The 70,822-nt window shown below is 54.8% G+C and overlaps 1 protein-coding gene across 1 annotated transcript; it reads right to left on the reverse strand.

Annotated features, from left to right (window-relative positions):
- Positions 1 to 14,406: 14,406 nt before the first annotated feature.
- Positions 14,407 to 41,677, reverse strand: KLF8 (KLF transcription factor 8). The gene is made up of 5 exons (XM_077826343.1): positions 41,105 to 41,677; positions 24,503 to 25,055; positions 21,149 to 21,251; positions 20,600 to 20,742; positions 14,407 to 15,386 (listed from the first exon to the last, which is right to left on the reverse strand). Exons 1-5 carry the CDS (start codon positions 41,171 to 41,173, stop codon positions 15,205 to 15,207), a joined length of 1,050 nt encoding a protein of 349 aa, XP_077682469.1. The 5' UTR covers positions 41,174 to 41,677; the 3' UTR covers positions 14,407 to 15,204.
- Positions 41,678 to 70,822: the final 29,145 nt, after the last annotated feature.

The raw sequence follows: 70,822 nt of genomic DNA on the forward strand, positions 1-70,822 counted from the left end.
CAGTTCTGACATGTCCTGAGCTGCTGCCATCTGACCAGCTTCCAGCACACAAAGCCTTACCTTTTTTGACCCAAGCAGTTAGCTGATTTTCAAGGTCCTGTGGTTGAGAGGAGAAGCTGGTGATGGAATCAAGTATTTCTTTGACACCATCTTGTTTATTTACAAAGAACATATAAAGTGCGCTGTTCAAGGAAACAAAAAGAATTACCATACGACTCACAGCTCCAAGCTTATTTCCAGCCAACACTCTGCCCCAAAACTCTCTTTAGTGGGACCCTGAGACAGTGCTACCAGTGTTTCTGTGGCTGTGGCCTTGGCTTTCTTCTGCTTCTTTCACATGATGCCCCAGCCTCCATGTCAGTCCCCAGGAAAACCCCTTGTGCTACTTAGTTCAATTTCTACTCAAGCCTTGCGATCTACCTGTGCTTGGTGATGCTCCTATTGTTTCAGCTCCGTGGTTCTGTAAAGAAGATCAGCTGCTTTTTATGCTTACCTTGGATGAATGGGTCTTCTACACAGACCAGCTTGGGGCTCCTCTCCTAGGACCCTCCCCGCCACAGGAGTTAACCCTGCCACCACCAATCCCAATTCCTGAACCTTTCTTCAGGCCCTTCCCCGGAAGAGGAAACTCCTCCTAACTCCTCCCTGCAGCTGAGCTCCTTATACTGCCTAGCTCTTCCTCCTCTGGCTAGGTGGCCATTGCAGAAGGTTTTGCTTCACAGAGAGTTGTGACCAGAGCCCTGTGCTTTTTGGTATGACACCTCCACCGGTGGGCAAACTCAGATGCCACGGTGATAACTGAAGTACATAATGGGATGGGAGTTATGTATAAAAGAAATTTTCCCTCTGAACTTTTTTTTTTCTTTCTTTTTTTTTTTGACAGCGAATGCTTTTTGGATCAAAGTGAACATTTTCATAAAAGTTTCCTTCATTTTGGTAAAAAAAAAAGAAAAAGAAAGAAAACCTGGACTTTCTAAAGGAAGAATTTTCAGGGAAAAAAATTATTTTGTTTCGGTGGAAGGAAAACAAATGTCACTTTTTCAAAAATTTTAATGAACACGCCTCTTTATCCCAGTGCAGGGGGGAGAAAAGTTAAAAGGCACGAGAAAGTTGGGGAACATTCATTTCAAACTTTTTCCCTCAAAAACAAGAAATAAAATTTCAAACAAAACAGAAAAAATGATTGTAATTTTTTTTTCACAAAATATATTTCCCCTTTTCCCAACCAGCTCTAGCCCAGGCAGAGCTGTGAGTGGGTGCGTGTTCTGATTTAATAGCTCTATTACATTGCTCCAGGAGTGTGCATTGTGCCTGCTACTGCACAGCCAGAACAGGACCATCCCTAACCCAAAGAGGTTTCAGAGTACCAGCCGTGTTAGTCTGTATTCGCAAAAAGAAAAGGAGAGCTTAGTTAATGTAAAGAGCGCCATCTGCTGGTGCAGAGCGTGCAACATTGTTCATAAATTTTCTAGGCTCAATAAAGTTCTCTCAGTTTTGGCGCACTGCAAATGGTGTCCCAATCACACCCACTGAACAGATGGTAAAGCGCTTTGAGGTACATGATAGGAAAGATGGTCCAGGAGACACACCAAGGAGCTAGTCATGATCAGGGATATGTCAGGAGATTCAGCATTTGTTAGGCCTGGGCTGCTAACAGTCAGTGATTCCTGCGGCGGCCCTGTCTGCCTGGGGTGGGAGCAGATCTTGTGTCCCAGCTAGAGCGATTCTGTTCCATAATGTCAACAGGGAGCAAAGCTGGACACAAAGAACCTGTTTCCAGAGGAACTGACCCCAAAAAGGAGGTCATGGACTCTACCCACTGGGAGAGAAGTCAACTCAGGCGATCTACTGGATCAACCCAATTGGGTTCCCTGCTGGTATCTCTGAGGAAGGGGTCGCCATTGTCTTCGCCAACTGGAACTGGCCTCTCCAGCAGCTCAGCGACTGCCCCAAACTGCATCCCACTGCCTGACATCACGCTGGAGTGACTGTCCTGCCAGCATGCACGGACACACATGCACACACGCACCCCCCCCTCCCCCCGCTAGTTCTGGGGCCAGAGCAGCTGAGCTGAAGAAAGAGGCTGGAGGAGTTGCGTTATGGCCTTAGAACAAACCAGGGGTCACCAAAGGGAAACAAATTGATGGTTATTCAAGGGAAGGGTGTTGAGTTCAGATTCTTCCTTGGAAATAATAATTGAGATGAGAGATCTGTACCTTACCCAAGAGTGCAGTCTGCAGACAGAGCCAGAGCATAGAGAAACTGACCTTGCAGTTAGCAAAGTTACTGTTGGATTCAGCATCGTTCAGAGGGAAAAATGATGCAGGGCATTTTTAGGACTATAGTTATCCCTGTGTTTGGTTTGATCATTTACCCTTTGCAACTACCCATTTTGCACACACTCTTGTGGTAGCTGTGCATTTTGAATGCACTGCTGTTCACCTAAAGTGTTTGAAAACCTGGTGCTTAAAGTGTCATGCTAAGCTTAAGAATTAGCACCCTAACCAAGCTGAAAGAGGAAAGTATGTATTTCTCTGAGCTCTTGTTTCAGGCTGTCAGCCCACATCGCTGTATCGGTTACACTTGGCTTCAGTTTGCATGGAAATGTAGCTGGGGGGTTTTAAGCAAAAGTGTGCATTCTGCAGATGCTGGATGTGTCTTGGGGCTAGATCAAGACCTTAAGCTGGCCAGACCCAGTCAATGGGGAGGGGCCTCAACACCATGCCTCGAGCAAATGTGGTTCCTGGCTAGAGGGCCTGTGGAAACAGCCTGTTTTAAGCAGCTCTTGGTGAATAGTCAGAGAAAGAAAATTTCAAATGTGTAATTGTGAGCATTCACAGTGGAAACCTGATCCTAATGGGTACCTACAGCCAGTCAGGGAGTAGAAACTTATCGAGGGAGCTGTGTGTCCAATCAAAGCAGCTCAGATTTGAAATACTGAATACTCGCTCATGGGCAAGCTACAGGCCAAGATCTATTTGGCAAGCGCGTTCGGATAGCCAGCACATCAGAGGAAGTGGCTCTCTGCTGAGGAACAAGCCAAGGAGTTGCTCACAGGTGAAATTCATCACCACCATGCTTTGTTGGGCATTCTCCACTTAGCTTTTCTGGGTTCATCGCCGGCGGGGAATGCTGTGCTCCCAAGCCCAGGCCAATAACCACACCACCCACCCACAACAAATGGCTCTATTTCGCTAGTTTTGTGTATGAATCCTAAAACATACACGTGCATACACATTCCTGCAAATAAATGTAGCCACAGAGAAATAGGAGCCATTGGCCAAAGGGTCCGATATTTAAGACGCCATAGGCAGGTACAATGTAGTTTGGGTGGAGGCGCTAGAGAGCTTACAAAACACAATGATTCGACAAGTCTGTTGTGCTGTGATTCCCCCTGGCTACCTGGCAGTGGGTTGGCAGCGTAAGAGGGCAATTCATAGATGCCGAGTGGGAAACAAATCCCAAGCTCTCCGTAAAAGCTGATTTTTAAAATTCCCTTTGCCTTTAGCTCCAGCACACACAGCCGGTGGGGGCTTTGTGCCTGGCTCGTCCTGGGCTGCTGTATCAGCCTTTTGCAACCACTGGCAGCTGGAGCAAGGATCTGACACAGCCAGCCAGCCAGCTCAACAGCAAGGCCTCTCCTGCCACTTTGCATCCCCTGCCAAGCTTCTGGCTGCAGCCACAGCAATAGCCGTGTGTCTGTGCTGCACTTGGCTGGTGGCTGGAACAACCCTTTTCTCTTATCTGTAAGGGCTTTCAAGGACTTCTTTGGAATCTTGAATATTTAGTTTGTTTCTGGGTCCGGACCTGACTCCAGCCCCAGCTCCTCGCATCGCCAGGCTGAAGTGGTTTCAAGGGAGGCCCATGGCAGTGTCCCCAGTGGCCACTGGACCCCTTGCTATGAAACACACACAAAGGAGCTCCACTGTATAAACAAGCACAGACATTCCTAACCGAGCAGCCCAGGACGAACACCCCCAATCCTCTGGGGCAGAGGAGCTTTTCCCAGAATCACTGAGGATCTGCCAGACACTTCTCGCTGGTCGCATACCCTCCCCCGCTGCTACCGCCATCAGTCACACCTTAAAGCCAGCACGGTTACCTGTGGCCAGAGGTTTGGGAGCAATGCTACAAGCCACCTTGAGCTGGATTTTAAAAGGCATGGAGAAACCCTGGATCCAGTTGTAGTCACTGGGCATGGGGGTTGCATGGTACTTCTGAAAGTCACCCTCCCTTCCCCCTCCGGAATTGATGCACCCACAAATCACTGGCCATGACTGAGACTTTGGGTGTAAACCTCTTGCAGCTGGAGCCAGGCCTGCCCTGCCCCCATTAGCCTCATTTCAGTTCGGTCTCAGGCTGGATAGTTTGCCTAGTGGTAAGTGCTCTGCCTTCAGTTCCCTCACCTGGCCCCTCCCACCCACTTGTGCCAAGGCAGCTGGCTCTGCCCTTGCAGGGATGGGGTCTTTCCAGTCACCCTAGCATCAGCCAACTTCAGCCTCATAAGCACTCAGCTGGCAGGTTCCTGGGGAAGGGGCTGGGAGTGGGATGCTGAAGCCAACCCAGCACCTGAGCGGCCAGAGTGCTGCACAGAAATGTTGTTTAGTGGGCTACAAGGAGGCCCCGTGTTCTAATCCCAGCTGTGACACTGATTCCCTCTAGGTCCTGGGGAAAGTGGCTTGAGCTCCCCCTGCCTCGGCCTCCCTCTCCGTAAAATAGGGATAACATTGCATCCCCGGTAGCCAGTGCTGCATGTGAGGTTAAAGATCTGCCATAGTCCCCCATAGTGGACTACTGAATGCTGAAGTTATTGTTTAATCTGTGAAGTGCTTTGAGATCCACTGATGAAAAGCCCTTAGAGACGGGCAAAGAATGATCATTAATTATTCCAGTGTTGGGCACAGAGATCAAAAGCGTTTAAAAGAACCCACCCATTTCATAGGATATTTATGGCAAAAACTTCTGCAACATTCAGACCGTTTGGTCCCTTCTGCGCTGAGACAGAGCCGCAGGAGCAGGCCTGGGGTTATATTTCCTCTCCCATAGCCAGAGTACGTGGGACTGAATTGTTTAGAATCTCATAGACTTTGTCAGAAAGGACCATCATGAGCATCTAATCTGATCTCCTGCACATCACAGGCACAGAATGTCCCACTCCTGAAATAGACCCCTAACATCTGGCTGAGTTACCGAAGTCCTCAAATCATGGTTTAAAGACTTCAAGTTACAGAGAACTCACCATTTACTCTAGTTCAAACTTGCAAGTGACCCGTGCCCCCATGCTACAGAGGAAGGCGAACCCCTCCCCCACTCCTGGGTCTCTGCCAAGCTGACCCTAGGGAAAATTCCAAATATGGTGATCAGTTAGACCCCGAGCATGTGGGCAAGACCCACCAGGCAGCTCCCTGGGAACAAATTCTCTATAGTAAGACAAAGTCCTCCCCATCTCGTGTCCCAGCACCAGCTGTTGGAGATATTTGCTGCTGGCAGTCGCAGATGGGCTACATGCCATTGTAGGCAGTCTAGTCCTACCATCCCCTCCATAAACTTATCACACACAGTCCTGAAGCCAGTTAGGGTTTTTGCCCTCCTTTGGAAGGCTGTTCCAGTCCTTCACTCCTTTGATGCTTTGTCTAGCCTGTGCTCGACAGGCACAGGCCAAAGCCTGGTTTGATGGAGGTTGGCCTAACCCACATTTAAATACAGATGGGCTCTCGAATTCAAAGTTTACCACATTTAGATCCATGCTTTGAGGGTTCGGGTCTATCTCAGCTTTTAAGCTAATTCTGCCAAACTGGGTTTCATCCCCAGGGTATATGGGATGGGACGTGCCTAGTGAAAACAGATGCCCTGGACTCAGGGCTCGGCTGGAAGGAAGGGAGAGAGATCTGCAGAGAGTAGGACTAGCCTTATTAATAATTTTTAAGGCTGCATATTTCCTCTCCATCTGGCTTGGTTCATGGGAGAGGACAGTGGAAAACAACTGGCTCCATCTTTGTGACAGTCAGTGACGTCCCCTGCCCCCTTTCGTAGCACAGAGGGGATATTAACCATGTCCCCGCAGGATGGCCTGTCTGAAGTTCAAGGACACTTTGGCCTTGCCTACTCTTAGATTTCCCCCCCACCCTGCAAGTTGACCGGTGTGGCTCCCGGCAGCTCAGCACCAGCCATAGCTGGAAGGGTGGAAAGTCCCTGTGCCTCCCAGGTACCACCGTACCATCTAAGCCTGCTCTGCATAAGCGGGGCCGGCTCTCAGCACCAGCAAAACAAGCAGGTGCTTGGAGCAGCACATTTCTAGGGACGGCCTTTTGGCGCCGGCAATGCCGCCCCTAGAAACGTGCCCTCAGCTTGCCTCCGCTCCGCCTCCGCCCGCTCCCCTGAGCGCGCCGCCGCCGCTCGGCTTCTGCCCCGTCCCTCCCTCCCAGGCTTGCCACTGTTCGGCGCGGCAAGCCTGGGAGGGAGGAAAAGCCGAGCGGCGACGCGCTCGGGGGAGGAGGTGGTGGTGGAGCGGAGACGAGCTAGGGCGGGTCGGGGGGTTGCGGTGGGGGAGCTGCAGGAAGCAATGGGGGAGGGGGGGAATGCGGCACGCCCGGGGGAGGAGGCGGGGCCAGGGATTGGGGAAGGGGCGGAGTCAGGGCGGAGCCGGGGGGGGGCACGAAAAAAAAGCAGGGGCAGCCAAAATTTTTTTTGCTTGGGGCGGCAAAAATCCTAGAGCCGGCCCTGAGCCTAAGATCAGACAGCACGGTGAGCAAACGGCCCCTAGCCCCCTACCCCACGCCCACTGGCCGGAGCACTGCTGAAGCTGCCCCAGCAGTAGCAGTGGGGAGACTCTTTTTCAAAACCTTGGTGGAGGCCCAGCCTGTACACTCCAGCCTTGCTAGAGGACGCGGCAGTGTTGGAATCGGGACAGCAGACAACCGTGCCGCAAGCCGGTCTCCAGCCCTAGCTGTAGCTGTGGTGCCGACAGACCCTCAGAGCAGAGACTAGTGGTGTCCCAGAGTCCCCAGCAGCCAAGTGTCTCTCAGCCCTGCAAAGAGCCGGAAGGTGCTGTGAATGCTACTTCGCCTTGACTTCCTGCAGGAATGAAGACGTTGCCAGAGTCGGTCCCCAGCCGTGAAGAGCAGCAAGTCCTGCGTTAGGCTGGATTGCCCTGCCATGGCGCAGCCTGCCTGATGGGGCGGGAGGAGACAGGGAAAGGCAGCTGGAGCGAATGGGGCTCCTGACACTACAGGATGGGGAGGCCCAGTCTCCACCCCAATCACCGCTAGAATACCCCAGCGGGAGCAGAGGAGGGGGAATTATAGGCAGTCATGTGGGGGATGGGGGTTCAGACAGCGGGTAGGTCTCTGTAAAGGGATGGAGGTTGGGCTTGGCCTAGATCATCCCCAAAGGGGAAGCAGCCAAATCCCCACGTCTCTGCTCAGGCTGCACTATCATGGACATCCAGGGGAGTTGCAGGTGCTCAGTCCTGGGGGCTCCTCTGAATGAGCTGATATCCTAGTGTCGGCAACAGCAGGCCCAAGCCCGACCCAGCGTGGAGTGCCCTCAGCTTCCACTGATGTTACTGGGAGAAGCAGCATGAGCTGCTTGGTAGAGTCCTGGCCTGGGACTCAGGAGAGCTCTGCCGCTGACCTACTGTGTGACCTTCCCTACTCTGTGCCTTAGTTTCCCTTCCTAGCCTGCACCTGTCTTGCCTAGTTAGCCTGTAAGCCCTTTGGAGCAGGGACTTGCTCGCCATGTGTATGTTCAGCACCTACAGCAAAGTCCTGGAGGGAGCCTCTAGAAAACTACTGTACAATAACGAACAGATGTTCAGTGCATCTCAGGATCAAGGTGTGAAGCCAGAAAGGCATTTGGAAGTGAAATTCCTGCCCTCTATGGAAAATGAAGCCATCAGCAGCCTGGCTGGGGGGTAGGGAGCAGTATTCCAACATCCTTTGAAACTATCAAAGGGGCAGCCAGCTCCCAAGGCCTCTTTCCCAGGGTTTGGGATGTGCCCACGGCATACTAGGACAGGACTTCAGGAGCTTAGTCCATGCTGGGAGGATACTCAGGCAGTGCAGCTGTGATCGATGTGCCCTTAAGTATGGAGTCCCAATATGTCTGTAGAAGTAGATCCCAGTAGCTGGGGATATAAGAGGGCTAAGATCCCATTGGAAGGAAAAATAAAACAACGTTCCCAAGTTTAAAATACCATTTTATTAATTAAAAAAAAAAACCAAAAAAACAATACAACAATCAAACTGGATAAGATCACTCAATACACAGGGTCACAACAACCATCCCATCCAAACCACTTCATCTTCTCTGGGCTGTAGGAGAGCAAGGCCCCAAAAGAGGGTTGAGGGCGGGGGAAGGAGCGATTGCTTGGTCATGCAAACCTACTGCAGGCTTTTACTCTTCCAATCAGTCTTTCTGTAGGGCTAGGATCTGACTCAGAGCCACTACTGAACTTACCGTTTGCAGGGTGGGCTTGTGTTCCATATGACACATCACTAAAATAATGGACCCAGGGAAAGGTAAGGAGCAGCAGCAGAAAGGATGCAGAGATAGAGATCGGCTAAAACAAATCCACAGCGCGCAGGGAAAGAACTAACCATGAACAGAAAACTCAACCAGAGTCGCGACAACACAGAGCCAGCCAAATCTGCGTTCCCAGCATGTTTCACTGGTGCCATTAACTCTCTGATCACCAGTTAGTAACAACACACATTAAATGCCACACCAGTGGAGCCAAGAGGATCTCCCAGGCGGGGCTGGGAACACAACCCAATTGGAGGTGGTGGAAGAGCGGTTTTGGTTTGATCCAAAAATAAGAGCAAAACCCAAGAATTTGGGGAGCTGATTTACATACCCGCCCCCTCCCCTGATGCCAACAACTAGGGCATAAAGGGTCCTTGACAGAGAACAGTGAGGGGCCAGATTTACACGAAGCACCCCCCCGCTGAAGGCAAGCTCAGTGAGGTGCTTCTCTCAGGGCGGATGATGCCAGAGGCAGCTAGTGGGGCAGGGCTGGGGAATCAGGTCTGAGCTGCTGGGGGCGGCGGTCCCATTGCAGCTTCTCAGCTGTCTGGGAAGCACCAGACCCAGGAAGCCAGTATGATGCACAGCTGGAAAGGCGAGGGTTTTGAATGGCGTCACATGCCACTTGCACTAAGCGTCCATCATTGCAGCCTTCACATCACCTGCAGCCCACACAAGCCCACGGCACGCGCGCACTTCGTTATAAGTTATTTAATATTAAAAATAAAATAATAATACTTTTCACTTCATAGCACCTTTCATCCAAGGATCTCAAAGCACTTTGCAAATATCGAAGGAAGCCTCACAACACCCCTGTGAGGTAGGTTAAGTATTATTATCCCCATTTGACAGATGGGGAAAACTGAGGCACAGAGAAAAAATGACTTGCCCAAGGTCACACCGCACGTCTGCGGCAGAGCTGGGAATAGAACCAGGAGTCCTGAGCCCTGCATTTCTGCTCTAAGCACTAGAGAGAATGGTCTTACCAAGTGAAAGTTGGAGAAAGGCCCAGATCCTCACACATGTTTAGGCGCCTAACTTCCATTGATACTAAATGCCTGGGAGAATCTGGGCCCAAGGGGATCTGCCCCTGTTCAAGTCCCATCGCATGCAACTCACATTTGGACCACAACATGTGAAGAGTGTGATCCCCAAAAGCTCCAGCCCTCACCCAATTTCTGTGGTGGGACAGGGGTAGGATAGGAGTGGTGGGGGCTTTGCTCAGACTGCACCCACAACCCCATTGTGGCTGGATGTTCCTGCAGCTCAAGTAACCAGCACTGACATTGTTCACTGATGCTTACGCTGAATGTCATCACTTCAGAGTTACAGGTTTCAGAGTAACAGCCGTCTTAGTCTGTATTCGCAAAAAGAAAAGGAGTACTTGTGGCACCTTAGAGACTAACCAATTTATTTGAGCATAAGCTTTCGTGAGCTGCTCATGAAAGCTTATGCTCAAATAAATTGGTTAGTCTCTAAGGTGCCACAAGGACTCCTTTTCTTTTTACTTCAGAGTTAATGGCCCATGGATGGGTGAGGCAGTTCACACCTCTGCAAGCTCTAATTTCCCGGTCATGTATCTATTGAGTCAGGGACGCAATACTGGATCAGAAGATGCAGGAGACCTGCTCAACCCCAGCTCACACAGCCACTGAGAAAGCGCCAGGTTTGCCTCATCCCCCTCCATTGCATTTTCCCTTCTGAGCCATGTGCAAGCGGAAGCAGAAGTTAAGTACCCCAGCTGGCTTCAAATTGGGAGAAAGCACGGTCTGATTGTTCAGGCATGCCAACAGACGATACCCTAAACAGCACACATCTACTCTGCCTTGGCGCAGACGGGGTGCAGCAAGCCCTGTCTACAGACATAACAAAGTTTCAAAACACTGCTGGTAAGTCTGATTTGGGCCCAAGTGTGTTGGAAACAGGGTGATTGGGGGGGGCTCCAATTCAAGACAGCTTAAAGGGGCTTGGAAGTGCTCAAAACCCACCTCTGGAAATCAGGCCCCTTTAAAAGGACTCTAAAGCTGGTCAATTCTAAAAACTGAGGCACCCAAAGTGACTTTTGAAAATCTTGACTGGTATTTTCATTCCCACGTGGCACAGAAAAACCCCAGAGTTATAATCAGGGCAAGAAACTCAGTTCTAACCCTGGTAAATATCTAGACAAGAACCCGGGGCCTTAACCTTCCCCCCACCCCAGTGTAAAGAGGCAAAAAACCAATCCGCACTGAAACAAATCATATTTCATAACAGTTTAAACACACCGAGTCTATCTACACTGCAGTAAAAGGCCCACGACATGGCCGCAGCAGGCCTGGGTCAGCTGACTTAGGCTCATGGAGGTCGGGCTGCAGTATTATAAAATTGCAGTGTAGACATTAGGGCTGGAGCCCGAGCTCTGAGACCCCGCGAGGGGGGTGGGCTCTGAGACTTGGTGCTGCAGGTTTTTAATCACAGTGTAGACATTCCCAAGGGGCCAAATCCTCTGCTGGTGTAAAACTGTCAGCGGTCTATTGACTTCCATGGAACTATGACCATTGACACCAGCTGAGGATCTGGGCCCAGACTATCCAAGGTATTTAGGGGCCTAACACCCATTGATTTCAATGAGAGAAAAGCATCTAAAGACTTTAGAGGATCTGGGCCCTGGCCCGTAGGGCCCAGTTGTCTGAGATTCTCAGCACCCACAACTCAACTGAATCCATGGGAGTGTGGGTGGGCTTGGGGACTACTTTGAAAATCAGGCTCCTGATTATTTTATTTTTCGTAGTGTAGATGGGGCAGCGAGGCCTCCAGCAGTCTGTCTTTGCATGCTCCTAGCTACTGAATCCAGCAGGCAGCGGGTTAGTAGTTTAAGGAGAGGAGGGTGGAATAGAGCAACTGAGCAAGGCTAAGAACCAACTCATCAATAACACCATCTTTCAATGTTTGTGTATTACAGCTAGTCACAATTTGTTCTGCATCCCAAAAATTTGTGCATGTCCAAAAATTGTACGTTCTGGAAACTTTTCATGGATGTTTTATTTGAAATGTATCATTTTCCTACTTTTACTTTTCTCCTTTTCTTTTGTTCCCCTTCTTTTCCTCACCCCCTGCCATTTTCAATGGGAACGGGAAAAAATGAGTTTGTTGAAAAAGACAAATTGAGGGGCCTGGGAGAGGAATAGTGAAAATAAATGGGTTCATTTTGAGCCTTGCAAAAAGACAACAATTTCAAAACTTTTTCACAAAACCAACTCTATTAATAATGTTATCTTGGCTACTAACACCATCTCGGATCATGGTATCCAAAGGCAATTTGAAGCATCCCATTCTTCCCCATATCATCTGAGTCTGTAGGCCGTCTACAGTTCTCGCTGTCTCAACATTGCCAACTCAGGAAGTCAGTTTCACTTCTGGGTTCCCAGCCCTGCAATGTTTGGGCTGCAAACACTTCAAGGGAGGGATTTATTTGTTTAAAGAAATTTTCAGATGTCTACTTCCAAATTCTACTTCCAAAATACTTCCAAATTCTAAATGTAAATGCTATTTTCTTTAGATTTATATTGTTAAAACTCCATAGAAATAGATCTATTGCTCTTAAGTTTTGTAAAAGCCTTTTTTATTTATTTATTGTGGGGGGGTGTTGAAATCTAAATTTTGGAACCCAAAACTGTGCTTGACAACTTCTTCCCTTTATAGAGATCACGCCGAGAACCAAGAAAGGGGGATCTGTTTTTACTGGATTGAAACTACGGCCTTTTCCCTCCCACCAACCAAAAGACAAAAAAGCCTCTTTTTAAAAGCAAGACACACACCAATAAAATGCATCTACTTTCCATATTATTCCCATGTAGAAAAACGTCAAACAGTTTTGTACAAATATCTCACAGCTCAAGATTTTAAAATATTTCATGGTAAAAATCCCAAAGCAAAGCCTGCCCTGCTCAGACAGAGGGGAGCTACCGTTCCCTTTGACGTCTCTTGCCCTCCTCGTTTTCTTGTTGTGCTCTGTTGCATGTGTGTACGTGTGTGTTTTGCACGGATGCTCAGGAAACAGCAGACTGAAGAAATTAAAATCAAAACACATGGCCTGTCAGCTTCCCAGATCTCATCTCAGTATTGCCAACCCCGAGCATTCAAAAATCATGAGGTTTTTATAAAACACAATTTTGGGGGGGCGGGGCTTTTTTCACTTGGAGCCTTTAGAGGTCACATGTTCAAAGTTTGCTCCACAACCAGGAAGATAGGAAAAACTTTGCTCTTCAATGAAAGCTGAGATTGTCACCTGAGTCCAGGACCTGCAGCTTTAAGAAAAACACCAAATACAGCCAGAGTTGGCAACACTGAGGCCAGCCAGGTAACAGGAATGTGGGGGATGGGAAAAGTCTAGGCAGATCTGTGTTTCTGGTAGGCTGAGGATTGAAGTTCAGATGAAATAAGTTTACTTCCCCATGGAGCAAGCTGCCAGCTGCAAAGTGACCCAGATGGAATTTCAAATGCCAGCCTGTCTGGAACCTCACCCTAAACAATTGTCCTGCAGCTTCAAGCTTTGGAAAGGGCAGCAGGCCCTGTGGGATTTTCCCTCATGCAGAAAGACTTGTTCACGCCCTTGGAGGAAGGGACAATGCCTGGGGAGATCATTTCAGAGGAGGGCTGACCTGCGTCAGAGGCAGGGCTTGGGATCTCGCTGCATAACCCGCAGGCGGATAGTGGCCACACACCTCTTCCTCCCCTGCTATGGACTGGCTCCAGGTTCCACTGAGGCGCAAAGGAGCTGCAGTGGGTGGCGAGTTGATCAAAACACAGGCACTGACTTTTGGTTTTGCGGGTGGGTGCTCCTCTCCACCCCCTGCCTCCCATGCGAGCAGCAGGCAGGGCTTCGGAGGGGGGTGGAGGGAGAGAGGCCAAGTGACAGTGGGGCCTCAGGGTGGAGCAGGGGGTGGAGCACAGGTGGGGCCATGGTCCAGGCACCAGGGCCCACAAAAGATTAATCAGGCCCTGTAGCTGCTGGGCAACCCCTATTTTTTTAAGTGGGTGCTTCAGCCCTGGAGCACCCACAGAGTCGGCACCTATGGATCAAGAGCCTTCTTAAATGAAAGGGACGCGAGGAAGAAAGAGAATCTGCACAGTGAAATGCAGTTGCGGGGCCTACATGAACTCAGCACTGAGCTGGACTGGGGAGCAAAGGGGAAACAATGTGATAAGCAGAGCCACACGCAGCACCAAACATTTAACGGGACTCCCCAGTCTCTCCCCTTCAGCATATACATCATGTCAATACCAGGATTGCTGGCAGACTCTTCGCTTTAGCTGGAACACCAGATCCCTAGCCCAGGCTGGTGGCAGGACGAGGATCCGGTTTGCCTCATCTTGACGATCTTCTCCTTCCCATCTCCCTCCCCCCACCAATTCCAGCCACTGCACTCGCCCCCTCTCCCGTGGGCGGCACAGAGGCTGTCTGGCAGGCGCACTCCATCCCTGCATTTGCCAAACTCAAATCCACCAGAGAGAAAGATGCAGACACAAAAAGGCGCATCTGGAAAAGCAGCAGGTTCTTAGCTCCGCCCCTGCAGAAGGGAAGGGGAAAAGCAATTCTTAAAAAAAAATATATATATATATATCAACTGTGCACGGACGTGTGTATTTCCAGCCCCGCAGCCCCCCCAAGATCAAGTCCAAAACGATCCAGTACAGAGCCCCATGAGTCCACGCACAGCACGGGGCCGGCTCAGCCTCTGCAGGCCAGACGAGCAATAGAAAAATGCAACAGTCCGTGTCCAGGCTGCTAGGTTTAAGTTAGAAACATATCTACTGTCCTATTCCTTGGCCCTGCAGCGTGGGCAGAATTCAGGGTCCCCAACCCACCCCCCCCTAAAATCAGATAAAATCATCACAGTTCCGTGTTCCGCAAAGTTTTCCCTTTTCTTTGTTCCTCGGGCCCTCCCTCCTCAGGTAACACCACGAGCCCCTTGTCCTCAAGTAATGAGGCCTCTTCGCTAACGGCCAGTTGCCCATGTGCTCATGAAAGACAGAGATCAAGCCAAGGCCAGGCGCGCTCTCCAATGCCAGCAGTACCTCAGGGAGTGCAAGGGATCAGCTAGGACAAGCCACGTTTGATGTGTCGTGGAACAGGAGAGATGGCAGTGCCAGCTTCACAGGAACGGAGCCCTATTGCATCAGCCCGTGGGTAGGAGATGGCCAGCCCCTCGCCGTGAGCCAAACCCCCAATCCAACCCCCAGCAGCAGCCTTCTGCCTGCAGCGACGCCGTCCGGCCAGTCTGATTCACTCCCCCAGGCCAGGGTCGTGCTGGGGCTGTGCACGCATGTGCTGGACACCCACGGTGTTTCCTGACCCAGGAGGGGAAGGCAATGTGCAAAAAAAAAAAAAAATCAAAGCCAGATGAAGAGCTGGATGCCATTTCGAGGAATCCTGGGGCTTTCCAGCCACTGAAGGAAGGGGAGGAGAACAGAAGAGAAGGAGCAGGGCATCTCTCCAGAGCCTCATTCTAGCTCTCATGTGTGTGGTAGGAGGTCTGCTTTCTCAGGTGTGGGCAGCCACAGGTGCCAAGCTGGCATCCAGCCTGCTGCCAGGCTGAATCAAGCTGGGGACGGTGCCTCCCGTCTCGCAGTTTCTCCGCTGTGGCTGGTGAGGCGGGGGTGGGCAGGCGGGGGGCAGTGGAGGAGCCGGAGGCCCTCCCCTTACATCATGATGTGCCGCCGGCGGTGCAGGGCCAGGTGGTCCGAGCGCGAGAAGCTGCGGTCACAGTCCGAGCAGCGAAAGGGCTTGATGCCTGTGTGCTTGCGGAAATGCCGGGTGAGCTCGTCAGAGCGGGCAAACTTCCAGGTGCAGCCTTCCCAGGTGCATTTGTACGGCTTCTCTCCTGCACAGGGAGCAGAGGGGACAGCTCAGTGCTTGGGCACACATCAAACTTCTACCTATTATGGCAGCACCCACTGGCCTCCGTCCAAATTAGGCAGTATCTATTAGGTGCATTATGGTATCACCTATGGCTGTCAGCAGAGATCAGGCATTATTACTTACAAGGGGCATCACAGCAGTACCTACAAGCCTTAACCAAGATCAGATATTAAGGCCCGTAGGCTCTTAATTAGTAATAATGCCTGATCTCAGTTATTTATTAGGTGCATTACAGTAGCATTTACCCACAGGCATTTACCTAGATCAGGGCTCCATCCTTGCTGCACAGTCACATGGTGAGGACACAGGCCCTGCCTCTTTCCCCCCGCCCCCCACAGGAAGCACTAGGAATGTCTGCTCTCTCCTGGCTCTGTTGGAAGACCTCAGGGAGGTAGAAGCAATCGGAGCATGGTGTGGCTTGGTGGAAGGTGGGAGGCTGTTGAACCTTTAACAAAAACTTCCCTTCTCCAAAATGGTATTTAGTCATTGACGCTAAGCAGATGTAACAACATAAAAATCAATCCACAACAAAAACTGCTATAACCCTCTTGGAACGCCTCTGGGCTGGCATTTCCATCACCTCATGCTGTAGGTCTGCCAGCTCGAGTCTAAACCTGAAGAGCTATCTGAGACACCAGGAGGCTCTGTCAAGACCTAGGCAATCCTGGCGTGAAGGAGCCATGTACCCCTGCAGAGGGTTGTTATTATTGCTGGCATAAGGGAGAGGGGGAGGAGCCTCCATGAGACTGGGGGCTGGAGGAGTTGCTAGGATACTGGAGGGGTGGCTAGGATACTGGCCTGGGTTGCTAGGATACCTGTGTGGGTGGGTAAGAGGATGCTGCTATGAGTGTTGTTAGGCTAGCAGGGCAAAGGTGGGAGCAATAGTTAAATGCCCCTTGGCTGCAGGGGTTATGCGCATGCCACGCAAGCATTTCAGAGCATCCGAGTGCTGTTCAAAGCCCCTCTCCCATGATATGAAATGGGGGTAGGCTGGAGAGCAGGGCGACATCCTTTTGTATAGAAATGGATATTTTCGATTATTTTAGGAGGTTTATAACTGAATTTGTTTTCTCTCTCTCCAGCTGGGCTCACAATAGTGAGACAAAGCAGCTCTCAGGCAGGGGGACATGAAAAAGAAACAGTGCCAAGGAATGCTTTCAGAATTCCCCACAAAGTTCAAAATACATTGTTTGCTAAAACACTTGGCATGATCCATAGATGTAATCGCACCCAAGTGGCTATGGCTGTTTGGACAGAGACCTAGAACTGGACTCAGTTCACTAGGAAGATAATGCACGGAGCAGAGCAACTGGAATGTCAGGTTTTGCCATTTTAGCAACTATACTGCAGAGCCATGTGCTTATTAGGGCCAGAGAAACCCGTGACAGAAGAGGCCTGCTGATTAGCCATTCCTTGGCCAACGCAGGAAAGTTCTCTACTTCACACGCCCCATGGCACTGTCTATTCAGGTTAGACTCCATCCCTTCCCTCTATCCCACAGCTCTCCCTGTTGGTTTTAGGAGAGCTACACTCGCATTCTGCCTGCCTTCGCTGAAGTAGGTTCAGTCGGAGAGCGGCTGCAGAGAGTGTCATTAGAAGATGGAGAGGAAGATTGGCACTAGCCTGGGCTGTGGCCCAGCCAGATTCAATTCCCTGCTCTGCCACTGACTTCCTGTGTGACCGTGGGTAAGTCTCTTAGCCACTCTGTGCCTCAATTTCCCCAGCTGTACAATGGGGATAACAACACTGCCCTACAGCACTTGGATGCTGTAAAAGATTGTCAGCTGGTCAGATGCTGCGGTGATGTGGACCAGAGAAATACCAAAGACAGAAAGGATCAAGCAGTGCAATCCCTGCCTCAGTCTGACTGGGAGCGGGCCGGCTTTCTAAGTCTTGGCTCAAACGGCCTCATCAGCTTCAGGTGGATTTGTGTGGAGTAATGGCGCCATCTCGTGGTCAGACAGATTATTGGAGGAGAGGAAAATCAGGAACAGTCAACATGGATTCACCAAGAGCAAGTCATGCCTGACCAACCTGATTGCCTTCTATGATGAGATAACTGGCTCTGTGCATATGGTGAAAGCGGTGGACGTGATATATCTTGACTTTAGCAAAGCTTTTGATATGGTCTCCTACAGTATTGTTGCCAGCAAGTTAAAAAAGTATGCACTGGATGAATGGACTATAAGGTGGATAGAAAGCTGGCTAGATTGTCGGGCTCAATAGGTAGTGATCAATGGCTCGATGTCTAGTTGGCAGCTGGTATCAAGTGGAGTGCCCCAGGGGTCGGTCCTGGGGCCGATTTTGTTCATCATCTTTACCAATGATCTGCACCCTCAGCAAGTTCACAGATGACACTAAGCTGGGGGGAGAAGTAGATATGCTGAAGGGTAGGGCTAGGGTCCAGAGTGACCTCGACAAATTAGAGGATTGGGCCAAAAGAAATCTGATGAGGTTCAACAAGGACAAGTGCAGAGTCCTGCACTTAGGACGGAAGAATCCCATGCTACAGGCTGGGGACCAGCTGACTAAGCAGCAGTTCTGCAGGAAAGGACTTAGGGGTTACAGTGGACAAAAAGCTGGATATGAGTCAGCAGTGTGCCCTGGTTGCCAAGAAGGCCAATGGCATATTGGGCTGTATTAGTAGGAGCATTGCCAGCAGATTGAGGGAAGTGATTATTCCCCTTTATTCGGCACTGGTGAGGCGACACCTGGAGTATTGCGTCCAGTTTTGGTCCCCCCACTACAGAAGGGACGTGGACAAATTGGAGAGAGTCCAGCAGAGGGCAATGAAAATGATTAGGGGACTAGGGCACATGACTTATGAGGAGAGGCTGAGGGAACTGGGGTTATTTAGTCTGCAGAAGAGAAGAGTGAGGGGGGGATTTGATAGCAGCCTTCAATTACCTGAAGGGGGGTTCCAAAGAGGATGGAGCTAGGCTGTTCTCAGTGGTGGCAGATGACAGAACAAGCAGCAATGGTCTCAAGTTGCAGTGGGGGGAGGTCTAGGTTGGATATTCGGAAACACTATTCCACTAGGAGGGTGGTGAAGCACTGGAATGGGTTACCTAGGGAGGAGGTGGAATTTCCATCCTTAGAGGTTTTTAAGGCCTGGCTTGACAAAGCCCTGGCTGGGATGATTTAGTTGGGGTTGGTCCTGCTTTAAGCAGGGGATTGGACTAGATGACCTCCTGAGGTCTCTTCCAACCCTAATATTGTACGATTCTATTATTATAATGCAGTGTTCCCAATGGCTCTCTAAAGGAATGGATCTTTCATCCGTGCACCTCATGGATTACGGGATAGGGTCCCAATCCTGCCTTCAGTTACACCCATAAAACCCCCTTCAGAGTTTGGGGGACCCCTTGATCCTACTGAACAACTAATTCAGAGGGGGGAAATCCATCCCCCCCTTCAGAGAGTATGCAGGCTTTCCTGTTTGCAGGGGTCAGCTGCTGGACTGTGGGGGGCGCTGCCCTGAGATGGGGGCAAGGCAAAGAGATGGATGGATGGCTCAACAGCCCCTGATTTCTGCAGCCCAGGGAGAAGTGCATTTAACAGCCTCCATCCTGAGCTGATCCCCTCAAGGGGAGGGGATGGAGAGGCCGTGACTCCTCGTGCTGCACTGTACGCAGGCCTATACATTACGGCCTCGCCGGGTGGGGCCAGACGCAGCAGCCGGGAGGGACAGCACTGCATTCTCAGTCAAACACATGTGTGTTAGAGGAGGACAAAAGCCCTCCCCCATGAAGCAGAGCAGGGAACAGCCTAGGGGATCATGGTCAGCAAAAATAAATCCCCTTCTTAGTCTCAAAGGGCTAATGGTCCTGATCCTCAAAGGCATTGATTCCGATTGGAGTTAGGTGCCTAAATGCCTTAGAGGATCCAGGACAATATCCCTCCAGTATGACATGCCATATGTCCCAGTTAGCCCACTCCAGCAGCTCATCTGGAAGCCCATGGCACCCAGTCACAAAACTCCTCTTGCCCGCAGGGGATATGAATCTCCTCCCCTGGCCCCCCAGCTCTCAAGGCCACACATTCAAATCCAATTGTAAAGGCTTTCACAGACAACCCAGCACTTGGAAGCTGTGTCCAGAAGGCAGACGTCTGCCCCCTGGTGGTTATCTGAGAACTACACACCCATGCAAGCAGAGCAAGGACAGTACCATACGCAGAGAGAGTCAGGGCCTGTGCAGATTGTGGGCAGGTTGTGAGCCCGGAGCAGCATGGCTCCCTTCGCAATTAACCCTGAGGGCTGGCAGCTGGAATTTCCCTCTAATTAAAAAGCCCCCTTCAACGCAGCCTGGAGTAGGTTGCACATGGCTCACAGCTTTCCAAACTGAGAACCCTGGACTGGAGTCACTGGGCATTTGGGCTCTCCCGGCTGCAGGGCACGGCCCTGCGCCCACTGAGCTGGGCACAGAGAGGCATGAAGCCAAGGTGGAGATAAGCTCAGAGGCCCTTCCTGCCAGACCACAGGATGGACAGGGTCTTGGAAATGCAGGGCATGATCACAGAGTCCCAGGAATGCTGAACTAGGGCACCTCTGGTTTTGTGGGAGGACTTGGTGGGGGTCTCAGCTGTGCTGTCTCTGAGGCTGGAGAGCTCACAAAATGGTTCACTAGCCATTGGAGTTAAACCAAGGTGAACAAAAGTCAGCCAAACTGGGTTGTGTGTTCCCTGTTACCCCACAGCACTGCCCGCCCTCTGCCTCCTCTGGGGATCTCAGCCCAAATGCACTGTGTAGGAAGGGACACACCAGCTCCCAGTGCAGTTACCTTCGTGCTGGTACCCAGAAACCAGGTAAGGCAGGGAATCTCATCCATCAGGCACTGCCACTCACGGATTGTACTGGAGCCAGTTCAGAGCTGGTGCAAGGTCAGCCCTGGAGCAGCCCCTCCACAGAGCAAGATCAGCACGGGCCCTGGCAGGGCAAGGTTCTGCCCTGCTGACCTTATCCTGTCCCTAGTAGTAAGGGGACCTCAGTGTCCACGGCCCAGCCATGCCTTGGTCTCTGCTATGGTGAGCAGAAAGGCCGTGGGGGGGCGATGGGCCCGTGGGAGATTCCCCCCCGCAGCACCGAGGTCCCCCGGCTGGGCGGTGGGACGGCTCTGGAGCATAGCCACGCTGGGCTGGCAGCAGCATGGCACAGGCTGCCCCACCGAGCCCTACCTGTATGTATCCTCCTGTGTGCTTTGAGGTGGGAGCTTTTCGTGTACACCTTGTTGCAGCCCTCGAAGTCACACTGGTGAATCCGCCTCTTCTTCAAGTCGGGGGACTCGGCCCGCTGCATCCGGGCCACCGGCGACCGCGACCTGGGCAGGGGGAGACAGCAGTGTCACACAGCGCTGGTTCCTGGGGGCCCCACCCTCTCCCTCTGGGCTGGCACAGCCCCTCGCAGCAGACTACGCCTGACTCGCAGCAACCAGGGAACCATAGCTCCACCCCAGGGATGGTCTTACCTACCACAGCCGGATTCCACCCCCACAATGGGTAGCACCATGCCAGTGCCCTGGGCAGTCATTTATGAAGCAGCTTTGTGCAGCCTCATGAACGTGGGGGAGGGGAAGCCGATACTCCCTCCCCTGCTGGACAGACCCAATAGGCAAGCCTTGCTTCCTCCGCCCCCAGCCCCGTACTACGCAGGTGCCAATCCCAGCTCTATCACCAAGAAGTGGGCCCACCCCAGCCATAGACCAGGGCAGTGTGGCTGGCACTCACTCTCTCTGCAGGTCCTGGAAGGGGGCTGAGCTGCTCTCCGTGACGCTGTCCTCGCTGTCACTGTTCATCTCCAGGGGGTACATGGAGCTGGGGTCAATTTTCACTGGGGAGGAAAGAGACCCACTGAAACCGGAGACAGCCCCAGAGCCACATCCCCTTGCTCTGTCCCCAGCTCTGCCCAGGGATCAAAGCCACTGCACCATGGGATAACACTCCCTCTGCTGACCTAGAACCCACAGGGTCCTTCTCCTGGGCTGCAGGGATTGGTCACCTCACCCCTGCCCAGAGCTGTCTGTAACATTGGCCGCCCCAGCACTGGAGCCCTGAGTCCCCTCTCAATCCACCTCTCCTGCCCCTTGCCCAGTCACAGGGACATGAGCCAGCAGCACAAGGGAGCTGCCTGGCACAGCGGGGGGATGGCACTGGATGGGGTGCGGAGGACTGGACAGACAGGGCATTGGAGTGGTGGGGAAGGTTTCCAGCCTGAGCCCACAGCACTTCACCCAGCCCCAGAGCCCAGCTCCGGGGAAAAACCTGCTAATCTGTCTAGCGGGAAGCAGCGCCCCAAGCCAGCAGGGGGTTGGCAGCATCTCAGCCCCCACCAGTCACTCAGAATGGGCTGAGACAGGCCTACCCATGCTCTGAGGGGCAGCGGGGCCTTCGACACGCCCAGCACAGGAGTCGGTCACAGAGCTGGACAGGGACCGGCTCGCACCCCAGAGCGGGACACCTGGTACAGCTGATGGGGTTGGGGGAGGGGGTTGGCAGCCTGGGCAGGGATGGGGCCCAACAGTTCCCCGGCCCATCCATGGGATCCAGACCCAAACCCCAAGACCCAGGCCCAGCCCCACCACCTCGTCCCCTCCCCACCCCCTGGGCAAGGCACTGGAGCATAGGTGCAGCCATCAGAAAGAGCTCCCCCTCCCCCCGCTCCTGGTTCATTTCAGCTACTCCCGCCCCCCAACTTCCACACGTGTCCCCGGCCAGAGGGGAACCAGCCAGGGCCTCCGACAGGAAGCGCCTGGGAGTTCTCTGCTCACCGGATGGGAGGCAGGAAGCGCTGGGAGTGGGGGGAGCCAGTCTAACTGGAACCAGAGCAGCCTTGGAGCCGGCCGCAGGGGGGGCCTGGGAGGGGAGGTCAAGACCCCACCCTGTGGTGAGGGAGAAGGCAGCCTGCCAAACCCCCCCTTACCCCACTCCCCAGGATGGAGGGCAGACAGACAGCCTCCTCCCACGGCTGACTGACTCACAGCCACTCGACTGTGGAGCCAGGCAGCTCCCCAGCACTGGGGGGCCCGCCTGCCCCGGGCAGGAATCCCAGCTCTGCCATGCAGCTCTGGGCAGTGTGGGAAAGAAACAGGCACTGAGCCCAAGGTGATGGGTGCAGCATGAAAACTGGAACAGAGAGGGTGGAGTGGGGCCTGCCAGGCAGTTGTGAGGGGTGGCTGATCCCCTCCCCACAGCCGGGAACCACCCAGCGCCTACCAGTGCTGATCAGCCAGCCGAGAATCAAACCCACCCCCAAACACACAGAGAGCTGGGACCCCTCCCAAGCCTCTGACAGGAATCGCACCCATCCCCCAAACACAGAGCTGGGACCCCGCCCAACCCCACCCCCAGCGTACACACAGAGCAGGGAAACTCCCTTCCTCCAGCTCCAGTAGGAATCATGTTCATCTCCCAACTGGGAAAACTCCCCTCCCTCCCCATCTCCCCCAAACAGGACCACCACCCTGCCCCCAACACACTTAGCCAAGAAATAGCCCATTCAGCACCTCCCCTCCATCCTACCCAGGTGGTCCTGAATTTTGGGTATCCGGTTTCACAGGGCCCTGTTGGACAGGCTAAGGGGCCCCAAGCCAAGCTCCCACGCACTGAGGCAACTAGAGTCAGGGACCACCTGTGAAAGCGTGGCTACAAACCCACCCCTCTCCTGCAACTGGGGAGCCCCCTCTGGAGCCCCCCTTGACCAGTCCCATCAGTCCCGGGCACACTGAACTGCCAGCGCCAGGTGCTGAGTGCCGCCCCATACCCCCAGAGAGCAGCTCCCAGGCAGCCAGAGCTCCCAAAGAACAGGGAGGAGGCCAGCTGAGCCAGGCCTTTAGGGAGAAACCCCCTCCCACCCCCACATCAGTAGGCAGGGTCTGATGTGGCTGCACCTTCTCAGGGGTGGGCTCCCGGGCACACATGCTGTGGGTGCAGGGCGATGGTGCAGAGGGTGGGGGAGATTCGGTGCAGAACCATTGGCACCCCACATGGTGCAGGGCTAGGGCATATGGAGAGGGAGCTGCGGGACCAGTGGAGGGAATGAGGCTGGGAAAGGGGAATGGCAGGGGGAGGGGAAGAAGAGATCCAGAATACACTGGGGGAAATCCCAACTGCCTTGGAGAGAGCAGCTGGGGGACACAGGCTCCGAGCCCACGGCCTGCTGGCAGGGGGAATCAGCGATGGGACTCTCACAGACACCATGGGCTCTGGTCAGAGACGGGCCAGCAGAGCAGATCCCGACTATGCTAGTGCAGCTGGGACACCCAACAGCCTTTCCGATCGCCAGGCCGGGCCTCGCCTTCCAAAGCACATGCTGCATTTCCCGGGAAGTGACTGAGCACACGGCAGGGCTGACGCAAGCCCGGCTGGAACATGGAGTTAGACACCTAGTCCTGCTCCCTCTTGCTGGGTTTGAACTCGGAGCCCGTGGAGAAGGGACCGCCCACCTACCACTACCACAACTGGCCACTTGGGGTCAGGGGAGCGTCATGCAGCATCATGCACCTACAGGCGAAGGAAGGAGGCAAGGCATTTGCCCGCTGGGCACCACATGATGCCTGCCCATTGCAGCAGTGCCGGCACGCCAGGCTTCCTCCCACACCCAGACAGATGGGCTTCATCACGCTCTGGGAGCGGAGCCAACAGGACCTTATGAAGCCCTGGCTTGGCTGCTGCCTTATGACGCTAGCCCTGGTGAAAGGTACCAGATGGACAGCTCTGCCACGGAAGTGGGTCAGCGGCAGGGCAATCTTCCCCCACGATGCCCCCAGCTGACGTGCTTCAGCCCTAACCAGGAAGGATCCCATCTCCAGGGGTCCAGTCTCCATGGCCCAATCTGTCCATGGCTGGGCCAGTTCTGGGATCCCTCCACGGCTCTGCCAATATCCCTCAAATCCCAAGCTACTGCTTCACTCTGCTAGTCCAGCCCTGGGTTCCCCAAGCCTGACCCACAACCCCGCTCCCCCATCTCCCAGTGGTTCCTGCTCTGGGCTCCCCTACCCACTGATCTCTGCCGATGCTCCTCAAATCCTGCCAACACTCCTCAATCCCAACCCACAGCCCTGGGGAAGGGAAGTGAGCCCTTACCAGATCCGGCGTTCTTGCCATCACCGCCGATGAGGGGCACGGTGATGGCGGCGGTGACTCCGTCTGTGGGCATGGTAGTGTAGACCACGGGCAGGGACTGCACCACCACTGGGATGGTCTGTAGATTGCCCATCTTGCTGGGCAGGTTGACCGAGGGGATTGTGTGGATGACGTGCAGGATCTGCTGGCCCCCGCTGCCCTGCGTGGAGGCCAGGATGGAGCCAGGGGACAGCACGGCGGGGATGGCGGACGAAGAGCCCAGCCCCGTGGGTGACATGGAGACCACAGGGGCCTGGATGGGTGGTGCCACCAGCATGGGCGAGGACCTGATGGAGGAGGGCAGCAGGGTGGAGGACTGAAGAGACACCTTGGGCTTGTTGAGTGACAGGTCCACGGGCTCGGCCTGGGGCTGGTTGCAGTCGCTGGCCAGCAGCTCTTCAGGAGGCTCCGTCTTTATGTCAGTCAGCAGCACCGGGGGCTCTATGGAGCTGTCCTCCAGCAGTGATGAGGAGCTCATCTTGGGCAGCACCTTACTCTGGACTGAGCCTGCAGCCTGGGAGAGACAAGAAACCAACAATGAGGGCACCGGGGCGTGGACTGAGTGAGGCCAGCACATGGCACTTCCCAAGCCCTCCACTGGGAGGCACTACAGCAACTGGGAAGGGGGAAACTGCCCCACACCCTGGGAGGGAGGGAAATACCAGTGTCCCCCATTTTACTCATGGGGAAATTGAGGCACAGAAAGGGGGAAGTGACTTTCCCAAGATCACCCAGCAGATCTAGGAACTGAACCCAAATGTCCAGATTCCCAACCTAGTTCCCCACCCACTGGGCCACACTGCCCAGCATGACATAAGCTCCATGCAGCAGGGTCAAGGGGCTCTCAAGAAACGCATCCCAGCACTGTAGCTAGTCATGGATAGAGACACACAGGGTACTGGCTCTGTGGTGGGGGAGGGAAGGGTGAGGTAGCTGGAACCAACCACTTCTTCCAGGTCATTTTGCTGGCAGATTGCTAGCGTCTCCCCCTGGCACAGACTCACTACACAGGGGACAGGAGGGAGCTGGACTGCAGCCATCAGACGCACAACAGAGCTCAGCCTCTCAACGCCCATCTGTCCAGGTACTGCTATGGCCATGCTCTCCACAGCATTGGAGCACCTGGGGAGGCAGGGGCCATCACTCCCGTCTTCGAGATAAGGAAATTGAGGCACAAAGGGGGAGAGCAGGTTTCCCATTGCTCACAGTGAATCACTGGCAAAGCTGGGAGGGAGCGCCGGAGTCCTGGCTCCCAGTCCTGTGCTCAGACCATGCTGTGGGCATGGGCATCACACCGCTAAGCACTACACTGGATTAGAAGGGAGAGCAGATGCCGGAGACATTCACCCTGCCGTGTTACACCGTAGCCCCAGACGTGCCATGGTGTGCGTGGAAGAACCCTTGCATTAACCCTTGCGCTTCCAGAAGGCTAGCATTACCCGCACGCCCACCAACATCCTCCCTCGGGAACGCGGCATGAGAAACAGCAGCGTTCATGGGGTAAGCTTGAGAAATTCCTATTCTGGCTTTTTCTGCATTTCATTTTTAAAAAGAAAGAACCCCTGCCCCGCCAGTTCCAATGGAATGATCCTTCCAATGCACCCAGCCGGTCTGGCATCCCCTCAGCCAGGGGATGGGAGGCAAGAGTCATTCACTGCATGTGTGCCTGTGTGCATGCAGGGAAGAGAGCCCAGATTCGGTGGGAGGGGAGACAAGGAGTGAATCTGGGTCATGGGATGAGCCATTTGGAACCTAAGCATCGGGACCCGGAGCCAGCCGGGTGGAGCAGCCACACAGAGCTGGCAGAGGGCCACTAGGCTTTAGGCTCCCGGTCTGAGTCAACGATTCTCTCTCGCTCCCATTGCTTCAAAGTGGGGCACTTGCTAAAACACCCGACAAACACCCCATGGATGCTGCCCCGGGGTACCACTTTACCGAGCTTCCTGGTGTGGGGAGAAAAGAGGGGGGAAGGAGAAGAGGGATGACTTCAATCCACAGCCAAACCCTCCCTCCCCTGCCACTCTAGAGCAGACGAGGAGGGGTGGGGTGGGGAAGGGAGGAAGCACAGCTCCAGGCAGCTCCGAAGCCCTGGCCTTTGAAATCAATGTGCTGGACACCCTGACCAAAGTCAATTAGAAAATGAGACTCCCCGCCCACCCACCAGTGCAGCCTGGTTCCCCGGCTAGGCCTGCTGCAGGGCGTGGGGATGGCTCCATGACTCTCTCCAGTAGGGAGACTCCCACATGCTGCAACATGCAATCAGCTCATCTTACACAATGCTTCTGTCACAATCCAGGGCAACTGCACCTGTTAGGTTCCTCAGCCGTCCCCAATCTTGGGTACAGACCTGCATCTCGCTTCCTCCTGGCTAGGGTTTTCCAGGCTGCACAGCTCCCTGCCTGCACTGAGATATTCTGAGCAAGCCAGACTGCCTGAACATGCCAGCGTCTGCTCTGTGCTTGCTCTCCGAAGAGCTGGAATTGCCAGCAATCACAAGCTACCATGCAGCTCTAGGCAAGCACATTTATTCTTAAGGTAAAAGCATCACAGAGACCATGTCTTAAAAACAGTAAACAAACTTACACACCTGCTTACCAGAGCTCACTCCCAACTCCAAGGAGGGCTCTGGTAGGAATCAGCCCTCCAAACCCCCCACCACAAGGTCTTTCCTGTGGTTACAAGTGTACAACAGTCCTCAATCAGAATCAGAACAGTTCAGTCTGTCCTTTGATCTTGGCCTCATGTAACAGGTGATCAGCAGACAGAGGTCCACCCACTGCAAAAGACTGGGTTTGTGCATAACTGGGAGTAGGGAATTGCATTCATATCCCTCTACAAATTTCCCAGCAAAACCACTTCACATATATTGTCCCCAAAGACCATTTGTGTCTGCCACATTGTTCAGTATAGTCCTTGGATCATCCAGGCCCATAATAATACTTAACCGTTACAACTACTAGAACAGACTCCAAAGATACTTAAACTTAATTCAATAAGGTTTTTCCAAGGATACTACAGGAAATCGCCATGTCTGTCACAACCTCTCATCCCAAAAGGCCTCACTATACACAGGCAGCAAATGCAGCCACTTCAGGGGTTGAGAGTAGCGGCCAATGAAAACACAGCACAAAGAGATGAAACGAGAGAACAGGAGTATGTTACAAAGGATATAGGGGCAACCACAAAGGGCCAGGGAATTCTGAATATCATGCAAAGCGGAAAGGACCCGGGTGACAAAGGTCTCATCTGAAAAAATTCCACCCAACCCAGCAAAATGTGGTGGAATGCCACTGATGCACCTGGGAAGTTTAGTTTGGCTGACTTGACTCTGCCTGGATCTGAACCGACCCTTGAAGGGAAACACAGCAGTTCAATCAGTAAGTCATCCCTTCCGTGCTGAGTTAGCCACTGGAGTGACTGACACTGACGAGCTAGACTTGGGTTGAGTGCTGCACTGAACACCTCTACATAGCGGCATCTTGTGCCGTAAGCATCCAGAAGAGGCTGCCTAGCTTAGTGCTTAGCTATTTGATGAGTAGGACAAGAAAAGGGTGATTTTTCAGTTCCCCACAAGCTGCTCCCTGGAACGTTCTAGGTGTGATTGCCGAGCGCTATTTGGACACCTTCCACTCCCAGTGACCTTCAGCCATCAGCCTGTGGGTTATGTAATGCTGCAGGAGTAAGGCTAGCACGTGTGTGGATTTTGTTTAAAGGGCAGCTCGCGTCAGAGAATCATTCGCTCCTTGAGTCAGATCTGCTTCTGACACAAACAAGTTGCTATTCCTGTTCGCCCGGCAAAGCCAAGACGGCGGCCTGCATTCTAGTCAACCTCGTGTATCATCAACACCATTGCAGCCGATCGCAGCTCCCAGCTCGCCGTACGGCAGAGAAGCTGAGTGGATTTTCTGATCCCAGGCCTGGTGGTTAGAAATGTCATCTCCTGCCATGCCAAGCTGATGGGGCAGCCCCTTGGGAGGACAGGGAGCGACAGAGAGACCCGGGGAGCAGAGACACTGAGTAAGATGTCGCTTCTGACTGGAGCATTCATTGACACCAGCTTGGGGCCAATGTGCAACGCCAACATGCCATGTGTGGGCTAAGGATTGCACTAGGTCATCACAGTGCTGGCTGCCCATGGGTAAGGGTAGCCTGGGAACTGGACTCCAGCTACCCTCTTTAATGAGGGGGATGGAAGATCTTGTGCTATGGGACTCTCCTGAGCCCCACTGGCATGGCACCCAGGTCTACCTGCTTCTGCCCAAGATAGAAAACGGGATGCAAAATTGTAGACACCTCGCTATTGGTCTCTCAAGGGCTGAGCATTCTCAACTCCCACTGACTTGAATGGCAGGAAGAAACACTCAGCACCTTCCAGGATCAGGCCGCAGAGCCCTGAGGCTCTGGGGCAGCCTGTAAAGAATGCAGGAACATACTGACAGCATTCAAGAAGGAGTGTAACACCATGGATGAGGGCTCCCAGGCCCAGCCACCACATCCGTGGAGTCACACTGCTCCCAGTTCAAGCCAGCAGGGGAGAGGGAGGTGGTATTACTTGCTGGTTGCTGCAGATGAGCTTGGAGTCAGGACTCCTGGGTTCTATCCCTGCCTCAGTCACTGTGTGACTCACTCTGTGCCTCAGTTTCCCCAACATGGGTCAGGTGATATTCAGCTGCCTGTCAGGAGGTGGCATGAAGTTTAATTAACATTTGGGAAATGCTTTGAGGCCCTCAGCTAGAAATGGAGGTAATGTTTCCACAGAGCAATCTAATCCCATGATTCCCTATGCAGTGACATGGAAATACCCGGCACTTCCATTGGAGGAGAGCTCTCCCCATAAGCGCTCATTGACCCGCCCCTCTCCACACTGACACACCCCATCCACCTTTTACACACATAGTTTACCAAGGCACAGAGGTGTGACTGACCAGCCAAGGTCAACACAGTGACTCCAGGGCAGATCTGGGAATACAGTCCGGGCCTTCCCGCTTCCAGCCTGGGCCCTAACCACAGCCCCGCCCCGCCCAAAACAGCAGACATCCCAGAAGCCCAGTCCTCAGGACACTTTCCCCTTGATTTCTGATGTGCCGTCTGGTCCTGTTCAGCGAGAGTGGGTCAGGGGCGGGGTGAGGGGGGAAGCTTGGCAGAGGGATTACGCTCAGTAAATCCTCTGTATGGATGGACGCACTCCCTCCCCAAAGCATTGACAGATTTGGGATAGCAGCAGTAATGTGGGGCACAGATCAAGGCTCCTCCATCCAGCAACTCACTCCCAGCCCTTTGGCAGAGGAAGAAGCAGAGGGAAGCGGGAAAGGGAAACGCTGGGAGGGGGAGGGAGATGGAGACAACCCCCGCTCAGCTGGGAGGTGGCACAGAATGGCTTGACACTAGGGAGGAGGGAGTCACCAGGACTTGGAGGAGGTGACTCAAGAAGGGGGCGCTGAGATTTGATGCCATAGGGAACATTAAATAATTGGTACTAACCCGCCTCCCCCTGAACATCACAATCTATTGGCAGCCTCAGCAGAGGCATGGTGACACCCTGGAGATGGAGCTCCCCTCTAGATCAGGGTGGGCAGGGAGGAGCCGGCATCCCCGAGCCTGTCCCCCTTCTGGGGATACAGAGGGCTCCAGCGCTGGCAGCCGGGGGCCTTTCACCAGCACTGCTGCATTCACTTTTGAAAGAGCAGCCCCTCCCCTTCCCTTTGCCCAGCAATGCCCCCCAACCGAGTGCAGTCTGAACCAGCCCTGACAGTAGCCAGGGGAACGTATTCTCTGCCTGACCCAGGTCAGGTGCTGCAAGTCCAGGTGCTGGAAGCTTGCCCGAAGAGCTGGGTGCCCTGGCTCTGAGCCAGAAAGAGGCTACTGAAGACCAGGGCCTGCTAGTAGATTTCCATGGCTAACATGGTATGATGCTAGCAGAGCCCCAGAAGCATCCTGATCAGGGCATTTCTGTGCCGTGAGTGCGGCTGGCGTGGTTCATCTCATTGCAGGCTGGTACCTGCATTGCTGGGCCTTAAGAATGTGCAAGGTCTCCTAATGAACCTTAGTCCTAACCTGTATCACACCTTACTAGTCCAGTCCTGTGCTTCTTCGCCTAACACTGCTGTCCGCTGCCCCTCAATCCCAACCCACAGCCCCCACTCCCATCTCACCCCGGTTGCCCTGGGCTCCCTGCACACAGCTCTCTGCTGCCCATCAACCAACCCACAGCCCCGCATCTAGGAGTCCTGGGCTCCCCACACCTCGCTCTTTGTTGCTACTTGATCTAGACTTGCTGGTTGTGAGTGCAGGTCCAGTCCTGACCCCTACGCAGCTCACTCCAGACCAGCACCACTGCCATTCCACACCCAAGCCCCTGGATCAGAACTGGGGAAGGGAGCCAGCCTGCAGAATGGCTTTGCAGGGACTGTGATGAGGCTACCATGGTGGATCTCATGCAGGACCTCAGCGAGGATGTGAGCCTTGATCTCTGAAGGCAGAAAGCCAGGGCACTGACCCACCACCTCAGACTGTAGTGCAGGCCTCGAGCAAGGGGGAGATGGCTGTGTGTGCACCTTCGGGGCAACGGCGGGCAGGGGGAGTCCTGCGTCATACAAACACCAGCCCCACTCCTATGCAGCCAGACCCCTGCCCCACTGGCTCTGGATGCCAGCCCGCCCAGGGCACTGTGCTCCAGTGCAGGGCCTGGGCTGGGGAGAGGCAGCAGATGGAGCTCACGCATGCTGAGCCTCCACTGGGGGATGGGGAGGGAGTGGGAGGGAGAGAAGGAACAAAAAGCACCCCCCAGCACACCCCCAAGGCATGGAACAGGCCTGCGGGTTGCTATGAGAACTAGATCACGGCTGTGCGCCCAGGGAGCAGCTCATATGTCCAAACTCCATGCCCCTGCAGAACGGCCAGAGGTCACTGGGGCAGATCCAACTCTTCCCTCCCAGCCCCACCAAGCCACCCACCTTTTTGGCCCTGTGGTTACACCTTAGCGCTGCGGGGGGGGGGGGGGGGGGAATCCCGTCCCCAGCCCAAAGGTTAAAAGACACGGCCAATCACAGCCCAGAGCAGCATGGGTGAAGTAGTGGGGTACTCAGCTGCCCCCTGGCAGCAAGCAGGGGGTTCCTGGGTGGACCATGGTGGAGCTGGGCTCAGAACCCTGGGCTCTATTCTGAGGCTCCCATAAACATTTACTTGTCAGCTTCCAAAGGGGCCCCCCGACAGACCAGGGTTGCCAACCCCTTCTGATCGTTAGCAAGGCAGCCACAGCATCCCCAGGCTGGGCACACTGGCTTCGAGTACAAGACGAACCAGCTGGGGCCTGCAGCCTGCGCATGGACCAAGAGAGGCGGCTGGGGAGAGCGCTGGGTCGGTTTATTGTCCCTGCAGGCCCAAGAGATGGGCCAGGTGGGGTTGGCCCACAGCCCCCGAGGAGACGACCCTCATGGAGCTTGCAGAACATTTGCCCATCCCTGGCTGCGAGGGGGTGCTGCTATGAGAGAGGACGAGGGCTCCCGCCCAGGCCAATTGGACTCCTGTGAGGGGGACACTAGCTGCCCCTCCCACAGGAGATACAAGAGCAGGGGGTGAGCAGCGATATCCCCTCCCTGCTCACTAGGGGGTGCCCATACCTCTCCCCCACAAGATTCAGTGGGGAAGTCAGCACTGCGCTCCTCTGGGGCTGTGAGGGGGCACCACAGCCTGGCTACGTGGCACAGAGATGTCCTCCATAGTGGGTGGGTCCAGTTGGCAAGAGGGGAATGGGGAGAGGTAGGAGTTCACTATCTAGGCAAAGCTGTGCTGAGCATCTCCTTGGGGGCGCATTCCCTATCGCTTTCCAGGCTGCTGAGGAACACAAGAGAATCCCACCCAGCCCTTGGCCAGCAGGATGGGGACTGGGAGAGGATGCCAGGGATCTGGGAGAGGGTTAACCTCAGGCACATTAACCCTTCAGGCACAGGGGTGAGTTGCACTAGAAGGTGGCTGGGTTGTGAGGGGAGGTCATTGTCCCAGGGAAGAAGAGGTCTGCAGCCAGGAGGCTGGACTGGGAGCCCAGGATGGAGCCGGTTTTACCCCCAGCTTGGCTGAGCACTAGGAAGCAGCAGGGACTCAGTGGCAGCAGAAGTTGGCACCACCTGGCATGGAGCCCAGGAGTGCTGGCGGCTGATGCCCAAGTAGGGGGAGGAGCAGGAGCCTTTGCAGGATGCTTACAAAAGGCTGCCGGCGTGGCTGGGAGAGGCATGGCTGGGGAAGCCAGGGGCTCAGACGCAACCCTCTCCTCAGAGCCCAAACAGGGGGTGGGGGCATGCTGGGAGGAGATGGTCAGACTCACACCCTAACCCAGCCCTGACCTCATGTGCATGAACTGCCCTCCCCCAGTCATCTCCGCGCGCCCAGGACCCTCGCCATATAGGCCGCTGCTCTGGATAGGTGCACTGTCCTGGGTGGCTCTGATGTGCTGCCTGGCTGCGGCCCAAGCCCTTGCAGCCAGCCTGGTGACAAAACAAATCCTTCCCTTGGCAGGCAAGCTGAGACGGGCCCAACCCACGGCTGTCACTCCCTGAGCGGAGCCACCCACACAGAGATCCTGTTGAGAGCCTGCCTGGCTGCCTTCCTTCCCCCTCCCCGCTCCCTGTGGCAGCCACCTTAGCCCCACCGGCTATGTGCAGCCCCAGGCTCTGCTCAGGGCGTCAGCCAGGCCAGGGATTAGCTGTGCTCTGCAGGCCCTGCCTGCCCCCCAACAGTTATAGACAGAGCTGGGCTTGAATCCCAGGGGGGTTAGAAGCCTCCGGGTGCAAGCCACCCACCCCACAGTCTACAGCCTGGCTGATCCACCCCCAGAGCCCTTCTCCACCACAGCCCATCCAACACCCCTTGAGATTTATGGCCTCCTTCAGCCATCCCTCTGCTTCCCTTCCCATCTGTTTTCCACACCCAGGCCCCTCCAGCCAGGCAGAGCACAGATTTCTCTTTGATCCAGGCCCCCCACCTATCCCCAAGCCTTTTATCTCCTGGCCAGCCCTGCCTCTCCTGTCAGTCCCACTCTGTGCAGTGCAGGTGTCTCTGACAAAACCATCCACGACAGTTGCTGTCAGGCCTTTTGCTTCACACCCTTCTCCAAAACCAGACACCAAGGCAGGATTCCACAGAGCACCCCCTGTCCCCTCCCTGTTAACTCCTTCCTGCCCACGCTGCTCTGCACATCACTGAGCAACCTGCCCCATGCTGCTCTCTGCCCCCTCTACCGCCAGAGGCTCAGTGCATCACCCCCACCAGCCTCCAAGCTAAAGAGAACAGGGGCTGGGTCCAAGAGTGGAAGCAAGCTGTTATGGTCAATCGGGCATTACTGCTCTGGGCCACCAGGGACAGCACATGGCCAATGCAGGCCATCTCTCAGTGGGAACAGCAAGGGGCCACCATTGAAAGGATCCAGAGACGCCCCCAATGATTTGGGCCTGCAGAGCCAGGCTGGAAGTCTCACAAGCCCAGCCTGTCTTGTGGTATTTCTGCATGGTCAGGGGCTGGGAGGAAGCAGCATGAAATATACAAAGAGTAGTGGGGACAAGGGGTGTGTGAGGATTTACGGATTGAGTCTTGGGCAAACGGGCAGAGGCAGGCTGGTTCTGTTCGACCCAGGCAGAATCTAAGCACAGAGCAAACCTACCTACGCCAAAGGAAGTTGGCAGGAGCAGAGCCTTTCAAGGCCCCATACGCATGAGCTGTTAACGCTTAGGAAGCTTACTTAACACAAACATATGTGGATAGGATTTTGTGAGTTTCAGTTCTAAGGGTATTTCTTTCCCCTTGAGCAGTGAGTGAATTTAAAAATTCCCTGGCTGGGATTCCAAATATCGAAGCTTTGGGCTACGGTCAGAGGGAAACAGACTGGAGACGAAACGTGAAACTGACCAGCCCTGTTCCAAAGTGCCTGATGGGTTGAAATTGAAGCCAGCTGCCTCAGCCATTAAAAGGAAATCCATGGTTAAAGCTATTTTGTTACAAATCATCTAATCTGTTAGCAGGAATACCAGGAGCATAGGAAGTACCAGACTGGATCAGACCAGTGAGTCCACCCAGCCCCGTATCCTGTCTCTGACAGGTTTCAGAGTAGCAGCTGTGTTAGTCTGTATTCGCAAAAAGAACGGGAGTACTTGTGGCACCTTAGAGACTAACAAAGGTATTTGAGCATGAGCTTTTGTGAGCTGCAGCTCACTTCATCGGACGCATTCCAATGGATGCTTCAGAGAGATGTGCAAGATACCCCCACAAGAGACAGTTATGGGAGAACATGCCCCTACATGATATTTCCTCCCAGCCCCCATGGTTATGCTTTAAAGCAGGAGGGTTCAGACCCCACTCTGGAGTTTACTGAAGGAAGATTTTTTTATTTTTTTTTAAACCACGTACCTTAAGAAGGGGAAGAAAAAAAGAAAAAAAAAAGGCGTGAGGGCCCCAACCGGCTACCACTTGAGTCAACAGGAGATTGGGCATGGATGTCAAAGGAAGCTGAATTGAGCCCCCAAAAGAGCATGTGCTCTCCAGTTAAGGCAGAGCTATTCACTGCCTCGTGGTGCACAGATCCCTGTGGGGATTAAGGGATGTTCAAGAACCAAGATATGCTGGTTTGGCATTTCCTTGTAATCACCTGGAAATCCAGCCAGAATGGCTGTGCATGCATAGCCGGGGAACAGCAGCCTCTGTCAGCTAGCTCTGAAATCATTAGCCACGAGCACCATCCCCTCCTGCAGCTCAGCGCAGCAGGAGAGGGGTTAGACAGGAAGTTGCCATGGGCTACAAGGAGCTGTAGCTTTCAACCAGCAAGTGGGATGCATGTGCCAGAGATCATCAGTCTTTAACCACTAGGGGACTCCAAAGCAGCATAGGAATCCTGCAGCCCTCCCCTGGGGGCCTCTGATTTAGGAATACCATTCCCTGGTTATTGACCCAAATTGCCAGGCTGTGTTTGGTGCAGTCAGAACTGCCTGAGTGTGTGTCATAGTCCCTATATATTATCAGCAAAAGGAGATTCTCCATGAGCTCAACGGGTAGTAGTCTGTGCTGTTGGAGCATCACAGTTGCTACCAATTAGTCACAGCATGTGGCCCTGGGAGGCTGTGGAACAGAACTATGAATTCCTAGACAACACAGGCTTATTATAACAGTCCTCTGCCCGCTACTGAGCAAGCTGTGTCCCCACAGCCCCAGAAATGGAGGATTGGGAACCTGTCCTCGAGCCCCAGGTTAGGAACCCAGCAGGCTCCTTTGAAGGAGGTGACCTCCAGGAGTACCTACAAACCTGCCTCAACCTCCCCGGGACAGTGTGAACGGGGAGCCCAATGCCCCTCAAATGAGTGAGGGGGGAGCTGCTTTTAATGTTCGATCAGAGTCGCAAATGAACAGCAACAGACCCCAGACCCGCTCCCTCATGGAGAAGCCGGGAGGTACAGAGGGGGGCGATGCAAAGGGCTGCCAGCCAGGCTTGTGTCCTGCGAGCAGGAGTTCACCTGGCAAGAAGAGGGTCTGGAAATCCCTGTGTGGTCAACACCATGCCATCCTGCTGTAGTGCTGCCTCAGTGCATTGCCATGTGGCCCTTTGATTCCAGGGGGCCGGGCTCCAGCTGTCCCTTTCAGCAGTGCCTCACAGTGCACTATATCATGCAGCAGCCAACAAACATTCGGAGCACAGACGCTTAGTGTGGACAAAGCCAACAGAGCACATTGATCCCACGGGCAAGATACAGAGACCCCATAGAAAACCCATCTAGAAGGGTCCCCACAAGATGTGCTACAACAGTTGGTAGCAAACTAGCAGCCCAGTCCAGCCTTCCAACCAGCTTCAGTGACCTTACCGTGGGGCTAACTGTCACCCCAGCTTCCAAGATGGGCAATGGGGCCTCACAGCAAGGAGATCCCAGACTCCCAGCACCAAGGGTCAAAGGTCATGGGGACCAAGCGAAGGGTTGCATTCAGAAGTGGCTCCAAAGGAGGAAACATTGCGAGCGCTCTCAGATCCCAGGGATCAGCAGAGATGGAGATGCCAGGAAACTACAAGCCAAGATACAGCAAAGCTCTTTATATTAGAGGCTAACAGCACTGGGAGGACCAGCATTTCGCACCAAAGTATTCCACAGACTCGGCATAAACACACCACAGCTCCTGAGCATCAACGCGGGGCTTGAAATCCAGTCTGCAGAACCCTAGCAGCGTATTTATAACACGCTCATTGCTGAGGTATCCGAGCTCAGCCCAGGTGAGAGTTTCCTAGCTCGTTCTCACTATTTCCTCAGGGACACAGAAGGCGGATCCATGCACAGCAGAGAAGACTACACCAGACCTGACACAGAGCCAAACCTACTGTCCCACACCCATGCACTTCAAAGCCCTGGCTCCTTCCTAAAGCAAGAGATGAGGCCCATGGAATGGAATTGTCTCTCCAGTCTGCTTCAGCATCACCTTTCTCCTCCCTCACAAACCCCCACACACAGACAGCACCAAGCGGGAAAAAACAAACAAACATACTGCACCCCAAAAGACCCTATCAGACATAGGATTCGCACAGCCTGCAACAGCCTCATTCCCCACGTTCCCTCTCGCTGGTATCCAGCAGAGATTCAGGAATCACACTCAAAGCCACAGAAGCTTACATTTCTATAGTGCTCATCCCCAAGGGCCCTTCCACACAGAGATGCAGCCACCACTGGAGTGAAACGTGGCCACTGTTCAACAGCAACATTCCACAAGAGTTCAGGACAGGAAGTGCCAGAACAGAGCGCGTCAGATCATCCAGTCTGACCCACTGTATATCACGTCAAGCCCAACACCCAGAATTCAGCCGAAGTACTGCAGCCCATGGGCAGAAAACAGGAGGGACCAATGTGCACCAATGCCAAGGCCCCTGCAATGGCAGGGAGTTAAGTAAAACCTACCCAGATGATCCTAGCAATTACCCTACAATCCCATATCCAATTGAAACTGCAGGGGAAATGTAGGGAGACACTATGTAGCTATGGTTAGCAAAACTGGAATAAATCCCCATATTAGGGTTAGTATGATGGGATTTGTAACTCTGGGGTTGGACTGACCATCCCAGTATCTCTGCCAAGTTTTCATCTGATGTTCCAGAATTTCAGTTTGCACAAAAGTAAGTAAGGCCTTGTCTAGACAGCAAAGGCTGCACTGATTAATCAAGTTTCAGAGTAGCACCCGTGTTAGTCTGTATTCGCAAAAAGAAAAGGAGTACTTGTGGCATCTTAGAGACTAACCAATTTATTTGAGCATAAGCTTTCATGAGCTATAGCTCACTTCATCGGATGCATAAAATGGAAAATGCAGTGAGGATGTTTTATACACACAGACCATGAAAAAATGGCTTTTACCAGCAGGAGAGTGGGGTGGGGGGTTTGAAGTGATACCTTTTGAAGTGATAAACACCCATTTTTTCATGGTCTGTGTGTATAAAACATCCTCACTGCTTTTTCCACTTTATGCATCCGATGAAGTGAGCTGTAGCTCACAAAAGCTTATGCTCAAATAAATTGGTTAATCTCTAAGGTGCCACAAGTACTCCTTTTGATTAATCAAGCGTAGACTAACCACGGCATCCGCCTAATGTGGGCACAGTTCAATCAGTTTACACCTGGTTTGAGTTGAGTTAGCACAGGCCTGGTCTACACTAGAAAATGGGGTGGGCACAACTACATCACTCAGGAGTGTGTAAAATCCACACCACAGTTACCCCAGTGTAGACAGCACTAGGCCACCGCCATCTTTCCTGCTGGGAGTGTCTACAGCAGCGCAGTGGTTTAAGTGTGGACATGCCCTATGTCTGCTGAGAGCCTGATACAATAGCTCTGAGAGCTGTGAACTGCCCCATTCCCTTCAATGGCCTTGGAATTCGGACGGCCCAGGAATGATCATTTAAAGGGCAGCACTGTTAGCTACAGAGGAAGCTTCTCCGTCCTCAAGCCCTGAAGCTTCCTGCTAGTTCTTAGTAGCCCAGCCAAAGACACTTGAGGGGTCCCTGATCAGCTGAACTCAGAGCCCCAAGATCCCTATGGATTTCTTTGTCTGGTTTTCCTTGACTCAGCCATAACCAGATTTGCAGAGGACACCATAAGTGGAGGGGGAAGTGCATATGGGAACCTGGAGAGATTGGAACAGCAGGGGTTGCAGGCAACATGGGGAGATTTGGTTACTAATGAATGCAAAGCTCCTGGCCCCCAGAGAAGAGATGAACACAAAGGGGGGCAGGGAGAAATGTATCCAAACAGCTGCACCCACTGCTTTAAGGGGAGTTTATTTTCATCCTGTCCTCTTAGCACTGTCCTGACATTGCCTTTCCATGTAATCAGGTGCTGGCCGAGTTCTGGTGGAGAAGCTGTGGAGGCCACATTGGGATGACATTCAGCATTAGGAGTAGCTCCGAGAATGCAAAGGGCTCAGGATTCTGCCTTGGGGAACAACTTTGCACTGACCAACCATTCGGCTCCACAGCAGGCTCAGCTTTCCTGGCGATCGCCAGGTGATAAACTGGGGAGAGGGCATGGGAAAGGCCTGGCAGGCTTTCAGTGACAACGCTGGAGCCTTGAGCCCTCCATGTCTCCCCAGCGCACAGACAGTTCAGCCTTCCCATATACCAACCCTGGCTGAAGTTCTGACCTAGAGAAACAGCACTGCCCCAGGGGCAGGCAGAGTTCCATCTGCACCCACCTGGGCTCCACCACTGCTGCCAGCTGGGAACACCTGGCCCCATTTCCCACCAGCTGGCGATGGATCTCCGTCCCTCCTAACCAGAACAGGACAAACTCTAGTGACCATGGGGAGAGAGACTCCAGTCCCATCCTTGACCAAATCATAGCCAAGGACACACTTTCTTTGGGACTCAAAGCAGCTGGGGATGGCTTCTGGGGGAGCTGGGGACTCAGCGCGGAGCCCAGAAGGGCTCTGGTGCGGAGGAGAGATCTGAAGTCGGAAGACTTCACACATGGCCAGTCCCAGAGGGGCACCCCAGATCATCCCACTCGCCTTGTCCTCATCCTCAGTGATCTCACAAGTGAGAACAGACGGGACATAACAGCCCAGCATTGCTTGTGTATCCTCCCAGTGGGGCCCTTCCCAAGGCTCCCCAGACTGGCCTGTCTAGCTGGGGGGCAGCACGGAGAAGGGCTTCTTGGGAGCAGTTAGAGGCATCACTCAGGAGAAAGAAACACTCTTTTATCCCCTCCTTCCCAAGGGCTTTAGCAGCAGGGAGGTCCCTGACTCTTTCTACACCAGGGGCAACCAACATGCAGCCCCGCAGGCTAGATCCAGCCCTCATGAAGTATTGGTGTGGCCCGCATGACGCATATTCAGGCTGTGCAGAATTGTGGCATTCATTTAAAGTATGTTTCTAGCCCTCCTGGCTGCAGAAATAAAATGGGGCCCAAATGTAAAGTAAAGGCACAAGGTCTGCCTGAGTCTGCAGACAGCCTTAAACAATAACTCCGAGGGGTGAACAGCCCTGCCCCCTACTAATCTCACTGGGGTGTCATCTTTAAGGCCTAATGACAACACTTCTACGTTAATATTCACTATTCCACTGCCAGATGGAACAGAAAATGGGGGTGGGGGGAATGGTGTCCTCCAGAGGTGGGAGCTGGAAGCTGCTGCAGGGAAGAAAATGCAGAGGGGAAAACAGAGGAGAGGGCAAGGGAAAGGAAAAGAGACAAAGGGGCACTGGCAGCACCCTGAGGGGGAGCAGATCCCCCACTGCGTGATGTTGAATGCAACAATAACCACGTGAGGCAAATCTCCCATCCACACTGGGGGACCCCCGCAGAGGGAGGTGTGTGCATATCCTGGACCATAAGGAAACCTGGAATACAGCCCAAACACCCCTTCTCCCCGCCAGTCCTCCCTCCTGCTGCTGCCACCCAGTGTCGGCTGAGGGCATCAGGCTCTTCAAGAGCAGGGGAGGCGAGTGGGTGCGGCACACCTTCCTCCTCCTCCCCTCCTTAAAGGGGCAGTGCACACGCCACAAATTGTTCTCCCATCTGCTCCTTAAAGGTCCCCCATGTCCCAGCCCCCTCTTAAAGGGGCAGTGCACCCTGCTGCCTCTGGCCTCGCAGCCCGCTGGAACTCTTTCTGCTTTGGCCTCCCATGCACCGGCTTTGGGGGAGGAGACAGGCACACACCCATCCCCCTCTCTGCACACACCCGCCCGCCCTCGGAGTCCAAAGGGGACCAGGGACTCAGAGCCCTCCAGGGCTGAGCAACCATCCCATGGCTTTAAGGCCCAGTGGGTGCCCCCTCCTCTCCAGGGCTGCTATGGCAGAGTGGGGGAGGGGGAACTGGGGCCATGCCCAGGACTGGTGCATGTGTGAATTGGGGGGTGAGAACGGCTGTTAAAAAGGAGAAAGGCAGGATCGGGGATGTACCCCGTGAGGGCTTGGGGAGATATCCTGACCCCCCCCAGAAAGTAGCTCGCCTACGCCATGCAGCCCTAGAGTACAAGAGTGGAAAATGCCACCCCAGCATTGCAGCCTGCCCCAAGGGGAGCATCCCAGCTCCCCACCAGAGAAGCAGCCAGCCACTTACCGCCCAGCCGGCACGCGGTGGGCTCCTCCGGTACTGCACGGCGCTCATGCTGTCTGCGGGGAGGATCATGCTCCTGAGCCGGGCTCCGAACAGCTGCCCCTCACCACGCGCGAGGTCTGCACGACGCTCCTGTTCCTGGCGGCCGGGAGCAGGCAAAGGAGGTGGGATACCAGCCCGTGTGGGTGCAGTCGGGGTCCCCCTGCAAAACCCAGGGCTCTGCCGGCTGGCGGTCAGGGTGGGTCCACCGTTCTCCCTCACCTCCTCCGGCCTGTACACCTGGCAACTTAGCACGCTGTCGAGGTCCCTAGATCCTCAGCCAAGTTTCTTCCCCACACGCCTCTCGGGTGAACAGAAGAACGCGGAAGGGGAATTAAAAAAGAACAAAACAAAAAAGGGAGAGATGTGGCCAATGGCGGCACCTTATTATTGATATACGTTCACGTCGGGGTCTGCACAGGCCCAAGCCTTCAGCCTTCCACGGAGATGCACAACCGCGAAGCAGTCAGAGAGCTCTGCTCCTCCACAGAGGAGTCTCTCTCTGAATAAAGAGCTGCCTGCTGCTGGTGTGTCTAGCCTGCCAGCCCTGGGCTGTGAGGTGTGAATAGTCTGACAGCTCCACCCTGGCCTGACCCTGGGTGGAGCTCCTTAAAAGGGACGGGCTGCAGAGAGGGGAGGGAAGGGAGGGGCTGAGTGCCAAGCCAAGCCTGCGGCTGCCGGCTCCTCCCCTGCCGCCAAAGCGTGCCAGTTCGCCTGTCCCCAGGTGGGGACGCCTCGCCGGGCAGCGTTCGGCTCCTTCCCCCAGCCTCCATCCCTTGGCACCCACGCAGAAGCCGCAGCAAAGCGGGTCGTTCCGCCAGCGAGCGCCCGGCGCTTTGGAAGCCAGGAAGGGGCAGGCAGGGAAAGGCAGCCTGACAACTGGTTGCAATATTTAGACACAATGCTCGCCATGGCAACGGCGAGCACACGAGATCCAGCAAGGACGGGGAGGTCATGGTGTGCTCCCCGCAAGGGGACAGACGGGGGAGGGGACTGACGGGGGGGCTAATCAGAGGCTCCCCTTAAAAGAGATAGATCTGGGCTGCACGCTCTCCCGCAGGGAAGGGAAGGAACCTGTAGGTCTGCAGCCCAATGCACGTCTGGCTAGGAGATTCCCGATAGGGCTTGTGCTAAGGGGGGGGATAATAGTGGCCTGTGACACCCCCCAAACCTCCCTTCCAGCCACATGCAGGCCATGGACACCAGGCCTGAACGGGGCAAGAGAGAGATTCACACATGTGCACCCTCCCCTTTAACTGTGCCCTGGGTAAGACCCCAAAAGGCAGGACCCTTCAGGGCTCCTTGTGGGATGGGGTGATGAGGGAACTCCCCCCAGTCCACCCTTCCCTGAAGTCTGGGGCAGGGGAGAGGGCCCAATAGCAGACATCACTGAGCCAGCACCATTATAATTGACTTACACCAAGGAAGCTTCTTAAGAGGCAGGACTGCAGAGTGTCTTAAAATCAAACAGCTGGGGCTGCCTGCCTCAGCGGAGCAGACAGCTTATGCCAACCCGTTGGGCATGCAGCCTGCCTCCCACCCGAGAGTCAGCTGCCCCAGGCTACTGCCCAGACCACCCAAATCAGCCAGATTTTCGGGCCTGCCTGTGCTACAAGCACAACAGCGTTTCAGCAGCCAGCTGGCAACGCTCCTTCGACCCAACTGCGACACGCACCACTTGAGAGAGAGTTGCTTCTGCCTGGCACCCATGGCTGAGCTGTGCGGACAACAGGGCATGCTGGGAAAGTCTGGGCCGCTCTCTCCTCACGCCCGCAGAGCACCCCTGGGGTGCCTAGTGCACACAGCAGGGAGGGAGGAAGAGCCGAGCTGCTGGCACAGGTACCCCTTAGAGGGTTCTGTCCCCAGCACAAATGGACAGTGGGCCAAGCTGGAAGCCAAGGATACGCCAAGCTGAGGCAGCTGACAAGGGGGATAAGGGATTGGTTGGAAACTGGGACAGCAAGTACGTGTGTGGACACAAGCTACATCTGGAGGTGATCACACCCCAAAACAGATACAAGCTCGGAAGCTGTAGAAAAGACAATGCCCCTCCCGCCCCACACACCTCCCTAGGCCGAACGCTCCTGAGACACCCCACTGCACCTAACTACAACCCCCTCAATGCACTGACGCACCCCCACACCACCACTCTGAACTCTCGACTCCCCATTCCACCTACTTGCAATGCCCTCTTTGCATTGACACCCCCACTACAACAGCACCATTCTGAACCCCCAACACCAACACCCCCCACTCCACTGACACACCCCCTACAACAGCACCACACTGAACCCGCCGAGACACCCCATTGCATCTCCCTACAAACCCCCCACTGCACCGACACCCTGCCTACCACAGCACCATGCTAAACCCCCGACACCCCATTGCACCTCCCTTCAACATCCCGCATTGCACTGACCCACCCCCTACACCTACCCCCACCCCCATGCTGATATTCCCCTGGCACTTCACTGCACTTCTATTCCACATCCTCTCACTGCACCTGTGTAAGGGGACTGTTGCCCCCTTACTAACATTCAGTGGGGGTGTTTTAGTTGCTAGCTCCCACTACTAAAAAGAGGGAAGGGTCGATGGGGAATCAGGACCCTGAGACTGACAGCCCCCAGGAACAATGGCCCCCAGGAACAATGGGGAGAGGCCAATGCTCCAGGTCAGCCTGAATGACAGGGTGGGCAGGCTAATCAGGGAGTCAGGAGGCCAGGGAGGTCCCGTCCTCCATGTGAGCTAGATTTGCCTGGGTCAGACAGAGTGGGGCTGAGCTAAGGAGAAAGCAGAGGCCCAAGCTAAGCTGGGGAGCAGAGCTGTGCCAGATCCAGAGGGACCAGAAAAGCAGCCCAGAGAGAGCAGACTCTGTCCTGGGAGCAGAGCTGCAGCAACCAGAGCCAGAGGGGCAAGAAAAGCAGCCCAGGAAGCAGGTCAGTGCTGGGAGCAGAGTCCCAGAAGCAGCCTGCAGATCAGACCTGTCCTGGGAGCAGAGCTGCAGCAACCGGAGCCAGAGGGGCCAAAGAAGCAGCCCAGGGAGCTGCAGGCAGAGCAGCAGCAGTGCAGAGACAGAGTGGTGGAGCTGGGGCTGGAGCAGTCCAGAGCTGGGTGCGGTGAGCAGCTGGGGAGAGCGAGGGGGACCCTGGGCAGCGGGCCCAGCACAGGGAGACGCCTCAGCCACAAGGCTCTGCAGGCCAGGCTTGGATCGTAACCCCGACAGGGTGGGGGCGACACTGGGAAGAAGGGTCCTACCACTTAGAGCCTGAGAGCATGTGACCACCACCAGAGCAAGTGTCCAACCCACAGCATCCCTGCAGCACAGCCAGGGCCTGAGAAGGTGGCCTGGGACTTACAAGGAACAGACACTGAACTGCCCTGACATTGCAGAGACACTGTGATGTTCCCTGCCACAGAGCGGGTTGATATGTTTCCTTTAACCTTTCTCATTATTCCTTATTCTTTTTAAAATTAATTGTTGATTAAATAACTTGCATTTGCTTTAACTTGTATGTAATGGTCAGTGGGTCAGAGAAGTGCCCAGTGCAGAGAGAGTACCCAGGAGTGGAGACACCCTAGGTGTCCTAGGTGACCATAGCAGGGTTGGGGGTCAAGCCCCACAGGAATCCTGGGCCCAGCCTTGTCGGGGTTACGAGGACTCTTCCAGGCAGGAGAGTCCTCAAGGGCAGGGAGGCCACTGGGTAAAGGAAGTGGGAGCAAGGACTCAGATCCTTTCGCTAGCCCACTTCACCAGGGTAGTGCCGAAGCCAGGAAAGTTCCCCACAATAGCGGGACTATTCCCCCGCTTATCACCTGCATACACAGACCTCTCCCCAAAGCACATACCCTCATAACGCCCCCACCCTGCTCCACCCCCACTCTCCGAGGCTCCAGCGCCCCCGCTGCTACCTAGTTTTAACCCCTGCCATGCCACCCTGGCCAGAGGCCGGCTCAGGTACTTGGTTCCAAAGGCAGCATCTGCCCCTCCCGCAGGGCTGAGAGAGGCAGTTGGGGGTGGTAGGCAAGGGTTAAACCAAGCGTGGCCTAACGCAGAGCAGCTGAGAGGTGTGGAGCCAGACACGGCACTGGGGGGCCCTGGCTGCTGCTGCTGACAGGGCTATTTCTCCAGCCCAGGCTAGCTCCAGCCTAGCCCTGCCCTGGCTGTGGGGTGGGAGAGGCAGGGGAACGAAAGGCCTCCCTGACTCCACCCTCCCTGCTCCCAAGCTGAACAAACAAAACCCTCTGGAGCTCCAGCTGGGCAGGAGGCTTGGGGTGGGGGAAGGCAGAATAGAGAGGAGCCTGTGTTCCCCCGGCACCGCTATTCACCCACGTCACCAGGGCTGGCGCAGCGGCTCCAGCCTGGAACGCCACCGCAGCCCCGGCAGCCGCCTCCTGCGGAACCAGGCACCACTGGGCTGGGCCAGGGCCGCACTGGGCCCACAAAAGGCACAGACGGGGCTGGAGCTATGCGATTGGCAACGGCTGCAGCAGCATCCAAACCAGCCCTATGGTCCTGGCCTCCCCGATCCAGGGCCAGGCTGCTGAAGGGCGAAGGGCCAGCTGAGAAGCCTGGGGCCTTTGGAAGCAGCGGGTTTGGTTGGGGGCCCATCTCTAGTGACAAAGAGAAATAAATCCCATAGCTGCTGACATGAGAGGTTGGGGGGGGAAGGGGGGGCTGAAGCTCCATTCCTTGCTTATTCTGCCAGCTGGGCAACTAGGGCTCCAATAGAGAGGTCACACAACACACCTCTGTCTGCTTCTCTTGGCAGACAGCCAGGGCCAGCCATATGGGGAGTAGAAGCGGGCAGTCTCAGGAGGCATTGAGCTGCGAGGGATAAAATCAGAGCCAAGGATGCAGTGGGCACCACCTCCCACTGACAGGTCACTCTGTTCCCTTGTGATCCCTTTAACTACAAAATGCTGGCCCATGTGGCAATGCCCATTCCCAAACCAATGACCGCTCCATGTCACCAGCCCGCTGCCATGCGCTCCCGGGGACGACGCTTAGCGATGGCTCCGCCCTGGAGGTGAAACCTTCTAGAGCAGGCGACTTGAACGGGCAAAGACAGCACCGCCATGCAGACAGTGCCACCCCAGGTTACCAGGCAACCAATGACATCATTCCACCAATGCCAAGAGCACCAATTGCCTCCGAGGCCAGCACAATGACTGCATTCTGTCCTCAGACGTATTTCGGATCTATTTCAATGTCTTGCCAGCCGAGCTGGCAGGGAGAAACTGGTTCGGGCAGCAACCCCACCTCCTGTACCATGGCGAGGCTGGGCTAAGGGAGAATTCCAAAGCTTCTGATGGGTGTGTGAAAATCCCCACTCCAAATTCTACTCCTGGCACCCTGCGCTCGAGACTCACTGGGTGCCCCCATCCACCAGCCCTGATGGCCAAGGCAGCCGAGTAGGTCAGTGGTCATCATGGACCAGGGCTCTCATCAGACTGCCCCAAAGTCCTACTGTCCACAGGCTGCCACGGGGGAGCTCTGAAAAGCGCTGGGAGACCTTGGCCACTTCAGGCTTTAGACACGTGATCATCTCCATGATTTTGGGGGGCACGAGGAACCCAACCCAAAGGCTGGGAGCTGCCTCGATATGCAGGGAAAGCAGATTTGCTCTGGTTTATGTAGGATCAGGCTATTTAGATCACGGATGCCTCCTTCCCTCAGCCACAGGTAAGCGGACTGATCCTAGATTGAAAGCTATCCAGTTTCCTAAAGACAAAAGGCCTTGACGTGGCTCAGCTGAGTTTAGGTCAGGCACAGCTACCATGAGCCATCTATGCCCCAGCACTTTCCCATGACTGGGCCCACTTCATTCCTGCGAGAGCCCATCAGTCCCTGGAGAGACACAGGGGAGGGAATTCACCTGCACACAAACAGAGCCCTTCTGAGGGTCTCCAGACTAATCATGAGGGAACTCCTAGCATGCCCGTAGCCCCACCCTCTTCCCCAGCAAATGGGTGCGGTCAGCTTCTCTGCTCTGCAGAGCTCCCATCCCTCCTTGAATGGGCACTCTCTGACCCCGTCCCACCCCGTAAATGGGTGTGGGCACATTGAAAGCTCTAGGCATGTCCTCATCCACACCTGCGACTGGGCGTATTCCCCTCCCTGCCCTGCCACACCCTCCTGGGAATGGACACAGGCACATCTCACACGCAACCACAAGTGGAGCTCACTTCCTACACACCATTCCCTCCCCCACAACCGCAAGCAAGGGGCGCAAGACCAGACTATGCTGAGATGAAGAGTCACTGACACCAGCTGCTCTGACCCTTAAACAGCCCACACCCAAGGAAGGGCTTGGGGCCGAATCCCTGTCCTGCATTATAGTCTTGGCCCATGAAGTGCTGAGATGTCTGTGGCTGGGGTTCCCTGCCAGGTCGAGGCTGCTTCATCTACGTCTCCTGCAGGAGCCCCAAACACATCCAAGGGGGGCTTAAGGCTACAGAGCGGGATCCCCAGCAAACTCTCCTGCCATCTTAGCCCTAACCCATTGCTGAAGTGGGGCCATCAGCCGAGTAACTGGCATCCTGCAGCCCCTGCTATCCCAGCACTGTGCCCTTACACAGCTCTGCTCCTGGCCCTCACTCCCGACCTGCACCCTCCCTGCTATCTCAGCTCTGCGGAGCCACAGCTCGAACCACAAGCTGCAATGCATCCCACTCAGGCTGGGAAATATGCCTGGACATGCACTGAGAGCCACAGAGCGGCATGTTTTAAATAAATCGGAGTAAGTAAATACTCCTGTGCAGAGACTAAAATCACATCAATCAATAGGAAACACCCCAAGGGAGTCTGATCCTATAACAGCTGGCCCATTAAGACATCTTCTTGACGGGCTCCATATCACTCTTAATAAAGAAGCAGAATCACTGGGGTTCTAACCCCAGGCCCTCCCCATGTCTCAGCTTCCCTCATCTGTAAAATGGGACAGTGACACTTGTGGACCCTTCCTTAGCCATGTGCTTTGAGACCCTCACATGGCTGGGACCCTCGGAGCACATCATCAGGGTAACTTCCCCTCCGACATGTGTTCTCAGGCTGTAGTGAAGCTTCCCAGGACTGCAGCTCGCCCAGCAGGAAGCTCTAGCAGAGATAGGGCATCGGTGCTCTTACCACCACGCCAATTGCTGGCAGTGGATCTAAGGGTAAAGATGCCTGGGCCTCGTCTGTGCTGGGCCGAGTGCTCCCCAAGGACTCTGGCATGGAGTAGGCTTGTGTGAACTTTCCAATATATGCTCTGCCCAAGCAGAGGTCCTCCCACCCCTCTGCAGCAGCATCTCCCACTGTACAGAGCAGGGCACATTCCAGTTGCTCTCTTGCCCCTCCACACAGCGGGGGAGGGGGACGGGCCCTGGCAGCAGGAGCTCCCCACCCTCACCTTTGCTTGAGGTCAGTGGCCAATTTCCATCCTGCTCCCGCTGAGCCACAGGCACACCCACTTCCTGCGCCCCCCCAGCCCCAGCCAATCCGCTCCTTGCCAAGCCCCATCCCTCCTGGTCTCCTGTCCCCTAGGCGGGGGTAGGGGTGGGGAGAGCGCTGAAAGGGATGAAAGCACATTCCTCTTTTGGGGGAGGTTCATTAGCTTCATGCTGGGCTTACTTTGTGTGCCCGTCTATGGGGACTAAAGGGAGGAGGCCTGGTCACTTAATGAGGGGAGCCTATAACATCCATACATCCCACCAGCCAGGCAAAGGGCCTTTGTGGGGAATCCTCCCTGAGGCTGTGTTCATTAGTGTTACAAACAGCTTTCCAAGGCAGCCATGCCTGCATGCACTCCCCATCTACAGCGGCATCAGGGATCCCCTGCTCACCTGCCGCTAGCCCAGGAGCCCAAATGGCATCAAACCCATACAAAGGGCCTAAGCTAGAGTAATGGTTTTAGATCGGGGGTAGTCAATTATTTTTTGTCAAGGTCCAGACTCCAGAGAAAACAATAACAATATAGAAATAATGATAGTGAGTAGTAAATAGATTTCAGGGTACGTTCAAAAGCATCTGGCAGTCTGGATTTAGCCAGCAGTCTGCCTGTTGATGACCCCACTTTTAGATCCAGTTTAGCCCCCTACTTCATGATGCGTACGGCATCCTTAGCTGGTGGCGCCATGTTCAGAACTCTCTTTCTAGGCCAGCGCACACAGTCCTAATCCAGCCCATCACCCCCTACCCCATGCAGGGCTGCACTGGTGAAAACATCCCCTTTAACATGCCCTTTTGCTCTGGGCCATTAGAGCTTTCCAGCCAACTGGGCCCGATAAGGCTAGCTACAGAGGAGCCCGCTGCTGATAGACAGCGTAAGACTGGCAGTGCCACGGGGAGCATCCCCGGCGGTATGCAAAACAGCCGGACACACTCAACCACATCCCGCCCCACCAGAGACACTGGCCTGCACCTCCAGCACCCATGTGCCTCCTTTGGGTGGCCTGCCTTTGTTGCCTCTGTTTTCCACCACCACCACCCCCAACACTGCTCAGCCCCCTGAGCAATTTTCAGCCAGCAAGCCAGGGACATCACTGCCCACCCTTCTGCCAGCCACTCCCCACCGCCTCAGAGCGGCATCCTGTACCCAAAGGAAAAAACAGCCCACAGGAAAAACACTGCCAACCACACCCTCTAGGATAACCTTACACAAGGGCACAGGCCCACAGAGGTTGTATCTGTCCTCGGGTCCACACTGGCTGTAGCATTACAGGGGTGACCCCTGCTTTAACTCAGCATGGGCCAGCCCTACATGCTGCCTGACACAGACCCCGACCCCCTGCACCCCAGCAGCGTGGATTTCTTTGCCAAAGGTGCTGCATCATGGGATGCAAAATGGGTATTACCCCATAGGGAGGCACCTCCATTGTCCTCCTCGATTGCCACCTAGTCAATAGCTCAAAGGATTATGATCAATTAAAGTAAGGGAACAAGGCAAAACAACTTGCAGTCATGTGATCCTGCAAATCAGACCGCTTAGAATGCTAAGGGTGTGACACGTAACCTACCTATCTAGATGTTAATCCAAGGGCTTTTCTGTCTGCCCAGGTGGCTGATGTCCAACAGGAAAGGCCCTTCTGAATGGGATGGGGTAATCATCCCTCAGTGCTCAAGACCAGAACCATGTGGGTGCTATTGCTGAGCAGTGAGTCACGGCTCTGGTCATTACAGTGACCTTACACCTCACTCATTACTCCAGAGCACTGGGAGATGCCTGCCCTATATTTCAGGATATGGTCTACGCTACGGAGACTATACCAGCAGAGCTACGTAGGCATAGCTACACCAGCATAACCCCATAGCATGTATAGAATAATAGAATCATAGAATATCAGGGTTGGAAGGGACCTCAGGAGGTCATCTAGTCCAAGCCCCTGCTCAAAGCAGGACCAATCCCCAACTAAATCATTCCAGCCAGGGCTTTGTCAAGCCTGACCTTAAAAACTTCAAAGGAAGGAGATTCCACCACCTCCCTAGGTAACCCATTCCAGTGTTTCACCACCCTCCTAGTGAAAAAGTTTTTCCTAATATTCAACCTAAACCTCCCCAACTGCAACTTGAGACCATTACTCCTTGTTCTGTCATCTGCTACCACTGAGAATAGTCTAGATCCATCCTCTTTGGAACCCCCTTTCAGGTAGTTGAAAGCAGCTATCAAATCCCCCCTCATTCTTCTCTTCCGCAGACTAAACAATCCCAGTTCCCTCAGCCTCTCCTCATAAGTCATGTGTTCCAGTCCCCTAATCATTTTTGTTGCCCTCCGCTGGACTCTTTCCAATTTTTCCACATCCGTCTTGTAGTGTGGGGCCCAAAACTGGACACAGTACTCCAGATGAGGCCTCACCAATGTTGAATAGAGGGGAACAATCACGTCCCTCGATCTGCTGGCAATGCTCCTACTTATACATCCCAAAATGCCATTGGCCTTCTTGGCAACAAGGGCACACTGTTGACTCATATCCAGCTTCTCGTCCACTGTAACCCCTAGGTCCTTTTCTGCAGAACTGCTGCCGAGCCATTCGGTCCCTAGTCTGTAGCGGTGCATGGGATTCTTCCATCCTAAGTGCAGGACTCTGCACTTGTCCTTGTTGAACTTCATCAGATTTCTTTTGGCCCAATCCTTTAATTTGTCTAGGGCTCTCTGTATTCTATCCCTACCCTCCAGCATTTCTACCTCTCCTCCCAGTTTAGTGTCATCTGCAAACTTGCTGAGGGTGCAATCCACACCATCCTCCAGATCATTTATGAAGATATTGAACAAAACCGGCCTTAGGACCGACCTTTGGGGCACTCCACTTGAAACCGGCTGCCAACTAGACATGGAACCATTGATCACTACCCGTTGAGCCTGACAATCTAGCCAACTTTTTATCCACCTTATAGTCCATTCATCCAGCCCATACTTCTTTAACTTGCTGGCAAGAATACTGTGGGAGACAGTGTCAAAAGCTTTGCTAAAGTCAAGGAACAACACGTCCACTGCTTTCCCCTCATCCACAGAGCCAGTTATCTCATCATAGAAGGCAATTAGATTAGTCAGGCATGACTTGCCCTTGGTGAATCCATGCTGACTGTTCCTGATCACTTTCCTCTCCTCTAAGTGCTTCAGAATTGATTCCTTGAGGACCTGCTCCATGATTTTTCCAGGGACTGAGGTGAGGCTGACTGGCCTGTAGTTCCCAGGATCCTCCTTCTTCCCTTTTTTAAATATGGGCACTACATTAGCCTTTTTCCAGTCATCCAGGACTTCCCCCCGATCGCCATGAGTTTTCAAAGATAACGGCCAATGGCTCTGCAATCACATCCACCAACTCCTTTAGCACTCTCGGATGCAGCACATCCAGCCCCATGGACTTGTGCTCATCCAGCTTTTCTAAATAGTCCCGAACCACTTCTTTCTCCACAGAGGGCTGGTCACCTCCTCCCCATGCTGTGCTGCCCAGTGCAGTAGTCTGGGATCTGACATTGTTCGTGAAGACAGAGGCAAAAAAAAGCATTGAGTATATTAGTTTTTTCCACATCCTCTGTCACTAGGTTGCCTCCCTCATTCAGTGTAGATGCTTCCAACACCAGGTAGGGTGTTTGCACTGCTGTAGGAACAACACCTCCCTGAACAATGGTAGCATTCTTCTATTGGGGGGGGGGGGAAGAGGGGTTAAGTGTAGGCCAGGCCTTAAGGTTGTGTGTAGGATTACTCAACATCTATTGCCCCACCCCAAGAGGCCAGGCCAAGTGGGCTCTCAGCTCCTTGAGTGCACTATACCCCAGGATAGTTAAAGCTATACAACTTGCTAGCGTACAGGTTTGTCTGCAGGAGTTATACCAGTCTAAGTAGACCGTACTAGTTATACACCAGCATGACACCCCCCACCCCCTTGTGGATACCAGGTGGTATCAGAGGGGCCTTTTTCCAGGTTAGCCTCTGTTGCTTTGGAAGGGTTTAAGTGAAACCAGAAAAAGGTGACCCTGATAATGAGAGTGTCCACACGGGGGTTAGACTGGTGTGACTACAGGAGTTGAAATTCACACCTTACTTCACACCACTATAACATCCCATGTGGACAAGCCCTAAGGGACAGCCTACATTCCGCTCCTGTTTCCAGGGCAAACTTCAGAGGGGAGATTTCAGAGTAACAGCCGTGTTAGTCTGTATTCGCAAAAAGAAAAGGAGTACTTGTGGCACCTTAGAGACTAACCAATTTATTTGAGCATGAGCTTTCGTGTATATTTGAGCTTTCACGAAAGCTCATGCTCAAATAAATTGGTTAGTCTCTAAGGTGCCACAAGTACTCCTTTTCTTTTTTCAGAGGGGAGAGTGAAACACTCCTGTCCTTAAACCCGCCTTGCAGGAAGAGGCTGCAGAGACAGGCTCCAAGACACTATGGGGTGCCTTAATAGCACATGAACTATAAAACCAACCGGGGGTGGGGGAAGCACACTGCCATGGGAGCAGCAGTGCCCTGCCAAGGCATCACTTCTTATGTGGCAGCCCCTCTCATCCCCCCTTTGCTTATTGCCAGGAGGACAGGCCATTCTTCATCTCCTCCACAGCCCAGTCTTTTCCCGCGATCTCAGACTCCCTGCCCCTCCCCTCCCAGCACCTGTGGGCTCTTCCTCCAGAAGGGGAAAGTCTCAGCACATCCCCCTTTCGCCCCCCCTCCACCACCAGCCTTGTCCTCATTGACAGCCACCCGTTGAGGTGCTTTATCTCTCATCTAGGATCCCTCCCCCTGCTGCTGGATTTCCAGCTGGGCCCCACCTGGCAGCATTTTTGTCAGGCCTGGGAGGAGGGGCTGCTCAGGCTTTTACCCAGGGGGCTGTAAGGAGGGCCTGGCAGCTAGGGAACTGAATGGCTGCGGGGGATGGTCTGGCGAGGGACAGTGGGAGAGAACCTACAATTGTGAGGAGGGGCGGGGCGGGGCGGGGCTGGCCTGGTCCGGTCCAAGGAGCTGGGGCTATTGTCCAGAGAGAAGAGAAAGGGTTAAACAGCACGAGGCAGGATGGGTGTAGGGGGAGGGGACTAGCAGTTTGGAGCAGGGAGTGAGGGTGGCACTAGGGTTAATGTGCAGCACAGCCTCTGCCTGGGCTTTTGTGCAGAGGCCTGATATTGATCTCCTGGGGAGTTTACACCTGTACTAAAACTGCACTGGTAAACAGTGGAGTCACTCCTGATTTACACAGGGGACCAGGGAGGAGAGCCAGGCCCTCCCACTGGATGGAAAGAGGGCTGCTCTGTTCCTTTTGCCCAGCTCAGTGCAGTGCAGAGCCGGAGAGATGGAGGCTAAGCCATGGCAGCGCGCAAGGGTCGGGGAACAGCTGCCTTCATGGCTGCCCTCTTCCTGACCGCAGGGAGAATGGATAGCGAGCCGGACAGAGGCTCCAAGCAGGTTTCCCCCATGGAGGCAGAGGGCAGGCATTAGACCCCCTTTATTTGTTCAGCCTACGTCAGAGATGCTGCTCTGTAACTTCTTACACTGACGAGCCAAGCTGAGCTCCCTGCACCTCCCTGGGCAGCATTACCCTGGAGGGCCTCCAGCCGCTGGGGGGGTGCCAGCCCCTGCTGCCGCACATAGAATATCGGAGTTGGAAGGGACCTCAGGAGGTCATCTAGTCCAACCCCCTGCTCAAAGCAGGGTCAATCCCCAATTTTTGCCCCAGATCCCTAAATGGCCCCCTCAAGGATTGAACTCACAACCCTGGGTTTAGCAGGCCAATGCTCAAACCACTGAGCTATCCCTCCCCTAGAATCCCTGCCCCCTGAAGCGCAGACCTTACAAACACCATGGCACTAGGGCCATCACGCAGGGCTCTGGGCGCCTCGCTGGCTGCATTTCCGCTCAGGGATGAAATCCGGTTGAACTTCCTCTGACTCCTGCTCTAAGACTGCGGAGTTGCTCTTGTGACTCCAGCAGAGAGTGGGGATCGGGTGAGCACTCAGCAGTTACAGCAACAGCAAACAAAAGACTCATTTTCTCCAGGGTTCAGTGGCAGTCAAAACCAACCCCTTCCTCCCTCTCTTTGCTGGGCATCTGTGCTGCCTCTCAAAAGGCTAAGTTTCCATCAGCAACCCCCCACCACCACCACTACCCACCCCTTCAGTGGGGAACCTCTCCTGCAGCCAAACGCCCGCCCCCACCCCATCGCACCCGGCTGAGCCAGCTCGGGCCCAGCCTGACTCGCTGCTAACAGAAAAGTCTGTTGAGCCTGGATCCCAGGCAGTTTCCACTGGCAGGTCCAGGAGGAGAGCGGGCTGGAAGGAGAGAATATGGCTAAGCAGTCACTGGCTAAGCTAGTCAGCATCCAGATCCTTTATCCCGTGGCTGGTGTAGCCAGCTCCCCCATGCTCAGCTCAGACAGGGCTGTTCAGCTGTTAGCTACCCCAGGTGGCAGTGGGGCAAAGATGGTTCTTTCTATCAAACTTTTCAAAAAGGGCATGGACTTCTTTTTTTTTTTTAAATGGCTCACGGTGGTACTGCAAACCCCACAATGGCCTCCAAAAGACAACACTGGAGACCAACCCCCTGCGTCTTTTGCTGTTTGATGATGGAGGAGGCCTGGAAGGGTCTTCGCAATGAAAAACTCCTGCTTTCCAAAGTCCCTATTTTCACCGGAGGGTCAGTAAATCTTCCCCACCCCCACCTCTTATCCCTCTGCACTGCTGGTGACTGCGTTCCTAGTTGGAAGGGGTAATCCAGACACAGAGGTGCGGGCAGGAAATAACCCCACTTCACGGCAGCTAGACCAAGCGCTAAGCTCTGCCCGCCTTACTGACGCCAATCTGCCACAGTCTCCCAGGGCTTTTGTATGCCCCATTAGCACAAAGGGTCTGTTCAAGGAAGCCAAAAGGCCACTTTTCACCATCAAGCACAACTTCAGCAAAGGTAGATTTCAGGTAAGCCGTCATCTGCCAGGACTCCCCAGGCCATGACCATCCTACAGCCAAAACCAAGCTCGTTAGAGCCAGGCACCGGGATCCAGGACACCTGGGTCCTACTTCCTGCTCTGCAAACAACTCTCAGTGTGACCTCAGGCAAGTCACTTCCCCCCTTAGTCCCAGCGTCTCCCCCACCCCCACTCCGCAAATCTAGAACATCAGGACAAAAAAAAAACAAAAACCAACAACACTAACCTGCCTCACTAAAGCATGGTGAAAGCCTAGGAGGAAAGGACCAAGATCAGCACAGGAAGGAGCCTCCTTGGCACCAGAAGGCTTCGAACGTGATTTCCTCCAGCATGGGCTGGGAGAGCCGTGTCTGAGCTGCCAGACTCTATTCTACAGTGGCCTTTGAGCACAGACTGGGCTTGCCCATGCTGGCGCTCCTAGAGCCCCAGCAGGAACTGATGTTTTCACGGCTGTAGCCAGCAGCCACCTCCCTTGTAGCACAGCCTGGTGGGCCTATATCAGAGAAGACAAACGCAGCTTCTCCTTAGAAAGAGTAATGGCCCCAGACAGGTGGTGAGACCTAGGGCCCAGGTCTAGTCACATGCTGCCTTACCTCCATTGCCAGCGGGGTTCCTGCCCCTTGCTGCGGGGCTGGAGGGGATCAGGATCGAGTCTGGAGCACTGGGGCACTGTATTTATTAGAGGTAAAAGGGAGCCACACAATGGAAGGGTGCCCGCCTGCCCTCCATTACTGGCTGTCTTTAGTACAGTAAATTAATGCTTTTCCCTTCATCCTGGCTGTAGTTTCAGCTCTGCATCCCCAAACCGAATACTTCTTTGGAGAGGCCCCTGGGTCGTCCCCCACAACACCATCTGCACAGCCCAGGGCGTGGGTGGGTCGCGCTGCTCGCAAGCTGGATCCGGCCTATTGCCCTATGCCTCCCACCCCAACGCACACCCTGCTGCGGGGCCCCTGCAGCCAAGGAAAGCAGCAGAACATGGCTGTTCTGCCCTGGCTCCCTGCCTGGGGTGGGCCCCCCTCATCCTGTGGAGGCCAGAAACTGCCGTGCCTTAAATGAAATGAGATTGAGCTGAGAGGGTAGGAAATTCACTCCCTGGAGAACCAGCAGCCCCCAGCCTTCAGAAACGGAGCGGAGCCATCACAGGTGAATGGAGTGGGGTCAGGCCTCACGGGCACAGGGGGAGCAGACAGCTGAGTCACAGAAACATAGAGCAAGGGCTAGAGATGCAGGGAAAAATGGAGCAGGAACCAGAGATGCCAGCGGCAACCAGGATTCAGTGCAGCTGGGTCACAGGGCAGGGCCAGTCAAGGGGGCACCTGGGATATGAACAACTGTAACAAGACCCCCATCTAACTACAGCCTTTGGGAGCCAGGCCCAGATCCTCAGGTATTTAGGCACCTAACTTCAAAGTCAGATGCCCAGACTGAGGATCTGGGCCCCTGAGGTTCGCCCCAGCACCCCTCCATTAGCCTTCACGTTAGAGGGAGGCTCTTGATTTGCTCCAGGCCAAACACCTCCAGTAATTGGCAAAATCTAATTGGATTAGAGGGGGGCGCTGGGTAAAAATGTCTGTAAATGGCTGAGAATTAATTGGATACAGTCTAGTAATCAGATTGTTGGGCTGTAACCGCCCTGCCTGCTCTGCAGAGCCGCTCCCTGGCTTCCTCCCTGCCCACCCCGGCCCATCCCCTCCCTGGGAGGAGGTGGGGAAATCGGGCAACGAAGCTGCTCCAATGCCTGCGGCGACGGCCCCTCCCTCTCCCCCAAAAGAGTCAAAGGCTCCCTGTGTGGAGGGGCGGGCGCCAGCCTCAAACCATTCCAGCACAGGGGACCGAGCCGTGGGAAAGCAGCCATCTGACTCCCCTCCTGGCTCCATTGGGGCCTCGCCTCTATTCCCGGGCACAGCTGGGAGCTGCAGATATCTGGGCAGCCCTCACAGATTTCATGAGAGCCGGGCTGGGCTGTGCTCTGCAGAAAGGAGACACACCCTGCCTCTTACACGTCCACACCTTCTGTAGGAATTTCCTCCCAGCTCAGCCTCTCCCTCCCTCCTCCCCAAGCAAAACCCCCCTCACACACCACCAAGGGATGCCCTTTATATCTTCGATTTTAGTTAGTGCCAGGGAGGGAAGAAGATAGGTGTAAGAGGCAACCTTGGCACAACTAACATCCCCCAGCACACCCCAACAGAGCCTTCATTAGGCCAGATCCTCCCCTGGGGTAAAGGAGCATTGCGCCCTTGAAGTCAGCTAGCACCAATTTAGAGTAGCTGAGCATCTGGGCCACAGTTACAAAAATAAGATCATCATCCAACAAAACAAAGAGACTCCGTCCTCGATCCTGCCAGAACCAGGCCGCTAAGAAGTAACAGAAGGCTGAATTTGGTGACTTATTGTATTAAAACATCTCCTTATATGTGGAATTAATGCCACTTTAGATTATAGCAGACTAAGGAGTCTACTTTGTAGCATTGGTGTAGCCATGTTTGTCCCAGGATATTAGAGAGACAAGGTGGGAGAGGTAATATCTTTGACTGGACCAACATCTGTCTCTCTCACCAACAGAAACTGGTCCAGCTGAAGATATTGCCTCCCCCACCTTGTGGCTCCAATATTTAGACAGTTGGTTTAAGTCTTGCAGTTCAAGCAGCCCCGGCAATGAAAATAAACTAGTCAGTTTCACCTTGCTACACACTAGACTGCTGCAAGACCTCAATTTTTATTGTTTTCAATAAGTGGCCATCTGAATGTTTAGAAACTAAGTCACAGAGAAATTTCTAGTGATGGTCAGTACTGAAACAACTTGTTTTTACAAGACCTAACTTTGGGGTTGCATTTGGGCTGTTAACATGTGCTGGCTAATCCCCCTTCCAAATCCTGCCCTAAACACCTGAGGGCTTGTCTACATGGGGGAATTGACCTGAAGAGTTATTGTGGAATAGTTCTCAAGGGAGTCACTTTATTCCAGAATATAGTTCGTACACTTCCAAAGCAGAGTAATTATTCTGGATACAGTCATTTATACCGGAACAGACTGTCCCCATGGGGAGCTATTCCAGAAGAGGTATTCTGGTCAGTTTCCTCCTATAGATAAACCCTTAGAAATCACTGATGTCTGGGGGAGGTTTGCTCAAAGATCAAGAGAAGAATACACCTCCATGTAGTAACCAAACCTTTAGCTCTTAGTGTTATTATTTGTTCAATAATTTATTCTCAGTCAGTACACTCAGTAAGAATCAGCCCCCCACTTTAAGAGAACTGTTGTTTCTGCCCCGAGTTCCTTTTCTTCCCCCCATCCCCATGCTCCTTTCTCTGTTTCTCTCCCTTTTCCCCCATCTTTTGATCACCTTGGTTCTTCCCTCTTCATTTCCCTCCCTGCAGCTACTCCCAATTCCATCTCCTCCCCTACTCCATTCCAGGCTCCACGCCCACTCCTGTCCATTGCTAAAATGATCAGCAATTAATGTGTGCACTAAATTTACATAATTAGGTTCCAGAGTTAACATCCCAACTACAATTACTGGAGGCAGGGGAATTCTCCCCTCTGGGTTACTGCTTCAGGCTGTCTGCAGACTCAGGAAGACACCACTGCCATCAGTTTACACTTGCTTTCACATTTAGAAGATTCTACAGTAACTCCTCACTTAAAGACATCCCGGTTAACATTGTTTTGTTATTAGGTTGCTGATCTATTAGAGAACATACTCGTTTAAAGTCGTGCAATGTTCCATTATAAGGCTTTTTTGGCTGGCCTTGCTCCGCCTGCCCACCCGGCACTCCTGCTGGGGAGCGGGGTTGGGGCGAGGGGGCTTGCCCCACTCCACCCACCTGGCATTCCGGCCGGAGAGCGGGCAAGCTCCCAAGCCTGCTCCCCGGCAGGAGCGCCGGGCGGGTGGAAGGGGCAAGCCCCCATGCCTCGACCCCGCTCCCTGGCTGAAACGCCCAGCAGGTGAAGCGGGACAAGCCCCTGCACCCCGACGCCGCTAAGGCCCTGCCTCAACCAAGCTTCACAATCATCATTGGTGAGTACAGTATTAAACTGCTTGTTTAAAATTATTTAAAACTTGTACTGTATATAGAAAAGGAGTACTCGTGGCACCTTAGAGACTAACAAATTTATTTGAGCATAAGCTTTCGTGAACTACAGCTCACTTCATCGAGGTGCCACAAGTACTCCTTTTCTTTTTGCGGATACAGACTAACATGGCTGCTACTCTGTACTGTATATGTAGATCATGTCTTTTGTCTGGCAAAAAAAAAAAAAAAATTCCCAGGAACTTAACCCCCTCTATTTACATTAATTCTTATGGGGAAATTGGATTCGCTTAACAGCGTTTCGCTTAAATCTCAGAGAATGGCAGGCACCCACTGGCAGCCCCTCCCCCAATGCCTCCCCTCGGCCGTGATCAGCTGTTCTGCGGCATGCAGGAAGCACTGGGTGGGGGAGGAGGAGCAAGGGCGGGGAGAGGCAAGGTGGGGAGGTTGGGGACAGGGGTGGAGTGGGGGGGTCAAGCACCCCCTTGCAACTTAGAAAGATGGCGCCTCTGATGGCAGGCGCCCAGACTGCTCAGGGGGCCAGATGGCTTCTTCCCTGATTCTAGTGACTCCACCTCCACCCTCGGTTGGAGGCTGTCTGCAGGTTCAGGCAGAGGTCAGTGCGTCCGTTACTTTCTCCCCCCCAACGGCAAGAGTAATTGGGCCAGACTCTCTGCAGATTCAGGCAGACATCACTGTGCCAATTACACTAGGCTGTATCTGGCCCTCAGGGCTTTGGATCGGCCCATGGGATTGCCACCCCTGTGATGCTGCGGGCCCCGCGCTGCTCCCAGAAGCGGTGGGCACCATGGCCCTGCAGCCCCTGGGGGAGGGGGCCAGAGGGCTCCGCAAAGCTCCCATTGGCCGGGAATGGGGAACCGTGGCCAAAGAGAGCTGTGGAGGGAGGTACCCACAGGCAAGGGCAGCGTGTGGAGCTCTCTGCCCCCCTTCCCCCAGGGGTGCCGGCTGCTTCCTGGAGTGGCGCGGGGTTCTGGGCCAGCAGACAGGGAGTCTGCCCTGGCCCCGGTGCGTGCCGCTGCCACCCCGGAGCCGCTCCAGGTAAGCGGCGCCGGGCCAGAGCCCGAACCCCTCCTGCACCCCACACCCCAACTTCCTGCCTTGACCCCCCTGCCTGCACCCCAACCCCCTGCCCTGAGCCCCCTGCCGCACCCCACACCCTCCTGCACCCCAACCCCCTGACACACCCCGCACCCCTCCTGCACCCCTGCCCTGAGCCCCCGCCACACCCTGCACCCTAACCCCCTGCCCTGAGCTCCGTCACACCCCTTCCCACTGCCCTGAGCCCCCTGCTGCACCTTGCACCCCTCCCTGCACCACTACCCTGAGCCCCCTCCCACACTGTGCACCTCCTCCTGTACCCCAACCCCCTTCCCTGAGCCCCATCATACACCTGCACCCCTCCTCTGCCCCAACCCCTTTCCCTGAGCCCCTTCCTGCACACCGCACCCCTTCCCATACCCCAACCCCCTGCCCCAGCCCTACATTCATAGCCCTGTGTGCTATTTCCCCACCCAGATGCGGCCCTTGGGCCAAAAAGTTTGCCCACCTCTGCACTAGGGTCAGGTTTTAAAGATTCACTTTGCAAATAGGAGAGCTAGAAAACAATTAAAAAAAAAGAAAGCTAGGGTTCTGACCGGACTGTCTGATAGACCTGGGAACGGGCCTACAGAGTTGCAATCTGGCCCCAAGGTTTCCCTTCCCAAGGCTCAGATCAGAGCAGCATTAAGTCAGTCAGTTCCAGCCGAACTTTGGCCCTAGCTGCTCTGGATCCAGCTGGGAAGGAGGGCTGCAGCCAATCTGAACAGGCAGGCTTTGTCCTTTTGGACTGCCGATCAAGTGAACCTGGTGCTCAGACAAAATCCTGCAGGGCGCTGGGAAAGCCTGATCCTCAGTACAAAGGGTTAACGGAGGCTGTGGGGAGCCAGGAAACGGAGACAAAGAATGTGCCCAAATAAACGGGGGAGCTCAATACCTGGATGGCAAAGCAGGGTGAGAAAGAGCGTGCCGCCTGCCCAGCTATGCCAGCGCAGTGCGGTACCACTCGATGGGTTGTTGGCAGCCGGGACCAGACCTGACACCTCTGCATCTTACAGCACGAGCCTCAACTGCCTGAGCTAAAAGGCCCAGCTCTGCTACCCACACTGCAGTTAGCTCATCACCCTCTGTATGTGGCCCAGCCACCAGCCGGAGAGGGACAGAGTGCCACACTGAGCAGGCAGGGGCTGTGCCTCATCATACCCTTCCCAGCCTCTCCTCTCTCCACCTGCCCCGGCACCAAACCTTGCTGCAATGCACCTCCCAGCATCCCGCTATAAGGGGCCACACTAACCAGCCACCTGGCTGACCCCGCTATTAGGAACCCTCATCTTCAGGGGGCCCAGGCCCACCCCATCCATGCCTCACTCCCTCACGGGGGGTTGTTCATAACCGCCTCTGCTGAGATGGCAACTCCGGAAGGGGCTAGAATCCCTCAGGAGCGAGCACCTTCTGCGCCTGGGCTGGGAGCTGGAGCCGGGCCAGGCCTCAGGGGCAGACAGGGAAAGAGGAAGGCGTTTTATCCCCACTGTGGTTGGAGGCTGCCATGGCTCGTGTTGCCCTGCCCCTCTCCAACCCCAGGGACAGCAGCATGGGGTGTTCCAGAGAGATAGACTGGGGGCCAAGCGCAGCCTAGCCCTGAGAGGAGGGAAGGCCCAAAGAGGGCAGGGGGACCTGTATGCAGTAGGACAATGCTCCCACTAGTCCCACATTGACTATCCCCAAACTGGCTGGCGTTCTGGGACACCGAGACATCCTCGCAGCCAAGAGAATTAAAGCGGGGGGGGGGGGAACCCCTACAATGCTGGCAATCTGCATACAACCAAATCACCTACAGACCAGGGAGCAGAGAGTGAAACTGACCAGCCTGGCTTCTGACTCCCACCCCAGCATAGAGCAAGCTGGGGATCCGCACACAAGCCGGCCAGCCTGCCCTGCGCTCCTGCAGATGGAGGGAACGGCATGGTGGAGGTTTTAAAATCCCTCTCTCCAATTTTTATCATGATGGTATCACTTTAAATACATTCTTTTTATAGCTTTTTCCGCAGGCAGAGGGGAGGGGGGACTGGCGTTGGTGTCATGGCAGCACATCTTAACTCATCTACATACAGGCCACTCCACCCAGCCACCGCCCACCCCCACCAGCCGCGCCTGCCCTTCCCATTAGATTAGAAGAGGGATGGGTAATTTGGCTTGAAACTCCTGTCATTTTCCCCTACAGTTTAGGGCTTGATAAATGCCGACACCTCACCCACACCCACACTCCTTTCTGGATGAGCCCGGGGCCTACACAGCACCATGTAGACACAGCTCAGGGGTCGATCCCCAAGCCCTGAGAGGTGCTATCTCTACTCCTAGGGCAGCTGCCCAAGGAGATAAAGGAGCCATGGCCCTGAAGATCCCCAGCCAGGCAATGCATGTTAGGTGGGCTGACAGGGCCCGAGGGAGGGCAATAAAGGGTGGGGATCAGTGTGAATTAAAGTGGGGAGGGTTCTTGAGGCAGGGCTGAGAACCCATCGCCCCCCACCACCCCACGCTGTGGGAGGCAAACAGCAACCACAATCCTTGCCCAGCTGGGCAGCTCAGCTACTGTCACAAGAGCCCCGCCCTGCCCCCCCCGTCCCTGGGGCACAAGAGACTTCAAGGGCAAGGTAATGATTCACACGGCAAGGTCCCCAAGAGCATGCTGGGAAAAGAGAGTCAGAGAATGGGACACAGCCACCAGAGACAGTCTATGCCCCGTTCCCTCTCCCAGCCTGCTCTCAAACACAGCCCACGCCATGTGTGGAGTCCACACTGCCCCCTGCTGGACTTGGCTTTGTCAAAGCAACAGTAAGATACCAGCACGTGCCTCTAGCCTGCTCCCCAGACACAGCTGCAAGGCTTCCTCTCTCAGGGCTGCTCAGCCCACCCCTAGATCTTCTCTCCCATGGTAACCCAGAGTGGGAGGGGGTTCATGAGGTACTTCCCTCAGAATTCACACCTGCTAACAAAGTGAGGGGCTGTCAGCCTGCTACAACCAGCTTGATAGCAGAGGAAGTCTTGGGATTTCAGATTACCATCCCCTGGAAGGTACAAGACTGGCCAGCCCCCACCCCAGCCCCAAACTAGCATGAGTGCCTGTTTAAACGTTGCCCTCCAGGGCCTAGTCAGCATCACGATGCTGCGTCAGCACACATGGAAACCCAAACATCAGGACGCTCACCAGCTCTGGAGCACCTCGCCAGGACAGTTTCCCGCTCGCCCAGGTCTGGCTGAAACAACACCCCACCTCTCCCCCAGCCACTCCCATCCCAGCACCTCAAGGTTCTGCACAAGTGTTAATTTAGCCTTACAAACCCCTGCACTGTGGGCAAGCACCACTGTCCCAGTTCCACCAAGGGGGAAACTGAGGCACAGAGCAGAGACGGTTACACACCAGAGCCAGGAATTGAACCCAGACACACAGACTCTTCACCCTGCCCTCGAACATCCAGACCACCCTTCTCCCCCCAAAGTCCCATCCATCCAGCAGCTGCCCCGTCACTGGCCCAGTGGGGTGCACTTGCTCCAGGGGAGGGGTTCGGGAATGCACGCAGAGGCAGATTAGGCTAAATCGGGCAAGAGGTAAATGTGGGGTGTGGAGCCACCCCGCCTTATGGACACACCCGCCTCACAACCTCTCCATAACCCTGGACACAACCTGCCAGCAGTGGAAAAACACACCAAGTTGCTGCTTCCCAACCCAGCCCGGCTGCTCCAGGCTGCGAGCACTATCCAGGGCTGCCTCTGCATGCCAGGCCTTGCAAAGGAGTCGCGCCTGCACACGGTTGCCTGCGGGGGCAGAGCCTTCCAGCTGGTGCTTGCAATCAATAGGGGAAAGAGGCAGGGGAAACAGGAACAGAGATGGGGGGCACGAGGGAGTGGGAAGGAAAGAGATCTTTGAACTATCAGAGGGATTCCGGTCTCTGGATCAGACATCTTAAAGAGGACCTGCCCTTTTCTGCTCCTTTTGGGTGGTGGGGGAAGGGCATTAAAAATGTTTCCATTTGAAATTCTGGTCCCGCCTACCCTCAGAGACTCTGTGGAGTCTGGAGATCTAGTGAAGCAATGACATCACAAAAGCCATGACCAATTAAGAAGATGGGATTGTTGGCCAGACTGTTTAAAACTCTGTGTTGGCTTCTATTTAACTCCAATGCCTAATGAACACTGTGGAGAAAAGTAGTCCTTGTTAAATATGTAACCCCTCTGTCTTTTCAAAGGGGACGGGAGAGAAAGCGATCGAACAATAAATATCCCTGAGGCCACTCCAACACATCACCCGAGACCATAACTGATATTCCTGATTGTTCTGAAGGGGAAAAAAAAAGCAAGCAAGAAAAAAAACAGACACCCCCAATGTTGTCGCCTTTCAACACTGCAAGGAAAAGGAAAACCTGGGTTTTTGCTCCCTGGCCTGCAAAATGCTTTGCATTTAAGTTTCCCTCTCCCTTCCCCCACTTCCAGTGAGCCACTATTATGTGACCTACACATGGGTACACAGGACCACTGAGGGAGATCAGAGCCCCTGTCACAATAGGTCTGTTCAAGATAAAGCCACTCAGGCACAAACCAAGTGATATTAAGAAGCACAACAAGTGGACACTTTGCTCCCCCCAAAACGATGGGCTCATCAAAGCAAGCCCACGTCTTACCTTGCTCCTCCATGGATGGGCGGGGGGGGGGGGGGGACCCTGGGAGGGTCAAGTGATCCTCTCCAGCCAAGTAAGGAGCGGCGCCAGAGCTGGCTTAGTGTATATAGCATTACAGCATACCTGGTGCCCACAGCCCATCCCCTGGGGTAGCCCCCGCTACATGACATGCCGCTTCTCATATTTCTGGTGCCGCGCCCTTTGTGAACGGACCCTCGTGCGCTCTATAGATCTCCCCTAGCAGGGCTGCTTCTCCATCTCCCCCAAACCCTCAACAGTAGCTATGTCAGCGGGAGAGCACCAGGGGTGTGTTTTTTCACACCCCTGACCGACAAAAGTGCTAGTGTAGACATAGCCACAAACACTTTCTGTTCCAGCATCCCCAATATGAGACAGCAATTCCCTCAAACTACCAGGGATCAGCCAGAGACAGCTTAGCAGAGCGCAGCGAGCAAAAAGCCATGCTGACAGATGTGGCATCGGGCTAGAGCCACTTGCCCGAGGGGCATGGGCTCAAGCCCAAACTCAGCATAACCCCCTCTCGGGAAGGGGGTGAGGGGCGGTTGTACCTGCCGAAGACAGACCCACTGTCTTTTTCCTGCACTACTGTTCATTCTTCCTCAGAGGTCCTAGCTGTGCTGCATCTCGACCCATTACCTGCCCCATGGCCTGATCCAGAGGTGCTGGGCACCCATGTCCCTGGGTTTAAGGAGCTGAGGGGACTCAGACGGAGCAGCACCCTACACGGGTTCTCATTTGTGGGTAACCTCTAATGACCAGCTGGTGCATTATCCACGGGTGGCATCACGGGGCGGTGACATGGTGTCGCCAGGGAGCAGGATGAGGGGCACCTCTCCGGGGCTTCACCACAACACAGTGGCATTTGTCACCATGGCACGGGGCGGTGGTCGCACAATAGGCAGCTGTAAGTGCTTGAACGGGGGTAGGGATCGAGGGATCAGCCAGCGGGCGTGCCCGTTTCAGGCTGCCAGCTGCACCCTGGCTCCCTCACAGCCCAGGCATGGCTGAGCCAAGCTGCAGTGCAAGCTCCCAGCCACGCAGAGCAGCTGGCATGGGGCTCCTTTTATCCCACCCTCTTGGTGCTTTACAAACAAACAGCTGGTAACCCAGATCAAATGGTATCCCTGGGATACAGATGGGGCAACTGAGGCACGGAACAGGGCGGTGTTTTGCCTAAGGTCACCCAGCAGGCCAGTAGCAGAGATGGGAATAGAACACAGGGGTCCCAACTCCTTGCCCTCTCCTCCAGCTAGCAGACATGCTCCCTCCCAGAAAAGTGAACCGATGCCAGGTCTTCTGGCTCTAACCACTAGCCGATATTCCCTCCCAGAGCTAGTAACAGAACCCAGGGGCTCTGAATCCTTGCTCTACCCTGCTAGCTAACATTCTCCCCCCCAGAACTAACGCACAGGATCTCCCCACGAGACCCCACTCCTTCCGCTGGGCTCTCACTCTGAAATCTCCTGGGGAAAGGGGGGGGGGGAGGGGAGGCCTTACCTGCCATTCATTTTACAGCTCCTCTCCCGCCTTTTTTTTTTTAAATTTGGAGGACAAGGACTGGACTCAACATAACAGCAGCCAGGGAGAAGAGGGTGGACGGTGTGGGGGGAGCACGTCTGTCTGTCTGTCCGGAAGGGAAGAGATTGGGGCCCCCTGTATGCGCGACTATGGGCGCAGATGGGGGGGCATGTGTGTGATGTGGGGGGGAGGGGGATGTCACCAGGACAACAGGAGTCGAAGGAGAGACGGAGTCACAGGGCTCAGGCGTTATCACTTTGGGGTCAGCAAGAGGTGCAGGCTGGAGACAAAGTGCCCAAGGTGCCTTGGCGGGGCGGGGGAGGAGAGGAAGGGACTGTGGCTGAGGCAGGGGTTTCCTGATGGCCACACTGGCGGTCCACGTTCCAGCTGCCCCTGGAGACAGACCAGCACCAGGGCTGAGATCCTCAGGACCCACTCTGTCCCTGCACCCCTTCAATCAGCAGCCACCCGGGCTGGCCTCCCTCCAGCTCTCCATGGGGGAGGCTGCTCTGGTGCCTCACTCATCTCCCCCAGGACTGGCTTGCTGGAGGCAGCCTCCCCCCTCCCACCACACAGGCTCCTGAGTAAAAGCTCAGCTCCCAGAGGCCAGGACCCCTGGGACCCACCCCCACAGTGGGATCCGAGCAGGCGCCAGGACGGCTCAGGTGACTGTAGATGTCTCTTTGATTTTAAAACTGGGGGAGCAGAGAGACTAAGCAGAGGCCAGCTTCCCCCCTGCACTGCTCTGCCGGTGCCTTTCACCCCCGACCCGCAGCCCCCCTGTATCCCAGCCTGAGGTGCCCCAGGGTTATTTTATGACGCAGACAATCTGCCAAAAGAGACAAAAATGCAGCCAACAAAACTTGTGCCACCTGCAACCTGATCTGAATTTAAACCCAGGGTCTCCAAAGCCCCCCCCCCCTTGTACCACCCAGCCCCCTAGGGTCCCCGGAGCCTGGGGCACAGGCAGTGCAGTCAGCAGGAGGCGGAGGGGATACCTCCCTTGGTGGATTTCAACCATGCATTTCTACAGGGCTGCACAGGCCTCCGAGGCCACCCCTCTCTCCTCCTCCCCTCCCTGTAGCCAGGGCCAGCTCCAAGCCCTGGGGCTCTGGCTTCCAGGAGCACTCATGGCAGACGGAGTTCTGGCCCCTTCCCCCCAGCTTTATTTCTGGGAGGCCCTGATTACTCCAGCATCCCTTCCTTCCCTGCAGCCTGACATCTGTGCTGGGCTGCCGCCTTAACCCCCAGATGCCCAGGCTGTCAGAGGCTAGAACCATGCACAAGGTGGCAGGAGAATCTGCCTGGGGATGGCTCCCTGGGCCAGCTGGAGACAGGTTCTCTGGAATGCTCAGCAAGGGGAGTCGGGGGCAAGCTCAGCCTGACTTGATTGTAACCACATGGCAGCCTGTTTCCGGAGCCGCGCTCATTGGACTGGTCCTGGGCTCCGAGAGGGTGGCTCAGGGAAAGGGGTGGGGGGGAAATGTGGAGGTAGGGCGTAGGGACCTCTGCATCCCTGGGGCTGCACTCAGGGCAGGGGGAGCAACTCAGACTACTCAACAGCAGGCCCTTGAATCCTGGCCCCAAAGGGAAATCCCAGCTGCCCTTGACCAAGGTGCCAGCCGAGGCGTAGCAGCAATGGATGGGGGGGCCCCAGGGATTCACGTGACCCCGGAACTCGAAGGGGGAGGAGCCAAGAGATCATTTGCCACCGGCCAATCCCCCAGCTGCCCCTGGTGGTTCCCATGCCTGATGCCGAGTGTCCTTCCTGTTTGATCTCAGCCACTAATGCATCAGCCCAGAAAGGGTTAAGGGAAGACACAGAGGGGACTGTGGGAAGCAGAAGCATGGGCACCTTGCCCAGCACTGCTCCCTCCATGCCAACACCGCCTGGAGCAAAGTTCAAGGATCCCCCATCCATCCCTCCAGCCACATGCCGGGTGGCTCCAGTGCCAGGGCTGAGCAGAGCAGGTGGTGCCCAGTCTAGTGCAGAGGACATAGCCCCCAAAGCTAGCAACTTGGCATGATGAAGACTCCTGGCTCCAAGGCATCTGCCAACCCCTCCGGATGGCACAGCCATATCCGCTGGAAAGCCTGGTTTAGGCCCTGGACAGTAGAAGCCAGCTCAGTCCTGCACCAGTGACCTGTCTACAACCCCTCAGCATCCTTCGCCTCGGAGCTCCTCCCCACAGAGTGTCTCCAACATGGAGCAGCTCCAGGCACCATACCAGCCTGCCAGGGCTCAGGGATGGGGAGAGGACAAGGGTCACTTTGGACGGAAGGACAGAGATCCCTCACAGGGCGTGACAGTCTCCCACTGGATGGGGCTCCCTTGAGTTGCTGACATTGGCCAGGAGAACAGGCTGCAGGGCACAACCCTTCCCAGCTCTGCTTTCCATGGTGTCTACACCAGGGTTCAGTGCCATCTCACAATGCCACGTTCTCCCACTGCAGCCCGCAGGGCAGCTCTGCTGCTGCAACCCCCCAGCATAGACAGGCAAAGGCCCGACCGACTCTTCCAGTGCAGGTCTTAGCCCACTTTCAAGCAAGGGTACAGAGAACAGGTACACAACAATGGGATGTTCAGGAATGCAGGCTCCAAGAATGATCGCACGACACGTCCGTTTATGGAGAGGTTGGGCGTCTGTCAGAGGGATCCACGAACACAGACCTCGGGATCAAAGCAGGGTCTACGCCGTCGGCCCAGCCCCTGCACGGAGGGGTTAAGGACACAGCAATCCACACAACGGCATCATCTCCAAGTTCACCCATGGGACGTCTCAACCAGGAAGGCTCCACTGAATGGAGCAGGGAACATGGAGGATGGGAGGAGCAACCCTGAGAATTAGCCCATACGCCAGCTGTGGTATTTCAGATCCAAGTGTTGGGGGCCAAGAACCCCTGATTTAGGGGGTGAGGGAAATGCATGCACCCTGACAGCCCGTCTCATTGAGGGGACGGGAAGTGGTTCAAAAAGCCATACCTCTTCCTGGGGCCTGGCATCACAACCAAGTCTCAGTGACTCGGGGGATGCTCCCCATCTGGGGGGTGTGAAGAGGCAAGTGCCCTCCAGATGGCATTTTCCAGCTGGGCTCTAGACAGAAAGGGAAAAGCCACCCTTTCCCTCCATCCTCCTGCCACTGGCAGCTCCCACCCCAGCAGCTCAACCTGCCAGGGCCCGAGGCTCCAGGCAGCACCTGCTTCTCCTCATTATAAGCAGAGGAAAGTCCCCTGGGAGTGGCAGGCCTGCCCAGACCTGGGGCTTTCAGATATCAGGCTGGGTGGGGCAGATTAACGACTCCACTGACCCGAACCCGGGGAGGGGATATCTGCTCCTCCCTCGGCATCTCTGGGACTCCCATATCCGTCTGTCTGTCCAGCCGTCCTAGGAGAACTTCTCCCACGTACGGGAATATTCCCTCCTCTGCCTCTGCGGCAAAGCAATGTTGTCATCTCCTTCCGTGCACGTGCGGGGGCTGATTCCCAGCGACATTCAGGCCCCCCTATGTCAGAAGAAGGGGGTGGAAACAACCTGCTGAGACCCCCGCCCCCCCGGCCCGGTGTGTGCGGCCTCCCCAAATAGTGTGGTGGTGGCGGCGGCAATAGGCCCCAGCTCCCAGGCCCTGGTGTGGCTAGAGTACACTGCACTGCAGCTGTCCTCTGCTTCCCACGGACCACAGGGAGCAGAGCAGAAGTTAGAGCAGCTTTGAGGCTGCTCTGACTTTATGGCCCACAATGTACATTAGCAATTCAGCTCTGAATACAGGGAGCAGCAAGGTGGCTTACAGCTACTTAGGGCAACCAGACAGCAAATGTGAAAAATCGGGACGGGGGTGGGGGGATAATAGGAGCCTATATAAGAAAAAGACCCAAAAATCAGGACATCTGGTCACCCTACAGCCACTGTAACTCCTCACTGTTACCACCCCATGCACAGGAATGGGGAAGCAGAGAATCAAACCTAGCAGTGTCTCTCTTCCCCTC

Source organism: Eretmochelys imbricata, chromosome 9 (genome assembly GCF_965152235.1).
Source record: "Eretmochelys imbricata isolate rEreImb1 chromosome 9, rEreImb1.hap1, whole genome shotgun sequence".
Classification (NCBI taxonomy): domain Eukaryota; kingdom Metazoa; phylum Chordata; order Testudines; family Cheloniidae; genus Eretmochelys; species Eretmochelys imbricata.

What these genes read in the sequence shown, in the direction of transcription:
- KLF8 (XM_077826343.1), bottom strand. Translation starts at nt 41,173, where the DNA reads ATGATCCTCCCCGCAGACAGCATGAGCGCCGTGCAGTACCGGAGGAGC. An exon ending in CACCGCGTGCCGGCTGGGCG is followed by an intron (nt 25,056 to 41,104) that starts GTAAGTGGCTGG and finishes TGTCTCTCCCAG; the next exon opens with GCTGCAGGCTCAGTCCAGAG. An exon ending in ACACAGGAGGATACATACAG is followed by an intron (nt 15,387 to 20,599) that starts GTAGGGCTCGGT and finishes CTCCCTGTGCAG; the next exon opens with GAGAGAAGCCGTACAAATGC.